General features: G+C 41.5%; 1 protein-coding gene across 1 annotated transcript; it reads left to right on the plus strand.

Annotated features, from left to right (window-relative positions):
* The first annotated feature begins 16,591 nt into the window (after positions 1–16,591).
* GATB (glutamyl-tRNA amidotransferase subunit B) lies at positions 16,592–60,205 on the plus strand. The gene is made up of 13 exons (XM_086612502.1): positions 16,592–17,061; positions 19,092–19,242; positions 33,207–33,320; positions 36,159–36,357; positions 37,367–37,489; positions 40,752–40,865; positions 41,881–41,965; positions 42,335–42,379; positions 44,385–44,574; positions 51,066–51,199; positions 51,610–51,688; positions 57,248–57,382; positions 59,908–60,205. Exons 1-13 carry the CDS (start codon positions 16,592–16,594, stop codon positions 60,034–60,036), a joined length of 1,968 nt encoding a protein of 655 aa, XP_086468628.1. The 3' UTR covers positions 60,037–60,205.
* The last annotated feature ends 9,691 nt before the right edge of the window (positions 60,206–69,896 follow it).

The following is a 69,896-nucleotide window of genomic DNA, read 5'->3' on the forward strand; positions in this document are numbered from 1 at the left end:
CTTCTGTTCCAAAACCAGTGATAAGTACCAGTGTCTATCATTGTGGAGGTATCCCCCACCACCACAGGCTACTGCTGATTAGCAGGCAAATACAGTATGAGCCACTTCTATGCTACACAACAGATTTCTGAACAATACCTCTTTTAAAGACCCAGAAGCACCAGGCCACAGATGGTGCTTTAAAAATCATCACTAGAGCAATTTATTGCATCTCACCTCAATCTTTATTGTAGTAATTATGCAACAATACATGCAAATTGGAAACTGAATTTCACAACAGCTATAGTTCTTTTTCACAAAATCCATGGGCTCACAATAACAGTAAAAGTAAGTATTAATGGTCCACATCACAGTCTCATGATCCTGCATCACCATCTCTGATCTGGGGATCAGCTGGACAGTGAAAGTCAAGGTGTCACACATCTTGGTCTCTATGGAGGTCTTATTAAATAACAGCTTTTTAGTGACCAATGATGGTGATAGAAATACACAAGTTACTGAGAATGGAGAGAGTGTTGTAAGTTTTGGGCAGTTCTCAGACTCCTGTGGCAGCTTGCACCACTTCGGCCTTTCCTTTTTGTTGTGTTGTTTGTTTTGGTTTGAGTTTTTTTAAAATAATTCTTTGCTCAGAGGACTAAAGATTTGTTGCTCTTCTCTTTCTAAAGTCTATCCTCTGAAAAAATAAAGTCTAAGTATGCTATGACCTGAGAGGAGGTCATATTATTTCCATCCAGTCAACCATACTTAATAGATTGCACTGCGATGGTTTCTCAAGAACTCTGGGTAGAAGTCGTCTTACAAACTATTTATCATATGCAGCTCAAGTGCCCCAGCCAGATGGACAGACCTTGCTTTCCCTGCACAAACTCCAGTCCATTAGAGTCATCTTCACTAATCATTTCCTTTTCTTGTTGTTTTCCATACAAAGGATTGATTCTCTGTAAAAACAACTCTAAACATGTGCATATTCTAACATTCGAGTCTACACTCATATTTAATCCTATAAGGGAACATTATGAAAATGAAATGGCAGAAAAAAAATTAGCTAAAAAGACCCTCACATCCCTAAAAATCTACAGGTTTCTGAAATTCTAAACAGGCAATTTTGAATCTGACAGGAAAAAACATATTTTGGTAGTTTCATACTGTGGAAATTTGTGATCATCACCTCTGACTAAGACCATTGTAAGTTTGTAAAGACAGATTTTCAAACCAAGTCTACTATTTCAGCATAGACCAAAAAAAAAAAAGGAAAAATACACTAAAGAAATCTTAATGTGCTATTGAGAAATCAAATGGACTACAACAGCACTAAATCCCAGAAAAATCCCTAGAGAACACTGACTCATCATCTAATTTTTTTCATATTACACCATAAAAATTATTTCTGTATTGCAATCATTTGTCTTACAGGGGAAAGAGGTAGAACCTGCCTTCTCTCAAGCAGAACAATTAGTCCTGTAGAAATACTACATAAGTTCTAATAGTAATTGGGAAGTGTTCATACCATAAGTTCATACACTTAGGCAGGAATAATTAACTGCTTAAAGCACGCAGTGGAGAACAGCTTGTTAGGTAGCAGTTCTGGAAGATCTGGTGATCACAGACATGAATAAATCATTTTATGTTTCTTTGTTTTGGTAACATACAGTAAGAAAAGTAGATGTGCTGTTTGTAGGCATAAACATAAGCTGAAAATAAGTGAAGTAACTCTATTCAGCACAAGTAACACATCAGCTAAACTATGGATTAACATCTGGGCATGACATTTCAGGAAAAACATAGACCACGTGGAGAAATTTCAGAGAATAAGAGAGATCAGGGATCTAAAAAATGTCAGATATGAGGAAGACAGACACAGGACTATTCAGCTTTAATAAACCAAATGGAAACGTACTAGTAAGAAGTCTTATTGGATTATAAAGGACTGCTGCAAAGAGGAAGAGATTCATTTGTTCCGCCCATTTACTGGGATAAGACAAGTAGTAGTCTTAATTGCAGCAAAAGTGAGATTTGTGGTAAATATTAGAAAAGTTTTGCTTAAGTAAAGATAGGGAAGGACTGAAATAAGTTGTCTGTGAGGTAGGGAAACATCTAATGTTAGTAGTCCTTGAGAACAGGTTAGACAAACACCTGGCAGAACACCATCAGGGTACAGGCCCAGACACAGATGACTTCTTGCAATCCAAGAGTATTTCCTGACTCTTTGCATACTCTCTGCATTTTCAGAGGTTTTGTAGCATGTAACTGTTATCCATTTTAGCTCATCTCCACTTTATGGCCTAGGATCATGCAAGCATTCATTCACTCACTGAAAGCTGCTGCAAGCAGAACTGCCAGGTTCGAGGACTCAAAACCAATGCCTAGTATTGGCTGAAAAAAACTTCTGTTAGATAAAAATCCTATAGAAAACACGTGAATTTATGAGAGGGGAAAAAATAGTCTAAAGAAAAGTAATAGCCTAGGAAGTACAATCCACTGTAAGACTTCTTGAGGGCTGGTAAAGGCTTGAGAACATCCTTGCTAAACCAAGGCTGCGCATTACTGTGGCTGAGAAGCAATACATCAAAGTTGTCAACTTATCCAGTGTACTGCGCTTCATTTCTCTTTCAAAAAATTTGAAAAGCTATGTAAATTCTAGGAAGACATACACATCATCTGGCACCTGACACATACATGCACACACTATTGTGTTTAGGAACTGAAATAAAGGAAACAAAAGAGAAATTTCAAAACTGACAAAGCAAGAACACTGCAATATTCGCAGCCCTATCCTTCTCTGTGTTCATTTGTCAAATAAATCACAGCACACCAAACAGATAACTTGACTCATTTCTCAAAGCGTCAACAATTTTTCATCCCTTACACATGATTAACAACTCCTGTACTTATTGTGGAAGGAGGACGTGTAGATAAGAGGGAGTTAATGAAAAGGGTTATTAACGGGTAGCACAGAAGCATTAGTAAGTGTAGGGCAGCTGAGGCAAATACTTCACTAATACATAACAGAATTATTTGAGGCGTTGCACACTGACAAGAAGTCTCTGGGGGACTTTCTCTTTATAAAAATAGCTGTTGCACCACTGCACTCATTAACCCATTAGCTCTGTTATGTGATTTATCTTCCAGCAAGAGCTGGCAACGAACAGGATTCTACGGGCTCCACTAGGATGAACGTTACAAAATTTCATGCAACTATACAGGACAACATGGCAGGTGAATCAATATTATAGTTCAATTGGTATTTATGTTTATTTTTTCTTAAAATCTTGCTACATTTAAACTTTTTTTTTTGAGTATCTTAAGATACGTGTCCAGTTGAGTGAAACGTACGGGACTATTTGTGCAATCAAGGAATCACCAGGTTAGGAAAGGACTGAAGGGTTTGACTCAAAATATTTTTTTTCCTCCATCCTCGAGATTAATTTGCAGAACAAGGAAATAATTCAACACAAGAACTATTATCAGCATCTGGAATTTAATCTACTTTTGTGAAGGGCACAGTCAAACAACATATTCATGAGAAGTAGTAATTTACACCTCAATCTCAGTGAATTGAAAAGGATGTGCATGCCATTAGTTTTACATGCCTATGCCAAGGCATAGATAAGCAAATAGCTTGTTCCACTGCTAGAGCAACACAACAGGAATTCTAGACAGGATGGCAGACCATGACTGTATCTCAGCCAGCCCTACTCATAGTCCAGCACATGAGCACAAACCATACACTCTGTTGTGGTTGTTGCCAATACACAAAGTACAGACATGCACCTCATTCTCTGCTGCAGGAGAGATCACAGAATCATAGAACGGTTTGGGTTGGAAGGGACCTCAAAGAATCACCTAGTTCCAATCCCCCTGCCATGGACAGGGACACCTTCCACTACACCCAAGTTGCCCAAAGCCTCATCCAACCTGGCCTTGAACACTTCCAGGGATGGGACATACCCAACTTCACTGGCAACCTGTTCCAGTGTCTCATCATCCTCAGAGGAAAGAATTTCTCCTTATATCCAATCTAAATCTTCCCTCTTTCAGTTTAAAGCCGTTGCCCCTTGTCCTATCACTACATGCCCTTGTAAAAAGTCCCTCTCCAGCTTTCCTATAGGCCCCCTTTAAGTACTGGAAGGCTGAAATAAGATCACCCTGGAGCTTTCTCTTCTCCAGACTGAACAGCCCCAACTCTCTCAGTCTGTCTTCATAGCAGAGGTGCTCCAGCCCTCAGATCATCTTCATGGCCCTCCTCTGGTATTTACATGTCATACAGGTGGAGAAAACAGCAGGTACAGTAAAAGTTGTCTGCCCCCAAGACCTGGTAGCAGAAGTGACAACACCTCTGCCACCCTAGTAGAGTCTCACTTGATTACTACATTCAGATTGGGTCAGACTGTGAGAGGCCATTTACTACCCTCTTGCTTAAGGGGGCAAGAACAGGTAGGGCACTCACTTCCCCTTTCCTAACAAACTTCCCTAAAGGCTCATACATAGACACATATTTCAATAAACCATGTTTCTTCTGCTGACTATATTTTCCCTCTATTTCCATTCCAGTCTAGGTTGAACGGGTTGTCAGCCACTGTTTGGCTAGCCCTAAATTGTCCCAATACGTAAATTAGACGCCCTTCTCACTTTAAACACCCTAGAGAGCATTTCCTGCATTTAAATCATTGTACCACCCATTACATGGACAATGAATCCAGCCCCAAGCATTTGCCTATGCTAATGAATATATAACTAATGAAGTGAAGATTAATTAAATACTAGTGTAGTGACATAAGACAAGAAGTACAGTGAGAGTACTAATTTTAGTAATGATGTATTTATGAAATATGTGAACAAACTCTGAAACTGAAGGTTAAAACATCTTTGAAGCTAGACATGAAAAACAATATGCAACGCACTCACTGCCAGCATGTAACACACAACTACTGTACCACATCTATAATAACTGCTGTGGCAAGTCAGTAGCCCAAGCAGGATGCAGCCTAAGCCATAAAAACATCAGGCACTGCATTCAACAGTTTATTACTGGCAGCAAAGCAGGTGCAGCCCATTCATAAAATCCTCTAACCCAAGGAACAGACTTTCGGGACTGGATAACAGCCTAGACTAGACTCGTTTATATGGCTGTAATGACACTGTCCTCAATACACCAAGGTTCAATTTAAACTGGCATTGATGGAAACCAAGCTTCAACTACATCACAATTCTGTTCACTGCCACTGATTACGGGAAGAAAACATTCAGCCATGTCTGCACTTTGCTAACATACAGGACTGCTGAGAAGCAATCTGACTTCCATTACAGCTTAGAAGTGCATCAGGCTGGTTTTAAATTGCATTTTAATGCAATGCTACTTAACCAGTTTGTCTGAAGCCCTGCATTGCCAACACTCAGAGGAACACTAATAGTGCTTTATTTCTTCAGCCAAACCTTACCACCTCTTCAGCTTTCTCACACCAACTTTGAGACAATCTGCTTAAAATGCGCTATCTGAACATGCTTTTATACCTGGAAAATCCTCATAGAGTTAATGTTTTTTAAAAGGGCCCCCAAAATATATTTCTTTTGCATCACTAATGCTATTGTCACTGAAATTCAGAACACAGCAGTTCCATTTGTTTGCTGCTTTGCTATCCTTGGAATGGAGTTTAGCTGAGACAAGAAAGCTTCCCTAAGGGTAACGATACTAAAACTGGAGTGTGTTTGTATTATTAGTCACAGTTTATCACGTTATCCGCACCAAACCAAAAGTCAGAGGTGTATCCTGGAACACTGCTTTCAGATTATTTTCTCACATACAAGCAACAATGTAAGAGGGAACAGTGTGAACCTGACCCCAGACCTACTGTAACTGTGCTGACAAAAAGTAGAAACATGCTGGTAAAATCTGGGTGATTTATATTACTATTATCCTCTAGATAATTCCACAGTTGAATATGAAAGCCAATATATAAAGTGATTTTCAGCTATCTCTTACAGAATTAATCTCAGAGAAATAGCCCAGCGGACAAATACTGAAGGTCAGATTTTTTTGGTTTAATAATTAGGTAGATAAATAGCATTAGACAAGCCATGTTTAGGAAGTCTAGTTCAACAGTACTTAAATAGCAGCATGTGGGATGAACATAAAGTCAGAAGCTTTAGGGGAAACAGGGTTTCTTGGCATCCTGAGCCACTTTGTAAGTTATAGTGGTGGGTCTTCTCCAGAGTGCAGAGCTTCCGAGAAAGTCAAGACAGAGCCTGGGAAAAAGACTCACTGCTGCTTACAGACTGTGCTGCTGGGTGGCACTAACGAAACTTGGTGATAAATCTGCTGGGCTCACCTGTCAATCCTAGAAATCCAAGTCACATCCAAAACTTCCAATTATCTTTCCCAACACGTGCTCTTCTGGCCTGGCCCTCCTCTCATGTTAGTGACTTCTAGCCACACAAGGGAAAGCTGGGCTTTTGCTGTGTTTCAAACAGGTGCCAATGTGAGAGTTGCAGAATAGATATGAAATTAATCCGAACACATGCATGGGATGATACAGCCTGATATCTAGATCCCGGTGTGAAACCTGCTGTCAACATCCATTTATAGTTTAAGTTTCAAAACAGACAAAGGAATTGGAAGAACTCAGAAGTGCTTAAGTCGTGACTGGAAAGAGGCCATGTAGGTACTCAAGTCTGTGTGTGTGCTCATGTGAATTTAAGCAGAAGGAAGGTGGGGAGAGGGCAGATAGCTAAATCAGTGTATCTCTCAGTTGAGGCAGTAGGCTTGCAGGAAGAGAAAAAATAATTTTTTTAAAAAGTCCAAATCATTAGTCCTAGGATTTCTGTCATGTCTGTCATGCACATGCTTCTGTCTCTCTCCTTAGAGGGATTTAGAACAGCAAGTTACAAAACTTCTGTCTTGGCAGCAAAGAACCATAGGTTCAGCTACGCTCTGACCTGGTCCGATTACCACTAGAGACATTTCGTGCAAGTGAAGAAAACAGGATAGATGACAAAGGAAACACTAGCTACCAGCACTATCATACATCTTGTCAAGTCACCTCTCTAATACCAAGGGCAGATCATGTAATTACCTGCCCAGGGCCTAGTAAGTTTAGTCCCTTGAGTTTTCATTTGTATAATCACTAGCTTGATTAATGGTGTGGCAGTTCCCTAATCTTGCTCTGCTCACTCTAAGGATAAGCACTGATACTAATTTTTTAAGTTCTTTTTTAAAAGCTTATAGAGGCCAAGTCCATCTTTAATGCATATTATTGGTTATTCCTAAAACCAACACCTGACTGATTGAAGCAGGTTACAGGATGCCCTTGAACCTTTGAATAATCACAGTATGCTCCTGACTTGCTTTATTCCACTTTTATCATAGCAGTGAATCAACACTTCCATTATCACCTAAAAGACCTAGTGCCATCCTGGTATCTCGCAGATTTGATACTCCATACTCTCTTCATGTTTACTTTGTAACATTTATAGAGTTAGGAGTTCCATATCTTCTAATTCTGAAGTACATTTTGATATTTGGTATTTCACTCTAAGTCCAGTTTGGGAGTCCGGTGGCTTCACAAGAAACCATATCCCTAAATTTGACTTCATATTGCTAACTAAAGTGACTTTAAAGAAAAACTGAGAGTATGAATCTTAAGAATCTTAAAAAAAAAAAAGCCACGTAATTAAGAAATGAACACTTGTTACTTACTACTAAAAAAAAGAAAAAACCCTCGCACTCCTCTTGATTTAAGCCAGTCTTATGATCTGGATTGGGGGTTTCAAACTCTCAACATTAAGAACTGCCCTTTCAATGAATTCACAGCGCATGGATTTGGATCCATACTCTCATGCGTAATAGAAATTCAAGCCTGAACATCTAAGTGAATACAGCCACACTGTGAAAAGATAAGCTATGAATAGCTTAATTGGACACTTGCAAAATTAACTTGTCAAAAGTAATTACTCTGTACATGATCCAACTGGAAATGTTTTATATCAACCACAATATAAAATAGTATTTAAGCTATTCCTTGGCCTTTGAAAGATATATTCACAAAGTGCTGCTTATTTGCTATGCTACCATCATGCATTTGCAAATCTTTCAAGCACTCTTTCGTGCAAAGAGACAACAAATTCATTTTGTGTTCAGTTCTGAAGAGGTTATCAGATCCACTAACTGTTTTTCATGGAAATTTTCTCATTCTTCTTCTCCTTAAGATAGAATAAAATAATCCTGACTAAATGTATGTCTTTGCTTTCTGTGCATAACAATAAAAGTGGATTTTAAAATTAAACAGCTGGATACTGGAAGACATTTAGTGATAGAGAAAGACCAAGTGAAGATGACCACAAGCAAGACTGTGTAATTACAAGATACCAGAATTCACACAGAAACTATCACGGAAGGTAGTTTAATCCTTTTCATTGAGGGTATACGCTACTTTGCATTACCAAACACTATATACACTACTTACAATACAGCATGTCCAGACCTGCATATTTCAGAGCTCAGCTTGTTGTACTGCTCGTCCTTTATGTTTTTCAATCACTGAAAGAGTACCAGTATAATATTTGTTTTAATCTCTGTCCATTTGTTTGTGTGGTGTTTTTTTCCAACCAATGCTTAATTCCACATTTCAGAATATTGTAAGAAAGTAATAGACATGCTTTGGGGAAGAGGACTCCAAAAGGAACTTAAATCTCTCCCTCCCAGGACCTTAAAGAAATAGTAAGTTTTGCATGACTCACGTAGCAGTAATAGAACACTCCCTGAACTAGACAGTTCCTATCTAGTACCACGAGATAGCAGATCATAATTGGAAAAATGAAATCTCTTGATATACAGATATACGTCTTTAATCCACGCATATGGCAGCTGCATATCTGTTCACCACAGTGTCTCACTGAATTTCCATCTCAGTAACACAGGAAGCAGCAATCCAAAGCGTGCCGTTGAGGCCAGGTACATCACATAGCCTTCCAACACGCAGTCGCTACTGCATGCCTGGCCCAGCAGTAAGGTTCTCCTGCACATTCATTAAAAACATATGAATTGTCTAGCGACTTGGTAGAGTATCACTTCTCCTCATATTGATACTACCATGATGAAAAAGGCTTCCCGCAATCACTCATATATCTCCTTAATCTACACAGTAGCAGAAAAAGACAGAAGATAGAGAACAAAAGTATCGTTAGAACAAAAGCCAGCAATGCATTCATATGCCATTACCATCACTTTGGCCACCACAGTGAGCATCAGGAGGAAAAAAATACTACTAGAGAAGATAGCAAGCTGTGCTACCATACTATAAACACTTAGAGAGAAAGAGAAGGGCATGTGGCAAAGTTAGAAAGGTTGGTCTCTAAAGTCCCTTAGGCAAAAGCATTATTGCAATTATCTAACATATGCTAACTCTTTTGGTTTTCCTTTAGCAGCAGTTTTGGGATCAGTTCCAAACTCTCACTGAAGTCCCTGAGAGTTTTGTTTGAATGAGGCCTGTAGAAGCAGCCTTCTGACACATTCAAATGACACTGTGCTGCTGCTGGCTAGCACTGCTTTCCTTGCACGTGCTGCTATACCGGACAAGGCAAGGAGGAAATATAAACTTCAAAGATTAGCCAATTTATTAAAACTTAACAAGTTATTGCGCCAATATGTGCAAAGCACACACACCTCTTACATTCTGGCTTCAGACTGTGATTTACTAATGAGTTACTGAAGCACCTCAGTTCTGAAGCAGTTACTGATTGATCAGTTAACAAAGTTTCTACAGAGAGAATTTCACTTCCCTAACTGAAAGTTTAAGGAGTAAATCTGAGGTTATGTAAAAAAAAACCAAACACAACAACACCAAACCCAGCACTTAATTCTTTTTCTTACCTTTAAAATAATAGTAAAAGAGATATTCTACTATCAATGTATTTTATACATTGGCACATGCTTTAATGTGGCTGGTGTCCACAAGCCTGCGCAATTATTCATACTTTTTCTAAAGAATAAATTGGAAAACAGAAGCTCTGTGATATCATAGTACAAAATACCACTCCAAGAGTCTCCAGTGGGGCCAAGTTATCCCACAAGCAACCAGGTTACAAGTTCAAAATAAAATTAAAGAGATTCTGGATAGTCAGCAGCCTACATGAAACAGGCTGCTGTTACTGGTGGGCAGCAGTTCACACCAGTCAGCATGAACTGATGGTGCCATAGAAAGCCCAAGGACAGAATAAGCTACACAAGATTAAATACTTGATTCAACTTGCTAGTAGTCCTTTCCATTTGGACACTAAATACACAGTAACAAAATAGGAAATATTTCGATCTACTCTGTGTGTTCTGTCCTGTTTTGTACCCAAAGGCACTCATTTCTCCAGGTTGTCACAATATGACTGTTTACAAGCTCTCAGTTAATACCTGTGACTAACACACTATCTTTACCAGGCCCATGGAGAAATCATAACAAGGATTCAAAAGCAATGAGCCTTTCCGAGTCCGCAGGAAAAAGAAAACCAAAACAACAAAAAAAACACACCACCCAAAAAACCCACCAGCATCCCTCCATCTAATCTACCAAATAGTAGTACGTACTTACTTTCTTCTGTATTTTATTCATCACTTTGGTATGTATTTGGCATTTATACTGGAATAAGCATTATTTAAGTTGTGAGATAGATGAATAATTTCAAGAGCATTGCCATTGTCTTGTCTTTCCATTCTCAGGAGAGCAATGTCTTTCCATTCTCAGGAGGAAGCAATGTTTAATTTTGTATTTCACTACAAGAAAAGTTACCAAACACATAGGTATGACATAAACACTGTACAGAGTTGGGGAAAAAACCCAAACACCACAAATATTCTTGTCACTTATTAAAAAAAAAAAGCAGAATATAAATCAGATTTTTCTTCAAATGCCACAGGCACTGTAAAGATGAGGACAGCAGTGCAACCATAGAAGTTAAAAAAAAAAGTCCCAGAGTAAAGACATTATATTCAGCAGGATAAGGGTTTCAATCTGTTCTTCAAGCCTACTTGGGTGATGCAGAACACACTGTATACATGTACATATTTAAGGCAAGGAATATACAAACAGTCCTGAAACTAAATAATCCCTTAAAAATCATCCTAAACAAGCAAAACAAAAGTCTATATTGTTGCATGGAAAAAAGGTGAGACAGGGCTGTCTCACATTTCAGGATCTGGAACATCAAAGCTTTTGAGCATTTATCTTATTTATCCGCAGTATTTTCCTTTTTCCTTCATTTACATTTCTGCTGTGCTTTTAGTGCAGTAATTACACAAAGTTCCATCTGGTCAACAGTTTTAGTTCACAGTCTTATTGCTTCAAACAATTAAGAACAACCTTTAGTGATGAGAACAAAAAAGGCAGTCCCTAGAAGCACTGCACTAACGCTCTGGAATATAATTTTCTTTTAAAATATAATCTCTTCAAATTGGCTTCAACCTACAAGTAATCCCACGTTTTAAAGAAATCCCTCTCTGAAAAGCAACACCTTGACATGATTTAACACTTGAGACTATCTTTAGACTCTTTCTGATTAAAAAATTAATTTTAGACTAAACTAATGTCATTATTATAACTGGCTTACTTTAAATATTATGCTGCTTGACAACTCTTTCAAACAATCTCTTCACTTTATTCACAACAGAGAAGTCAATAATAATTGAAGGTTTTGTCGATTATTAATGCCATCTCTTAGTCAGGGAAAACACTTTGGAGCATATTCCCGATTTGACTGTTCAACTAAAATTTTCCTTTTTTAACAAATTTAGCAGAGATCTTTGTGCCCATTTTTTTCCCAGGGTGGGGCTATCAGCTAGAATCTTATAAATGAGTATATGTAACCTGTAAACAATTTAAAAGGATACCAAAACAGACAATCTATACCTCAAGTGCAGTTTGGAAGGTATAGTTTGTCTAAAATTAAATACTTTGACAAGCATCAAGACTATGTCAGGCTACCTTCTGAAACAAAGATTAGGATTTAGTCTTGTGCTTTGTACAATAGCATTCGGTTCCTTCCCTTATCCTGGGGTCAAGGGAGAAAGTTCTTGTTTGAGTATTGGTTATGTGAAACCATATGCTGCTGAAATCTTATATCCCTGACTTTATGTATGTCATGGATAGCCTGCAACAAGAGTTGTGGCTCTTAATTTAGGAAGCAACAGGCCTCAGACACAATGCAGCTCTTTAACATTTCAGTTGAAAATTGTAAGCAGACAAAACAGAATACACAAAAATGCAATGCAAAAAGTAATAAAACATAAGAACAAATTAGTCTCACTTCTACACGCTTTTCGTCTGTCCTTCCTTGTTCTTTACTACATGGAGTAAAGTGAAAACCAAAAGCTGAAAAGACATTTTAAAGGCTTTGTTGTAAATGCCAATACAATTAAAGAGAATATACTAGTAAATGTTAGATCAGCCGAAATATTAGCAATCACTTTATTTGCACGCTCCATCACTGATCGTACACACATGAGATTCATATAACAAGTTTATAGACTCTTCTCTACTCCGGACACTTTAAATAGCCTCTGTTTCCAAACATATTTCCCATTGCTTGAAAAACAAACTATAAAAAGAACCACCACCAAAACATTCCTTATGAACTGAATTGTATCTAAATACAAACCTGACATGAGTCCTAAATGACAACTCAAGCATTTAGAAAACATTGTATATTATAACAATAAGACCAAACCAAAAGGCATGATCCCCCTAGAAGTACATCATACTGATTTCCAACTAGAAGTAAGTAATCCATAGACAGCTGGAAATCACACCAAATGTAGCATAGGCTCATAACATGAATTTCTAATAACTTGGTCAAGATACAACACCAATATAGCAGTGATATACTAGGAAAACTTCTTATGTCTACAACAGCTAAACTTTACACCAGAAAATAAGACAAAGCTAGCAGTAGTACTCACCATAAACCAAGGTTAGTGGTGCCAAACCCCCTCAAATAACCACCACCTTTGCCTTTAGGAAAGGGGCTGTAAAGCTCCCCAGCTAATACAAGCCCAGCAACCACTTTGTTTCCAACTAACTCAGTGTCCTGAGGCACTGAAAAAAGGAGTGTACTATGTACCAAAGTGCTGATTTTCAAGATTGCCAACACCTGATTCAAATCACAGGTGCAGTCACTTACTCATTGCAGCACTCCTGGGCAAGACATGCCATACGAAAATCACTACAGAAGAGCCATAGCATAAGGATTTCTCATGGCTGAACCAAAGACGCAGGTTCTCTCCCACAACACAGCCTCTGAGGAACAGTGAATTCACCTTCCACAGTAATATCAGTACTTGCATGTTACTTCTGTATTTCCGTTACTGTTTATAGAAATTGCTTGTGCATACATATTTATTGTGGCAGTTTTTTCTAGCCAAGTCTGGCCCTTGCTTTCACCTGATGAATAATAACACTTTTATGAAATAAAATAAAATGGCAGTACCTGTCTGTCAGTAAAACTGATGCCATTTTGTACATTAACGCACTTTCATACAAGGCTTCTCAAACCATAAGGCCCTTCATATTACACCATCTGTCACTGCATGCACGCACAAATGGGCAGCGGATCATACAAGGTAGCTCTATTAGCACCCCAAATACTGTCTTCCCAAATACTGTCTCCTGTGGTCAAGAGATATACCCTTTTCCAATCTGCAAGATCAGGTACACTTTTTTGTATTTGCCCTCTCCCATTACTGGTAGATAGACAAATTGAATCAATAGTCCAGGCTGAAAATCGTTGCTTTTATTAGTTGAAAGTTGCAGAAAAAGAAGAAATTTCTCTCTTTACACCTGTACAGGAAAAAAAGAAGATTTTCAAGGTACACAGGTGCTCTTACGGGCCTAAAAGTTTGAAAACATCCCTTACCAGGGTTTGCTCCCAAACTTAGCAATCCTCTTCATTACCCTTCCCTGTAGGGTAATGTCTGATTATTTGCTAGACTATGGATCTACTAACACATCCCTAAAAGCCACACCCTTCAAAATTTAACAGCTTCCTGCCTGTTCCTTATTTCACATGCTGAAATAAGACCCTGCAGGCAGTCCGTGAGGTATCTAACTAACACTCCAGTCTGAATACCCCATTCCCTGCTATACCAAAAGGAGATCTCACAGTCCACAAAAGGTGTATGTGGGCTAAACATGGCTTGCAAGAAAGCTGAATTTAGAGTTCAGACCCTATAAACTGAAATTCAGAGAGATCTTCTTTCAAATAAATGGGGCAGACTGCATGTTTATGGCTTAATTGATATGTTGTTGGGTGCTTGTCCTCTACAAAATTCCAGTTTCCTCTCAGGCATTGGTTAAACTCCTGCAGTAATAAGAAACTCAGAGCAAACTGTCCCCTGGGTCTACCCTCTCTAAGACAGAAGTCTACATAGTTAGTACTGAACTATCATTGAACAAATCTTTACGCAGTGCTGGAGATATTTTCCTATTCCAAGCCACAGCATGATCTATAAACACACTGCAAAGTAGAGGCTGCTGCCCAGGGTATATAAGGAACAAACGTGTAGCCTTCCCTCCTCAAAGTAAGCTGCTGGGAAAGGCAATTATTCCCCACTTGTCTGTGATTGATCAGCTTCCTGTATATGGATGTGTGAGCTTTCATTTATTACCTACTCAGTCACTGGTACGAGGCTGCAAGAAAAAGGTCTAATAGGATTTTTTCTGGGAAAGGAATTAAAATAGCATTGAGACAATTTAGATCACAAACGATGGCACTTTCCAATCCTCCTTTTTCTACGTAAGGCAACACACAGCTAAAAGTTCCAGGGGAATTGTTTGGGATATGGAAAGTGGATTTCAATGCCTCGGTGTTCTACTCCTTTTTCAATAATATGCACAAAGGGCAGAAGTCTGCGCAATCAAGGCAGAGTAAGGCTTTAAGTAACATGATTTTAATATTCATAAGGTTTTAACTTCTTAGTGATTAGTTACAAAATCTTCTATTACATCAGGATAACAGGCTTAAACAAAAGTAAAGTAATCCAGAACTTACCATTTTTAGATCAGTAAAAACATTTTAGAGCTATATTCAGAATCTGTCCTCATAGCTGGGTTGAAATGATCTGTCAATTCCTACAAAGTATCAAATAATAATTAAATCCAGAGTTCATGGGGGACAATTGCTAAAGGAACAAATTTGTTGCAGAAATAATAATCATTTACTAAAGCTTAAGCCTGAAATGCATTCTTCATCACAATACATTGCATAGACCTCCGCTAAGTCCAAAAGACAATGGAGTTTTCCTCATATCAAAATTATCAAAAACTCTTACCTATTCCATTGGTTTAAAGACTTCTATACAGGCTTCACATTAGGTTATCTCACATGTGAAGAGGTCCACAAGAGGAGGGAAGGAAAAGAGCCACTCCAATGTTCTTTTATTCTCCGTAACATGTCCAAGATGGCCTGTGGCCAGTTCTTCTTTACTGGAAAGGAATTTTATCTTGGTCACACTTTGATGTACAAGGGAGGGATGTTCCCCCAAGAAAACAAATGCACCAAGCTAATTAAACTAAGCTGTATTGTACAAGTAGCCATAGATCGGTGTCTGGTGAAGGTTTATCTCAACTGATTCTTCTTATAAAGAACCTCCCATTAACTTAATTCATTTGAAATATAAACGCATTAGAAAATTAGTGCTATGGAACAACCATTATAAAACATTTTCTTAGTTGGATAAATTATATTCCACAATTCTGAACCACTCAGCATCTCGTATTTGAACTTGGGAAGACAAGAGGTTATAAAGGGTGCAAGATACTGCCAAGTGCTGATGTGCACCGCTGTCCTCTGCTGGAAGAAACCGTCTTACTCATATGCTTGTGACTGATTAGCTTCTATTAGCAGTAGCTGACATAGAGCAAAGATGACATAAGCAACAGCTAATGTACATTCCCATTTAAGCTCCGCAGGCCTGTGGCTTAGGACAGAAGGTTGTAATGCCATTGTCTGTGCAATGTAGCTGTGTAAACAGCACTTAAGATATCTGCATGTGCACCAGACAGTGTTCTTTATTATCATGTATATGTACAGAATTAACAACCCCCAACCGTGCAGAGACCAGACCTTGCTGCTCTATATACATGGAGTTAAGATCCAAGATTTCAACTGCGTTGTACCATGTCATTTGATGCCCAGGATTTGCAAAATGCCATCTATAAAATAGCAGCTGGTTTTCTATCAGCGTGAACCCAAAGGGAAACCATACACAACTCCTTTGAGGACCTGAGCCTAAGACATTTTAAACAGCTAGAAGAAGACACAGATCCTATCACTGTCACTTGCTCCAGCATTTCTAGGACAAGCATTAATTTTCCTCAGGATAGGCAGAGAACCCATAGACCCAAGTATCGAAGCCTCTCCAGACCCTCTCAGCGCAGCTGCTTCCCACACTAACACTACCACATTTTTGGGTACCTGGGGAAACACCTCTCCAGGAGGAGGTAAGCAGGAGAGCTGCGTGTGAGGACTTGCACCTGCCTGGTAACGGGGCACCATTACACTAAGCCACGAAGGCAGAGGAGGCCTTTCCACAGCAAAGGCGAGGGAGAAAAGCTCCATGTTCACCGCAAGCCGAGCAGAGCCAGGCTTCACGCAGCCCCTAAGGAAGGCAGAAGGCGCGTGCCTGCAGCTGACTGCCCACCTGTACCCTGCGGAGCAGCAGAACCTTTCACGGACCCTTCACCTCACCACACCCTCCTTCACCCTGCCGCCCGCCTCGGGCGGTGCGCGGGGAGGGCGGAGCCAAGGGGGGGCGTGGCGGGAGCCGCAGCCCGCCCCTCGGCCCGCCCCGGGATCCCCGGGATCCGCCCCGGATCCCGCGCGCCGGACTGCATTTCCCAGGGGCCGCGGCGGGAGCCGCTCGGCAGCCAGCCAGGCAAAATGGCGGCGGCGGCGGTGGCGGGGGTGCGCTGGGGTCTGGCGCCGGGCGTGGCAGCGCGGCGCCGGGGGTCCCGTCCCCGCCCCCCGCGGGCAGCGGGCTGTCGCCTGTAACGCGAAAGGCGGGGCGGTGCCGGCGGGGAAGAGCGGGTACGGTGCCGGGACAGCGCGGGGAGGGGGGCCGGGGAGGTGGCTCCCCGCTGGGGCATCCCGCCCTCAGGGAGTAGCCGCAGGATGGGCGCGGGCCCGGGTTTGAGCCGCCCGGCGTGGGCACGAGAGGAACGGCGGCGGGAGCTGGGCGGCGGCGGCGGGGGTAGCAGCAGGGCCCGCTTTCAATGCCGTCTTCTTGGCGGCGTGAGGCATCTAGAGCTTGCTGGTGGCTGGTGGCGTCTTCTCAGCGCTCGTTTGTCTCGCAGCCCTTCCCAGAGCCCCCAGAACGGCGTTCGTCGCAGCAGAAGGGCTGTGTCCCGTTGGCACGCCTGCTTGCGATCGGAGCCAGACACAGGCAGGCAGGTCGGAAAGCGTTAGTATTCGCGTGTTCGGAGTATAAGCAACAAGGGCCGCACCGATTTTCATAAGCATTTTTCGAAAGGCTATTCTGGTCCAAAGGAAGCCTTCTCTTCCTGGGGAGAACTGGGAAACTTTTGACAGTGTGCCTGGAACGGAGGTTCCTGCTGCAACAGAACGTTACGGCTGTATAAGCTTTCATGTTCTCTGGTGAGATTTGGGTTTCACTCTGCAGAGGTGCTCACCTAAATGAGGGTGTGCAGACACCGGCGGAAGCGTGCTGCTGATTCTTTAGAGACACAAATAAAAATAAACCTTGAACAAACATGGCAGGAAACTCGGGCTTCTCATCAGTGTTAGTAGGACTCGAGGACTGACTGATGAACATACTATCAGTGTAAGCCAACACACTGATTAAGCAAAGCCGGATGTAATTTTTAATGCCATGATGTGATGGGCATGCATTTGTAAAGAGCGCAGGAAACAATGAAACAAATTGGCCTCCAAAACAAAAACCCAACACACCAACAGCTTTTTCTCCTAAAACTTGAGGCATTTTTATGAATAGTTGAAAATGCTAAAGAAAATACCATATTTCAGTAAAAAAATGTACTACCTCCTTTAAACATCTGAACACTAATCCTTTACAATAATGCTCTTAAAGCAGCGGTATAAGTGGCATCTGCATCACTAGTTTGGCGTTTGTAGGGATGTCCTTAGCTGTTGGAGGGCAGACAGAGCACTGAAATCTTGGCGTGTGTTATGTTCACCTTTGGAAGGAGCACTGTACTTGATATATTTGTTTGATGTTTTTCCATAGCTTGCTTATCTCCTATAGCTATCTGGGTACTTACACTGCTGAAGTATTCTGCTGTTAGAGATGTGATTCGTCACTGAATATTTTGTGCACTTCATTTGTACAAGGCCAGATAATTACTTACAGAAACTGTCAAGCAATTCATACTGTAAAGATGACCTTTTTCTCTTGTCCATATAAAGGTTATGGATGTGAGAATTGCAATTACTTTTTAGATTATATGGAGAAGCTTTATTCTGTGGAACATGTTCAGAGAACGGTAGCTCTCTAGTTGAAATGATGATTTCTCTATTACCAGATTACTAATGTTTATGCTAATGTGCTACTAACACTGCTCTGGAGAGCCACCTTTCCCGGCATGCAAGTGACTAGTTGACAAAGAATACATAATTTATTATGCCACCTGTCTGTTGGAGATTTATCAAACTACCGGAGAAATAATTGATATTTGGTGATTTTGTGATTTTCAGGAGGTATCAAATTAGGGTTCATCCAGCATGCAAGTTTGCCTCATTAATTTCTCTTAAGATTTCTCATGTAAGGGACAGTTAAAAGTTTCAGACCATTACATTCCTTTTTTGCAGCATTCTTTTCTGTATATAGTGAAGACAATTTGCCATACAGTCCCCTCTGTATATATTGTCAATTACTCTCAGTTCTCCGTTATTGCAGCATAACTTTTGCCTTTTATACTGTAGATGTATTTACAATATCATTTACAATTCTTTTACAATAGCAATTTAGTTTTTGTTAAAGGAATAAAAAAAAGTTATTAATTCTTATACTTTTAAATGGCGTTTATGGCGTTTAATGTCATCTGTATGTAAATTCTGTTTCCCTTCTCTGTCCTTTTCAGCCTTGCTCCGTGGGTACCAGTTGTGGGTCTGGAAATTCACGCACAGATCAGTTCCAACTCAAAACTTTTTTCTGGTTCCCAAGTCCAGTTTGCAGCACCTCCTAATGCTTTGGTATCTTTCTTTGATGCTTCTTTACCAGGAACTTTGCCAGTAATATGCTTCAACTTAATTTATATCAGGATTAATGTCAGACAACTTTGAGTATGTTTCTAATATTTTGTTCTTCCCAAGATTTGACTATAGAACTAATTTTATGTATTTTTGTGTTTTCTGGTTGTTTGATAACGTGAGATGTCTAGTACTGTTTTGTTTTTCAGTTTACTCATTCCCTGGTTATCACTACAGATACTTGATATCTTCTGCAAAGGAAAAAAATGAGGAGTGTCTTTTCAACATATGAATGAATCGCAGTATTTCTCTGAGGCCAGAGTGGGTGTATTTGGTTAGTATGCCACACAGGAAATTCCTTAAATATGAGAGATACTTAAAATCCTATGAGAGAAGAACATCTAAGATTTCTGAGTGGCCATTTGATGTTACTTTGCCATATGTTTGTTTATGTAGCTGTCATTTGCCATTTGGAATGTCTCACTATGGAGGTACTTTGCTTCCTAAGTAGAAGGTCTCTGATTTAGAAGTGTCAACCATTCCTGTTTCCAGAGGAAAACAATTATTCTGAAAAAAACCAACACCTAGTAATCTATGTGAGACCTTGTGGACTAGTAAGTTCGAATAGCTAGCTAGCACTTAGCAGTGGGATTTATTAGTGGCAACGTAAAATTTTTGAAGTAACAGCTTAACTATAACTTTGCAATGACTCTGACAGTACTGCTGTAGAATCCTCTGGGAATCATAGAATCATAGAATGGTTAGGGTTGGGAGGGACCTTAAAGATCATCGAGTTCCAGCCCCCCTGCCATGGGCAGGGAAACCCTCCACTACACCATATTGTCCAAAGCCTCATCCAACCTGGCCTTGAACACTTCAGGGATGGGGCATCCACAAATTCTCTGGGCAACCGGTTCCAGTACCTCACCACCCTCAATGTAAAGAATTTCTTTCTTATATCTAACCTAAATCTGCCCTCTTTCAGTTTAAATCCATTGCCCCTTGTCCTATCACTACATGCCCTTGTAAAAAGTCCCTCTCCAACTTTCCTATAGGCCCCCTTTAGGTACTGGAAAGCTGCTAAAAGATCACCCCGGACCCTTCTCTTCTCCAGGCTGAAAGCCCCAACTCTCTCAGCCTGTCTTCATAGCAGAGGTGTTCCAGCCCTCTGATCATCTTCATGGCCCTCCTCTGGACTCGTTCCAGTAGCTCTATGTCCTTCTTGTGTTGGGGACTCCAGAGCTGAACACAGTATTCCAGGTGGGGTCTCACGAGAGTTGAGTAGAGGGGCAGAATCACTTCCCTCGACCTGCTGGCCACGCTCCTTTTGATACAGCCCAAGTTTATATCTAACAAGTTTAATATAAAAATAATAGTTAAAAAAGTATTGCATAAGCTCTTACTAATATTGAATAGACTTAGCATTGCCTCATGCAACAAGCATGCAGAGACTATAATGGGGTTAATTATTTAATGCCAAAGTGTTTCACTGAGTGTATGTATTAGAGTGGAGGTTTGAATTCCAGTTGCAGATCCATGGGTTTTCTTAATCTATTGGAAACTTTTCATCACCATAATACAGCCTTAAATAATATTCTGAAATTTAGAATAAACTTATGGCTGGATTTCTAGGGTCTTGATATATACCGTGTGATCCTTAAGAGAAATGAGTTGATACAGTCAATCTGTATTTGCAAAGGTATTGAAGCCTAAGGAAGTGAAGTTTAGATGCTGATAAAATTAGGGCTTTGCTCTGGTCTCAGTGGCAATTCAGGGCTGAGCTTCAGACTTAACTATATGGAAATTTTGAAAACTTTCCACAGAGAATGGGAATATTATGCAGTGTTTGCTTTTAAAAGAATCTAGTCAGACATAAACATAGACAATGAGTTCCGTTCGTTTGGGGGCGGGGCTAGGTTAGGGAGTTTATAGTCACAAAATTTAAAACGATTCAAGATTTTGGTTTTAGACCTTCTACTTAATGTTCTGTTAATGCACAGAAATCCTTGTAAGTTGTCTAATGCTTATCTCCAGTCAAGTAGAAAAACTGTTCTTGAATGAACAAAAATGAATATTTATGAAGAGTTTCATTTTTATGTACGTTACTATTCATCCGGGATTTTTTTTTTTCTTTTTCATCTGTTAAAGCGCTTTACAAATGAGGCTTGGTAGGACCTTTGTTAGAAAACCCCAGTCCAAGTGGGCTTTGGCAGAAAATGTAAGTGCACCTGAGAAGCAAAAAGCAGGATGGTTAGGTTAATGTGAAAGTGATGCTATGTTAGCTTCTACCAGCTGCTTTTATCTATACAAAGAGAAGAAAGATTTTTCTCACTGTAGCCCTGGTGAAAATAGAGTTGAGAGTGACTGTGACAAAGTACGTGTTCTTGCTTGTTAGAATGTTGTACAAAATCCAGTCAGTAGTTGTAGCTTTATTTTCCCGTTGTACTTGCTGCATAGGAATTAATGTTAGATGCCAACGTTTGTTCTGGAATCAAACAGTTGGGCTTATTTTCTTGAAAAAACTGTAGGTATTTGTGCATTGCAACAGTATCTGAAGTAGAAGTGGGTTTTGGTGGATTTTGAAAATTTTAAAATATTTTTAAAAAAACAAACCAAACGACGTTTCAACAAATGTTTATATTATTGCCTAATAAGTCTCTTTAGAAGGTAAACATTTGGCCTTTTCTTTGACTGTATTTTGCTGAGAAATGTGAAAAAAGGAGCAAAGTTTTGTACAGTAGTTGTGCCGTCTGTAGCAGAGAATAACTGCTGTTATAAACTGAGAACTATAGGGATAGTTTTTAGTGTCACAGGGACTTAAATTTACTGTAGGACCATGAGATGGTTGTGTTTGCCAACCATGCTAGTTTTGGCTGCTTCACAGTGGGACCAGAAAGGAAGGTGCTAAAGGAAGCTTTTCTGGTTGCTTTAAGTTTCTAGGTCACTAATGAGTGTGACTGTGAGTCTTTGCTGTGCTCTGCACAGGAGAGGGGAAACTGGAAGAATGTATTTAGCCCTCCTCCATCTTTCCTCTTTATATTTTCTTCCTGTACTGTAATACAGCTTATTTTATGCTTCTGCTGCAAGTAGGCCTTAGGAGGACCATCGCAGTGTTAGTGTCATGGCCATTTCACCGTGCTGCTCTCATGTGCCTCTGAGACACAGCTACAGGCAAGAACAGCTACGCAGGTGCAGTCCTGTTTGGTACGAGACAGAAAAAATGGTGTGGCAAAGCTTTGATTAAAAAAGTAGATTTAGAAATAGTGAGACTGGACAAGCACATCCCATGCTACTCTGCACACTTTTTGTGCTCTGTGGTGATGGACCCCTCACCACTAGACCAGATAGCATCTTACTCACGTTACCGTAAGACTCTCCTTTCTTTGTGACTACCTATGACTGCATACCTTACATTTCACGTAATGAAGTGGGCAAAGGCCTGTTTTTTCAACCTGGTGAACAGACTTGGCAATGATCTTAGCTTGATGTTTCAGAGGACCTGTTATAAAGGAAGTATTACACTACATGTGGTGGTATGTAGTGCATCACACCTGCAGATGGATCTTCTTTTGAGGATCCATAAAAGTTGTTGCACTCCCAGTCTGATTTATCCTCTTTGAAAGATCTGAGAATCTTCAGAAAGGTTTATAAAGGTAAGATTTGGCTCACAGAAAGAGAATGCATGATTATGCATTCTCATGATTGAGGTGGCTGACTAAAGGTTAATTATAGCTCAGACAGAGAAATAATATGGTAGATCTAGTAGCTAAAGGCTGAAACTTTTTGTCTGTGCTTAGTCTGTGTTGCTAATCACACCAAAAGATGCACATTTTACATTTGTCTCCTGCATGATCCTGTTTCTTTGTAGGTAACTGTACGAAGAAATAATCTAGGATTTACATAACCAAGGTTTAAATTAATAAGATTTGCATAAATGGTAGCCCTATAGAATTAAGTAATTTGAAATTTTTGACACCTTCACATGTGTTTGAATTTCCTTCTCTTCACATTGTGAACAGCATGTGGTTTATCTTTTTTTAAGATAATGTTTTTGGAAAAACTTGGTAATGATCAAGCTCTGTTTCTTCTGACCTCAGAAGAAACAGAGTAAGATCTGTGTTGAACACTGATGTAGAATATCATATGAGATGCATGATTTTATATTAATATATAATTTTTTCCTGTTCCACTGGACATCCTTGAGGGCTTGACAGCTCACTCATTGCGGCTCTCCTGTACTGAGATTTTAATGTCTTCTTGTTTTAAACTCCTTTCGTTTCCCATCTGTAAATAGAGTAGAAGGAAGCATTTTTGTCCTAATGTATCTTCTCTCAGCTGTGTACTGGCAGTCAGGCAACCAGATGCACCTTTTCATGGCTGAAAGTGGGGCTAGAACAGCCAGTAGCCCTTGTTCCTTCTGCTGTTGCACCACTGCCAACTTAAATTCCAAACTTGGGCTTCTCCAAAGCTGAGGAGTGTGACTGCAACACTGCACAGTAGCAGGGAGCACAGGTATCATGCTGTTGCCTTCGCCAACCTGCAGGGCTGTGCTGTAGAGATGGCTGCCCAGGGACGTGAGGGGGGTAAGACCCGGTTTGCAGACATAGAGAGTGCTTTAGTTCCCCTTCCTGTATTGACAACTGCATCCATCCTTGGCAGTGGCAGGCACCTAGTGTTTTTCCAGATGTCTTGGGTGATAGATATCAGATTTTATGATTAATTTGGATGTTACTAAATATACAGAATTTACTTGATGCATTTGCTTTCAAAGGCACCGAGAGGTTTGTGTGAGATTTTGGTGGATCTGTCTGTCAGCTGTACATATTGGAACAGAAACAGCATTTGAGTCCAGAATTTATACTTTACAGCTTGAAACTAGATTTTTTGATAGCCTGTGCTGTTAAATCTAGTGATTGCAACAGCTGCTTTACCAACTTGTGATTTCAGTTTTGTTTTGACATTGCTGCTGACATGCATATTAATTACTCCCTTCTTGTACTACTTTGCTTTGTAAAAAAACCTGCTTCTAGCTTGACTTTTGATAACTATGTTTTTAATTGCACACATCTTTCTTGGGGAACTGGACAATCTTCTGGTCTTTTATGCATGTTTGTTTAGATTCCATTTCATAAATTTTCTTTTCTTTCAAACCATGTGATGCCTAGGTTGTTGTATCCATGAGCTCTCCTCTAAAAATAAATTAGTGGCAGCACCTGAACAAAAAAGTGAGTTCACTAGGTTCACTTTAACTCCTTGTTGCTTCTTTCATTAAAACTGAAATTGTACTTAGGGGAAAACAGGAGAGATTATTTTCTTGGAAATCGGTGGTAACTTTCTTTGCTCACACAGTCCAGCTTGCTGGACTTGCTGACCCAGTAAGCCTCTAAAGAGAAAATCCTGTGTATTTAGAAAGAAACTATGGGAGCGAAATAGACGTTCAAACTATTGCTCCCTGAGAATGCCTTTGCAGTTCATAGACCCTTAAATTTCTGAGTGCATGGTGGATTAAAGCCTGCCTACATAATTTCAATCAGTTCAACACTGGTGTACTGGTCAGGAGAGGTCTTTGAAAGGTGAGGGAGGCCTGCTTTAGGCAACTTTCAGGGCTAGGTTATGGTGCAGGATGTTCCTCGTGCTATGTATTTCTCTTTCATAGGATGATTCACAGCCCTGGGGTTACATGTGGAACTAGTCTTCTTCACTGAGATCCAAGAAGCGACACTGCAGTTGCTTAGCTCAACTTTATTTCATGCTTAACTATAAGTGCCATTTTTCTGGAGGCACCTGTGCTTTTGTGCTTTGAAGTATTTGGTGGCATTTGTTCTTCTCTCAAGCTTTGAAGGAGTCCCTTCCCTTTAAGGTTTTCTCTTGCTTTCTGCTATGTCTCGTTTATTTGTGAGAAGTTCTGCCACTCATTCTGGGTGGTTTAATTTTTTTTGTCAACGCTAACATTCCTGTAGGGCTTTGTCTCTTTAGCACCTCAGTAACTGGGTGAGCTCTCTTTCTGTTTGTCGTTCTTGGCTTTCCTCTTCATCCTTAACAGGTCCTCTGGCTGATGTAAGCTTGCCAGTTAGAACGGCACTGAGTTGATAAAACATCTTGCTACTACCTATTTCAGTAGATCCTTCAACACATCAGTGATGTTATCTATGTATTTTCTCTTATCTCCTTTATGTTGTGGTTTGTTTTTTTTTTATTGCTTTACCTTTTGCTTTATATAGGTATTTTTTACTTCTTAGTGGGGAGCAGGAGTTGCAGTATCTTGTTTCCTTTCTTTCACACAGTTCTGCTACTGCAGTTATTGTGCTGTCTTTGATACTTTTGTACAGCACAACCATTACGTGACGACTAGACAGATCGGTGTCCTCTCTTTCTGGAGTCAGTCTGAAATTACTGCTGAAACATACATCAGCTTTTTGCAGTAGTCTTTCTTACAGGGCTGTGTTTTAAGTTCGAACTGTGAGTGGATGTTTTGGGACAAATTTCTATTACTTCTGGTATCAGACACTATATATGCTCTGACATCATTAAGTATTTGATTTAATTTTCTCTCTGTATGTAGACAAACAGTATGGTTCCAGGTGACTCCCTTTGAGGAAATCCAAGGTAGTATTTTTATATAGATGTATGAAAGCAGTACTGTTAAGCAAAAGTTTCTGTAACCAATCCTGGTTCTACCAATTTGGTAGCATTTTAATTTTGTAAACTGACATTTTGCTTCTTCTTTTTTCCTAACAAATTTTTTCTTTGGAGAGTTTTTGCATTGAAAGGTATTTAGGAAACATTGTCCAACAGTAAAGACAGATAATTGTCAACAGGGTCTTTGTTCTCTTGGTGGCTTGCTGTCTTCTGTGTAATGTTGCATAACTGTCAGGTTTACGTATTTTCTTTGAAACTTATCTTGGTGCAATTAGGCTGTAATTGGTTCCTGGGGTAAAATTAATTTATTTCTTTGTTGTTCTCTCTGTTTATCAGCCACCTTGCCACCTTAAATGTATTATGACTAGGTATTTGATTTTGAGAGGATTATGTAAGCTTCTGCAACTGGTGTTTGTTAGTTACATATGCAGATTTGCCACTGCAACCATTGTTTTCTACACAGAAATGCTAGTTTTGCAATTTCACTGCCGAGTTCAGACAAATTTACCTCAAAAAAAATTTAGGTTTATAGAGATTTTTATGAATGTACTAGCAAGCACATGAAGAGGAAATTAGCAATTGAGTGTCTTCTCCCCACTGATCTCAGCTTTATTTAGGCTGCTGCTATGCAGGTATTTCTGACACTTTATTTGGTATATCTGATGAAATGGAGAGAAGATGAGAGAATCATGGAGGAGAAAGTGTGGAGGTCACTGCTTAAGTGAAAGAACGGGCAATTATTTATAGGAAATTAGTCTTTGTTGGTTCTGCTGTTCCAGATTAAAACCAAAGAATTTTAGTTTGATTCTTAATAGCTTTTTGCAGGACTTGTGGTGTTATGCCACCTATTGTTTTCCTGAATTAGGATATTCTTGTCTCTCTGTGTGATAGACCACTTCTGATTTACTCTTGATTTGTATGTTGTGCTTCCTTAAGAGATCCGGGTCAGCCTGGAGGGAAAGGCGGCCACCTCGCTGGGGAGCAAGTAAGCATGTTTCAGGAGACAGCAAATGGAAAGAAAAAGGAATGAGGGAGTCAGAGCAAAGGGCTGGGAGTTTTTAGTCTGTCTTTAGCTTGGGCCCTCAGACACACAAAGGTTGCAAGAAGGAGCAGAGGACGGATAGCCAAGACATAGAAATTATAGAAAATGACAGTCCAACTGTATCAAAGGTCAGAATTTGTTACAGCTCGGAAAACCGCAGAGCTGGCCCTCAACAAGCCTACAAGCAAAGGACTATCTTTGAGGATAAACAGAGCAGGGATTGGTTTATAGACCGTATTCTGTCCTAAGCGCTCTGAATTTTCTCTATTTAACGAGTTAAACAATCTAGATTATATTGAACAAGGCAGATGTTATTTATGTTTAAAAGGTTTTTTTTAGCCTTTTTGTGGAGCTCAGTGTAGGAAAAAGAGCTGAGAAGGTCCCCCTCAAAGCTCTGGTTGACCTTGGATTCAGTCACATTCCGTAAGTTAAGTTTTAGTCATTGCTGAACGGATTTTTCTTTCCATGTTTTTTTTTAGCAACCTTTGTCTCAAAGGGCTGAGAAAGCCAGAAGTTGGACAGTATTTAAATAGGTTTGTATCTGGCGATACCTTCCCATTTTTCTTACTCTCGGGGGTCAGTATTTCTCCCTACTGCTGCTGAGTTTTTCTGGACATCACTGACACCGGAAGATGCTTCCTCCAATTCTAAGCCTTGTGATACAAATTCTCAGACAAGCTCTTCAGCTTTGAGAAAGTGTGCCCTCTTATTCTTTGAGTACACATAAAGTACATGCTTGGGAGCTGGATACTACTTAAAATGTCAGAGTCTTAAGATACGACTTGAATGAGTGTGTGCAGCATCACTGCAAGCCAACTTTGCCACCAGACAAGGTTTGGAATAATAATATGTTTTGTATAGCAGTGTATCTTTGTACCAGACTGCAGAAAGATAAAGTTACAAACTATAGTAAGGTATATTTAATGCGCCTCGCCCCCCCCCAGTCTTCCTTTGCCGCTTCAGCTTCTCAGGTGCCATTTTGTTCTCTGTTATTAAGCTGGAATCTCTGTTGATCTAAGATCTTAATTTAAAATGTCTGGTGCTTCCTCCCCTACTCTCTTGTCTCTTTTCTTAGGGATAAGAACATAATGCTCAGATTAGAGCCGGAAATATGCTGTGAGGTAGATGTTGGACTGAAATGCAGAAGACCCTAGGCTGAAGCTGACTGCCTTTGTAAATTTCCCTTGCAGTTAGAGACCTCAGCTTTTGGAACCTGTGGCTCTTGCAGACAAAGACTTAGGTTGGCTTGTTTTTAAAATTTTTACTGTATGCTTAGAGGGTGGGTCTGACTGTACACCTATTGAAATAAATGGGTCATTTGGGAAATGGTTAGCTCTTCATTTATTGTAATGTACATTCTGTACATGCATAGCTACAAGGCAGTTACGCCCTTCTGTGTGTGGGAGAGGATGCCAAGGAAGAACGCCGCATTGAAGTACTCATCTGCAGTGTCAGACTGAACAGTCACAATTACGTTTGGACTAAGCAGATACAAGAGTAGTTTATTTGAAGTTTAACTTATGATCACACTTCAAAGAACCATATATTGGAGCAAGCTGGTACTTTTAACACAGCAAGAATAGTAAGACTGAATATATCTGTTAGTGGAAGCAAATAAAAATCAGAGTGATATGAAATGAGAGTACTGGGAAATATGATTAGATGTATCTGTTAAGGTTTCTAAAGATTGCTGCCTGATCTAGAGGGAGCTGGCTAGGTACGTTGCACTACTTCATTCTTTCAGCTGTTATTTTGAAAGAAAAGGAGCTAAAATTAAATATTCTTAGATAAACAGTGCTGTAGTTAATCTGATTCATTCTGATTTCCTCATGATTGTAAGTAGGAATGAAGGTCTTAAGATAGACAATTATATGAAATCTACTTTATGAAAATGTGTGACCTAGAATCAAAAACTTTTAAAATTTCCAGGGAATTATTTTGATTTTACCGGTTTTAGTACAAGTAGTACTTTGTTCTGTAACTTAGGCTTCCTGGGTGCCAGTGTGTTGTGGGTTAGGCCGCTCCGGTAACCAAACCGCCCCCCCCACCCCTAGTTGTTAACTCACCCTCCCCCAGCCCCAGGATGAGGGAGAGAATTAAGGATAAATGGGATACCTGTGGGTTGAGATAAGAACAATTTAATACAGATGATTTAATACACAGTGTAGATGCTCACCACCCCCTCGTATGCGAAGCCCGTCTCGTCCCGAAGCTGCAATCCCGGACGAACGCGAGGCCCCGAAATAGAGAGGGGCAGAGAGAGAGAGAGAGTACTCCGAGAGTGGGAGTACTGGGAGAGAGGGAAAAAAAAGGCAATAGAGCAAAAGCGCAGCAAGCGCAAAAGAGCAGAAGCGGTGAAAGAGCCAAAGCGCAAAAGCCCTTTTTCCCGGCTGACCCTCACTTTTATACTGGGCATGACACTGCATGATATGGAATACTGATTGGCCAGTTTGGCCCTCAATCTTAAGTTCCACCACAAATCACAAGGGGAATCATGTCCCTCTTGTCCCGGCTATGCTCCCCCCTTATCCCACCGTGCTTCTGTACTCCGGCACACTGAAAAGTCCTTGGAGTTTCACGTCCAACCACAAACATCAACTTGCTATCAGCATTCTTCTCAGAGCGAGCCTCTGAGTAAAACCAAAACACGGAGCTCTTCTAGCTGCTAAAAAGAAGAGCTAACTGTCCCAGCTAAAACCAGGACACAGTGTTATGGCAAAGAGTACTTTTTTTTTTAAAAAAAAAAAAGGTAGCAAAAATAAACGTTTTCCAGAATAGAGATCTAGGTGTTTCTTCTTCCCCCTCCCCCCGCCCCCAATTGCCCTATATACTCATTAGCAAAACAAGAAACTGTATACCTACTGTCTTTAAAGTGTAAAAATGGTCATTTACTAAATACAGAAACATATATCTTCACGTAAAAGGGGGCCAGCTTTCTTTAAAGTATTAATATAAGGAGTAAACCTTCTGTTAAAGAAAATGCTGTTAAAAAATTGCTTTTGGTGGGAATTTATGCCACTGAAGGTATTGTGTATAGCTTTGTATAGCTATTGAATAGTCTTGTATTTAAAACCAAGGTCTTGACTAAGCTGACCTTGCAAATATAGATGATAAATTTTTAAAGGGAGTCTTTCTACTGTGAACTAGATGTAAAGAATAGACGAGTATCAGAAAAAGAGAGATCTTGGCTGGATTGTTCTTTCATTTCTTTAGCGCTCAGTTACCATGGTGCTTTAGCAGGATAGTGTAGCTGGAAGGGAAATGGTGCTGGTGTTGTGATGCTACTGTTAAGGTTTTTCATGAGTTTCCAATACAAACAATTTACATTTCTTTTTGTGATAGCTCTCTAGGATTTTCTTTAAATTCCTAGGAGAGATGCTTCCATTTTAGAAGACCAGAAATATTTAAGAAGGCTTTATAGGCGCTTGTGTTTTGTCCATAGCTATTGCAGGAGCTACAGAGCTTTCTTTCAAGGCCAGCACTTTGCTAACATACCAGACTGGGCAGCTTGTCAGTTCAAGCCAGTAATTTAAATCTTTGGTGCTAGTCAAGCTGTCAACTTAATAACAGCTTACTGCATAAACAAGCTTGGGGGACTTATTCTAGGTCATTAGTATGGGAAGTTTCACGTACTGAATTGATGTTTATCACTGCAGATTATTGAAAAGCTGGGCTTATTTGAAGGAAAAGTAATAGTTTGCTTAAATAACTCTGCTTTATGTGCGCAGTCTTGATCTCTGGAATGGTTAGTATAAATCACTTCAGAAACAGAGCAATATTAAACAGATGAGTTTTGATTTATGAGGAAGTGGAGGATCATCTGATTTTAATTTTTTTTTTAGAGCCAAACAGGGCAGAGGAAGCTGGTCGGTGTGGTAGGACATCTCAGTATGCTGTAACGGGAAAGATCTGCTTTGCAATGCCTTCTGTCACCACAGAGGTCGATAAAGAAGTAGTGTAGGACTGGGACTAATGAAAGAGTAATGGCACATATACAGGGATTTGGCTAGTACGACCCAGTATGCAGGGGACACGTATACATTACAGTCTTCTAAATACTTAGTAATACTACACAGGAAATAATCAATGCTTAATGTTTTTACGCCAGGTTTTCCCCAGAGCCATCAAAATGGTTCATCAGCAGTAGTGTAAAAGCTTCTCACTGGTGTATGTAGTATGTATGTGGGAATTACTTCTTTCATTTCAAAACAGTGTTAACCCTTAGGGCGATGAGTAAAACACAGTTACCTTGTTTGAAGCAAAAATCGAAGAGCAAGCAGTTAAAGGCAGTAGTCATAGTGTAATCATTAGCTAAACTCCACCTGTATTTGAAGAATGTGCTATGAGGCTCTAACTCACTGCAACTCAGGAGCTGGGTTTTGTCTCATTCTCTGATTGCAATCAGTCACAACCCCTGCACCATCAGGAAATGTAGCAAGACACCAGTTCCCTAGTTTAATGCAGTGATGTTTCGAGTCTACCTAGTCCTTATGGAACCTTAATGGTTTCTGGTGACCACTTGTTAAGGGCTGACTGGCATGGCCTCCCTAATTTGTGAAGCACAGGATCAGTCAAAAGGCTTTAGTAGGAAATTTTGCCTGTATATTTAGAAATATTACGATGTTTTTCAAAGTTGAACAATTTGACTAGCACTCTTACAAGCTTCCTTAAACAGTAAAAAAAAGTACTGTGCTGTTTGGAAGCGTTTAATTGTTGAAAACAGGAGCATCTACTATATAATGAACTGCAGCTATGATAATAAAATTAATTAATATTTTGTAGTTACCAATTTTACTTTAGATTACAGTCAGGACTAATTGCATTCATTTTGCTGAGGATCAGTATTTCGAAAGGAAATTGTGCTTCCTTTTTTCTCATTAAAATTTGCTTTATGTATCTTTTAAATTTTTTAATAATAAAATATGCCCAGAGAAAGGATGTGTTCTAGTTAGCCATATATAGCTACACTAAAGATCTGAAAGTTCCCTCGTTAAATGTCTTAAATATTTAATTTCTTGTCTGTATGAGCGATTTTTAAGTTTCTGTTACAGGAAGAACATGTTACATGTTACTCATATTTTCTCTTATTATTTTGATTTTTGAAATATTAAGTAAAACAAAGAGATTCCTTTTACACCTGAAGACATGGGATGGTGCGAAATGTACAACTGCTTAATCTGCTTTCAGAAATCAGTCTGGAGAATATAAAAAGTAGATAAGTGTCAGAACATTGAAGAAAACGTTATTTAAGCCTTTTATGTTCTCGTCAATGCAAATGAAGTCATGTAGATTCTTTTACATAATGTGCCCCTTTAATGGTCCTGCTGGAAATTGACTTCTTGGCAGCTGTACAGTGCAGAATAAGATGGATAAGGTTCTGTTCCGATCTCAGAATACTCTAAGTGTGAGCATGTCAGAGTTCTACTAAGACAAATTCAATCTTTTTTCTTTTCGGTTTTATCCCTTTGATGTTAGTTAAACCAACTGTTAAATTAATGAGAGCACATTGGAAAAAAACATAACTTTGAAACATTGCTTGTTAGTACTTTTTGGAGTGGAATTTTCTTTCTCCTCTGGATCCTGACCCTGCTGAGGAGATAGAATGGTGTGGCGCTGAGAGTGATAAGTCCATGGTGAGAAACTGCATTTAACTCCTTGATTTCTTCATGAAGGCCTTGCTGGGTCTCCACGTCAGATCACGTGGCATTCCTCCAGAACCTTAATCCCATGGGTTACCTAGATACTGGAAAAGCATGTATACTTGTAGCCATGGGATCAGTCGATGTCTGTTTCGTTCTGTTTTAGCAAAGCATGTAAGTGTGCTAAATTTCATCCTGGTTAAGCAAAGCCTTGAAATTTATGTGTTAGATACTCATGAATTCACTGTGGTTCTGTGGTTACAGGTGTTCTGAAGTGTTTTACTGAAATGGCACTGCAGTCCCTAATGCAAATCCCCTGTGTTTCCAGTTCCCAGTATGAGTTGACAGCTGGTTACAAGTCAATTATTGTTTGCTATGATTTCTCTTGCGCTCTGGAAGATGCAGAAGTGCTGGAATGTTTGCAAAAGTAACAAGCTAGAACAGTGCACACCTCCTTATGTGGCATGACAAAATGACTGAATGGCTTGTTTTTTCGTCTTAAAGCTTTGCAGATTTGTAGCTGCCATGACTTTAATGAGAGTAAGAGCTACCCACACAAGGAAAGAGACCTAATGGTGGCTGAAGACAAGCAAAATTGAATGTATGTGCCATATAAGGCAATGTGTGGGAGACACATTTGTTACATACTGAGTGTCTGAGCAAAAGCATGTGTCATGTTTCCTTAGGTTCTCAATAGGAGATGCGTAGAAGCGGCAGTGATGACAGGCCTGGCACTCAACTGCAGCATAAACAAGAAGTCCTTGTTTGACAGAAAACACTATTTCTATGCAGATCTGCCTGTAAGTATGCCGTATAGCATAGCTGGTCCCTTTATGGCTGTAGGAAAGGAAGAGTCTGGAGTATGGATGGCAGTAGTGGATGAGTGAAGAGATGCTTTTTCTGTTTTCAGTCAGTGTTCTGCTCACCCCAACAGGATGCTGCGCTGTGCCCTGATGAATAGACAGCTGTACCCTGGGGCTCACTGATTGAATATGATTGCTCTGATTGCTGACTCCTTGCTTAGCTGCATGATTCCAGTAGCTTAATGTAATTGAATTGGGAGCTGGAGCTGCTTTGCCCCTTAAGTTCTCCATTCCTGGTGTTTAGTACTAATTATCTGTTAGGGTAAAAGCAGTCTGACAATAGTCCTTCATTTAAAGTGAGTGTATAACAAACACAGGTTCCAGTGGTATAAACTTAATAGTGTCTTTTTTGTGTGTGCTTAGGGACCTGAAAATATTTAATTTCCCTTTAAAACTTTCTCAGTCAGTAGTTCCAATAAATAAAAAAAAAAAAAAACTGAGAAACAGAGTCTTTGCAGTAGGGTTTGTTGGTAGCTTTCATATTTGGTAGAAGGTGTCACTGGAAGTCAAATACATTGTGCCGCACTTGGTGTAGGTATAAAAATACTAAAATCATTTAAGAACCTGACTTCTGTCATTGCAACAGGATGCAGCTGTATTTGAGCCTTTTTTCTATTTTAATAAAATTAAACCTTTCTGACTTTAAACTTTTTTTTTTTCCTGTCAACTTATTTGTACTGAATGTTCAGTTTAACACTAACCTGTCAAAGGGAGGACGCTAGTTTTACTTCCTCTGATTTTGCGGTGAAGACCCGATGACTGCATTAACAGAATAAAATCTATTTCTATTTCATCTGAGATCATCAGGCATGTTAGCTTATCCTCTCTTTAGGTGAGGTGTCCTGGACATCCAGAGTGGGAGATTTGTCAGATTCCAAATTAATGTCTAGAAGTGCTGTATTATTAACCAAACTACTTTCTTTCACATTCTTTTGTTCACATATTGGAAATATTTTGAAGTTACACAAAATATATGCAATACTATTGCTGCCCACCTTTGAAAGAGAATTATGTTATATTTGTCCACTGGAGACCTGGATCTCAGAAGATATTTCTGTTTTGTTTTCTTCTAAGTTGGGAACTTGTAACTGTTATGCGAAGTCAATGCAATTACTGATTTGGTTTTGGGGGATAACATGGCTAATATTTGTAAGCCATCAAGGGGATCTTTTGCTGGGGGCTCTGTAGTGAGCTACTGGGGATGTGAAATGCAAACTTACCAGTTTGAATTACCAATACTTTTTTTTTTTTTTACTTTAAAGCCCATTTCCAGACCTGAAGGAGAAAAAAGTGAAATAGCAGAAAATAACATGGCTTTCAAAATTCCTTTACACATGATAAAGAAACACCAAAACCACCACAGACTTCTTTGCAAGCCACCTTTGGTGCTTCTGCTGTTAAACTGAAAACAATCTCTCGTATTCTTGTGATTGCTGCTGCTATCAGTCTACTGCGTAGAAGCTATATGGAAGAATGTTGTCATAGGAAAGAACCACATCCATGTGTTTAGAGGATAAGAGTGAGGTGGAAGAAGGTGTGTACAGCACCAAGTAGACTGCTGTTGTCCGCAGACATGAATTACAGGATTCTCTGGTCAGATAAGCATGGAAATTTGGTCAAGGAGATGCTGACACATTTTATTAGCTTGAAACATCTAATTCTGGCTTTCTCCTGGCTGACTTCTGCAGTTTAGCACTGGCAATAAACTACCCGACCTGCATTTCATTGTGAAAGAGTCTGGTCAGAACCCTGTAATAAGATGCAGAGTTTAGGCTAATGAGCTGTATAGAACAGATAAAATAAATCCAGCTTTTAGGGTCATTTGACAATGGGATTATTGTTACTCGTGAAAATGGAGCTTTGGATGAGAAATAGGATTCTTGTTATTTATTGTCACTTACTATTTCAGGCTTTAAAAAAATCATTTTAATGAGAAGTTTTAGGAGATGGGAAGAGCTGTATGATTAGCATAGGCTACATAGAGTCAGTTATTTTATTTTTCTTACAGTGATTATGGCTAGAAGTCATGCACTTCATTGCATATCTAAATTGAGCTGTTCACAAGGCCAGACCATTGTTCTGCGTTCCAATGCACTGTCACCATCTTTACATTTTCGACTGCACTCGTCCTCCCTGCAAAAATGCATGTGCAAATGCTTCTCTCAATTCATTAAATCTGGCAGGCTTTTTTTTAATTCTCACCACTCACATTCGGCAGCCCCCTTCCCTCTCCCTCTCCTCCCTGCTAGTGAGTAAGTTCTCAACGGGCAGAGAGGGATATTCAGCCTGATGGGAGGATGAGTGATAGTCTCAGGTGGGGATGGAGGTATGGTAACTGGCTTCAGACAAGATTTAACATGATCATGGAACCACAGGCGTGGAAGAGCCTCTTCTAGTCCATTTCCTGCCCCAAGGCAGTATCAGTGAAATTTATGTCATCCGTGGCAAGTGGTTGTGCAGTTGATTATTGATTGTTTCTGCACTAGTCTAGTATCTTATACTTGCCTGTATTGAGGAGTGCTCTTATTTTTTCCAGACCTCCAGCTTCACACAGTTACGTCAAATTCTAGACTCGTCTTCTAGCTTGCTTCTTGTCCAGCTAAGCAAAATAACTTCTGAATTTACATTCAGGTGTTCTACCCTCGTATATAGGTCACTATGGGAGATGTGGCATTTCCAATTTTGTTCCTAATCTATAATGCTCGCACTTGACCATGTTGCTGCTTTCTGAAAAGTGAATGTTTTATTTGAGTATAAAGCTAATTTTGTTGACAGGCTGGCTATCAAATCACTCAGCAAAGAGTTCCTATTGCGGTGAATGGAAGTCTGTCATACAGTCTCTGCGTAGACAACAAAATGAGCCAGATAGTGACCAAAACTGTGAGGATTAAACAAATTCAGTTGGAGCAAGACAGTGGAAAGAGTCTCCATGATGACACAAGGAGCCAGACTCTCGTTGACTTGAATAGGGCTGGTAAGCTTGGATTATTTTCCTATTTTTCTCTTCCTTTCTGTATAAGATGAGTCTTTAAAGGTAAGTGGGTGACAGGGAACAGGAGAAAACTGAAACCAGCCTACTGTCTCTCTCCTTGAAAATAAAAATCATCAAAATTACCAAGACACTTGAATAGAGGAATACTTGGATTTTTTAATGGCCGGTGGATGTATCCCATTGCTGTTGGTTGATGGCAATTGACAATAGCAAGTTAGAAATCTGTTGGCTGCAGTTTGCTCAAAAATATATATGTCAGTCACAGAGAAGTCGCTTAGCTATGTAAGCTCTTGCCACTGTATGCCTCGTTGTTAAAACTAAAAAAAAAATAAAAAATCCCAGACCTAGTGAAACAAGTTTGTGTATGCAAGGAGCAGCTGTTGGAATTTGTCAGTGCATGAGTCAGGCATTTCTTTTAGTCATTAGCTTTGAAAAAATGTAGATTTTTCTCTTTAAACTTTGAAATTGTAAACAGAATGAACCACATTAGCACACCACATGGGCAGCAACCTGGATGGCCTAGCCTGACTGGGACACAGTGCTCCAGTGTCCATTGAAGTTAAGGGCTGTGGCTGCTCATATTCTTTGAAAGCTGGATCCTGAAGCTAAAAACTAGACTGCATCTGTTTACAGTTCTGGCTGTTCCGAAATTAGTTTAAAATGAATAAATTTGAATCTGGAATCGAATTGGCTTTAAATGGGAGTTCTTCTGAAGAAAGGTGGAAGAGGAATGTGAGTGTGTCCTTCTGATCTGCGTGCCATCAAAGGGTGGAGGATTGTCTGCAGTTTATCTGTTCCTTAAAAAGAAAATAGAAGGAAAAGTTTTTACAGCAATCTGCAGCTAGGCCCATAGTGACAGTTACTAAATAATACATGGGGGTTTATTTTTTTCAAAAAAAGCCCAAGTGCTTTCATGTGTTTAGCCAGTTGCACTCTGATATGCTGAGATCAAAAGCTATTGTTGAAAATCTCCTGTCTCTTTCCCTGATAGGAGTCGGCCTCATGGAGGTTGTCATGGAGCCTGATATGTGCTGTGGGGAAGAAGCAGCTGCAGCAGTCAGAGAGCTTCAGCTCATTCTTCAAACACTTGGGAGCAGCCAGGCAGTCATGGCAGGTACAGAAGGGGGAAGGGCATGTTCCGCTGTCAACAGTGATTCTCTGCATTTGCAGGAGTTTTGCAGTTCTGGTTATTTTGCTCTGTGGTGCTTATAACGCCATAGCCTTTTCTAGCTGTTGTTTTTACAGTCCTCAGAGCCTTTCCTAATGTCTGCTGTGCTTCAGGTGTCCTTACGGGCCTGCCTTCCTCTGCAGAGATTTGCAGCGCTAGATTTTATATTGCCTCCCACAATAATTTTACAGGATAAACCTAGGCAGGAAGGAGTGTCCCCAGGGTTCTTGTGGTGTTTCTCTCTGTCTGTCCTCGTCTTGCTTGCCCCACAGTGCTGCAGCACAGAAGATCTGTAGTAAGGATTAGTTGTAGAATATGGAAGTTATGGAACAAAGCAGTGGGAGCATGGACTGTCTTCGAAGCTGTGTGTCAGGTCTTAGCTAGTCATAAAATCGGTGTAGGCAGTAAATTTGTGCTGGTGTCAAGTATGAGATGGAGTAAACGACAGTGCATTGCAGACATGGGTGCTGGGATTAATTTACAAACCAATGAGACTGCAGCTTTTACCCTGCTTGATCATTTCACACACTCACTCTGTCTCATTTCCCTCTAGCATTATGTTCACTAGGGCTCAATTTCTCTTCCCACCAGGGAGATCACTGCTGGTGTGAGAAGGTGTGCCAGAATGTTGTGGTGGTTCGTGCTGTGCAGCAGGCTTGCAGATCCCAGTCTCAGGTGTTAGAGGCCGAGGTCTCTAGGCAGCACGTGACATTTGTCTTCATGCATCTCTCTGATCTTTGGGTTCCTCTCCCACCTCCAGGATCTCTCTAGCCAAGATCACTACTGTCTTTCTGATACCACTTCCTCTTTCGGGAACCCTTGCTTTTGACACCAGCTCTTCTTTCCGGGACCCTAAGGCCCCAGTTTTCCCAATAGTTGATGTGCAGAAGCACAGTGTGTGATTAGCCTTCTAACTGATGATTCTGTCTCATGTTTCTCTATTAATTGGAGGATTTAGGTCATGCCATTTTTGCTGAGGCCTGATGCTACCAAAATTTACAACCAGCCCATGGTTACAGCTAGCGAATAGCAGACTTATTGAGAGTTTAAAAGTACAGTTTTGGGCATTCATCCCCTCCATGCATACACCCAGTTATGAGCTACCTCTTAGTGTTCGCAATGTAAGCTATGTTTTTGCCTGTGACAGTTGGTCTCACTGTTCTGGCAACAAATTCAGTCCATGGTATAGGTGGATGAATCTCCTAGAGATCTGAGTCAGAGTGGTCCATGTATCATCCAATAAATGGGATCCAATTAATGTTGGCTAGTGATGCAGATGTAATTTAATGTAGGGGGAAGTAATTGCTAGGCATTATCTGTGTCTCTGAATCATTTCTCACACTAGTGTTACTTGTGTCAAATGGGGCACAGTTGCTAATATTAAGCAGCCAGTTTGCGTGCTTCTTCAGAGGCCTTTGTGGACATACTTACATGCTGCCATTTATCACTGCTGAATTTGACCCTAAGATTGCCATTGGAATTGCACTATGATATCTTTTATTGCAGTGAGATTTCTGACTTCAGAGGAGAATTCCAGTGTTGGGAATGTTTTTCCTCCAGTAGAGTTGGCTTTGAAAGTGTTTGGATTTTATTTTTTTAAATGTGGTGGTTTTAGAAGCTTTCTACTGTGGTTTTCCCTCATCATAGTTACTTTCTTTCAAATAAGGGCTTTATATTCTTGTATTTTACCATCATTCTACTCGTGTGTTAAGTGGAGACAAGTGCCCAGTTTTATCAGGTGTTATTTCATTAACAACAAGCAGATGAAAAGATGATTTCATTGCAAAATGAAAGGAAAAGAAGCTAGGCCTAATGTGGGCTTAAAGGAAAAAAGGTTTTTTAAGACCGTCTGGGGCCTGGCTCTCCTTTCACTTACGCCTGATTAACTTCATTGTCTTGTCACATGGACACCTACATCCAAGCAGAAGCAGGTCATGTCTCAAAATGAAGCAAGGGCAGGACAAGACTATGCCTCTTTTGGAACAATGCTCATTTCATCCCAAAGAGGCAGCACATGCAAAGCACTTTTCTTGAAAGAGATGTTGGGTCATTCCAGCACCTTTGTCCTTCATTTGCATGTCTGGCAAGACTCTATGAAGACAGAGGAAATTGGTGCGCTATCATCCAGCTTACTTTCACAAAGTGCACCAAGACCTCTCTAGTCAATTTACATCTATTGACCAGAATGGATGCTGAAGCAGTAGATGTCTTCACAGGTTTAACTCTGAGCTATTTTGCGCTCTCTTTAATAATGCTACAGTATCTAAAAAGTAGGTGTTTATTTCTTTTTATCTGTATTTGAAATTTAAAAAAAAAAAAAAAACAACAAAAAACCACGAAAAAGCAAACAGGAAGGCTACAGATGTTCACTGTGCAATATGGGAAAAACAATGTTTCTTTTAAGTACAACGTCTCCTGTTTGTTTATTCCCACCAGTTGAATAGCTGTGGCAAGCCTTTTCCTCTCAGAAGGGATGTCTTCAGAGGGACAAAACTTAGAAAGATACGAGTTACTTGTGGTTGAGTCATTAAAGATCTCTAAAGACATTATTCCATTGGACTAAAAGTGCAGGATGCTTTTTTATGTATAACTTTGTATTCAGTTTCAATTTTTGGCAGCCAGGGAAATTTGGGGCAGGGGGCAGATTGCAGTTTCCTGAAGGAGAGGAAGAAAATTACAAAAAAAATCCACTACTTCTCACATTTTGTCCCTGAGCTGTAAATTTCCAAGAACACCTTAGTAAATCTGTTCAACATAACTGTAAGTTCTTGTGTTCTATGCTAGGGTAGTATATATCCATCAAATTGTAATTCCAAAAGGTATTTTTATGCTGTTTTTAGAGGAATGGAAGCTCACAATCCACCACTTTAAATTGCTTATGTAATTCTGCCCTTTATTTAAGACCTGTGAATCAGAAGCTTTTTTCACTATATAGCTTAGAGGATCTGTGCTGCACTGCACCATGTAGTTTCCTCTGAGAGGAATTATGAGCAGCGATTTTTTAAAAAAGGTAGTATTCTCAGAAAATTTTGAATGATTGGAGGCAGAGTCTTCAGATGGAATCACAAACAGAATGCTATGATGAGGTAGTTGTTTCTCCTTTCTGCACATATGGAAGTCTGCTATTAATGCTCTACATAAAACATGCAGTTCGTTAATGCATTACAAGGTTTTCAGACTATTCTGTTGATGAAGCCTCCTTTTTCAGAGGGTCAGCTGAGAGTGGATGCCAACGTTTCTGTGCATCACCCTGGAGAGCCTTATGGCGTGAGGACTGAAGTGAAGAATATCAATAGTGTACGGTTCCTGGCAAAAGCAGTAGGTAAATGGTGGTTGCTTCATTACAGGAGCATTGTAGATACTTTATGTGGTATGAAATGAAATATGTCAGACTCCTGAGTGCAGTAATTGGCCTTAAATGCCCTAAGTAGTTTAATCTGGGCGTCCTATCCACGCACCTTGCCCATGGGTCTGGAAGTCCCATTTAAGCTCAGGCTGAGGCCTGTATTGTAGTCTTGTTCCCAGTCCTCTCTCTGGACTTACCTCCTGCTGCTTCTGACTGAACTCCCTGGATGGGACCCTAGATCCAACTCAACCCCTCACCTTGACTTGAGAGAGTCCGTGGAGCCTGTTAATAGCACATGCTTCTCCCCATGCTGTTCCGACCAGTGGGACTGCACCGGGCAGTGAGGGCACTGCGTGTGCTGTGGTTTCCCTCAGCTCCTGGCTTGTCCCTGCTTTGTGGAGCAGCCCCACTCTTGCTGCTCCCTGACAGAATAAATCTTAGTATGGGGTACTATAGGCATAGCAGCCGTGGTGTTCTGCATTTTTCTTGTAGACGTAACCCTCTGCCTGCAAGAAGAATAAAGCAGATGATTCAGTGCTGAGCGTGTTTAGTACTGAAATATGTTAGCAGTAGCTGTGTCCTCCAGTGTAGATGATTGCTTTCCACTGAGTGCGGTAGGTGGTGTGTGCGAGGTTCAGATGCAGCTTGGATGTGAGTGAGAAGGGATGATTATTACATCTTTGAAAGAGAACTCACCTGGGTGATAGGAAGGTCACTAGGAATGTATGGCTTGGCTGCAGTGCCTGGGAGAAAATGTTTTCTATTTAAAGGGAATGAAAGAAGATGAGGAAAACACTCAAAGAAAGAAGCAGTGCTGGGAAGAGAGACAGTGATGGATAATTCTGCCTGTAACTGCTGCTGTTTATTTCATTAAGGTTAAACAACAAACTATTTCCAGTATTGCATAGCAGTGAAAAATGAAATAGTGGAGTGTACAAAAGCTAATAGTGCAGTATAACGAGCTTATTCTGTTTTCTTTTGTTTCTGTCAGACTATGAAATACAGAGGCAAATTGAAGAACTCGAAAATGGAGGAACCATTCTGAATGAAACAAGAGCCTTTGATTCCAAGCTCGGGTGAGTTTTTATTTTGAAGGAACATCAGGAGTAGCAGCTTTAGTGTGCCAGGGATACCTAGTGACATGACCAGGAGAGGTAACGTATTGCTCAACTTCTGTCTTCTAAAGCTAATGTTCGCAAGCGTAGTCTCCTCACAGGTAGTAATTTATTCTTGAAGTCGAGGCTTTTTCACAACAGATTGCATGCTGCATGAAGCAGTGTCTGTGTGAAAATGACACCCTCTTACATACACATGCTCTTTGAAGCGGCCTTAAGAAGCTCTCTTGATCTTCATGAGGCAAAGTTTTTGTTTTGTGTTTTTGCCATAGAGCTAATTCTGTCGTGTACCACTTGCCACATCTTACTTGTTTCGTTTTTTGGTTTTAGGTGCACTGTGCCAATGAGAGACAAAGAAGGAAAACAGGATTATCGGTATTTTATTTTATTTCTTAACAAAGTTAACATATCAAGAACTAAGAATTTATTTCATTCCTTAAGTGTAGTCAGTGTAATGTGCATATAAAGTTAGTAGCATAGCGAATATGTATTGGAAGTTTACTTTCCAGTGGAAGGGGAAGAGACCTATCAAAATCAGTGCTAGTCTGAGCAGTTCACATCTAGAACTGTGTCTCATCTCTGCTAAAACCCATAGACCTTTCCCAAAAACTAAGCTGGAGTACCTTAGCTCAAAGTGGATAAGTTGAAGGTTTACTTTGTGACCAGTACACATGTCTTCTTAAGAATGCCAGACATAAAACATAAGAATGTTCTGAGCTAAGCACCACTCCCGCTTTGAGAAAATACTGAGGGAAATGATTTTTCAGTAGCAGGCCCTGCCTCTCCATACTTCAGTGCTGTGATCATAGATCACAATGGCTGTTTGAAAATCATAGCTACTATTGAAAGATGTCAGCCTTCATAGGCAGGTTTCTACCTTAAGATCTTTGTAGACCTAATGAAGATGTTACCTTGCTAAGTACTTCCTGCCTTCCACCAGTGTGAGATGACAGCCACCAAACCATAAACAGCCAGCCAAGGATTTAGCCAGAGAACGAGGGGACAAGGCATGGGTCTTGCTGGGAAGCAGTGCTGCTGGGAACAAGTGCTGGTGCAACGCTGCAAAGCAGCAGCACAGCTGCTTAGTGCCCTAGCATGGGAGATAATCACGGTGGTGTCTGGATGGGATGGGGAAGGGCGATGCAGCTCAGCGATTGCTGATTGCTCTGGGCAGCCCTTCTGCTCTGTGCCTGCCTGCCTTCTCCCCTGGTTAAGGCCATCTTAGTGCTGATCCTCCCAGTAGTTCCTTAGCTTTGCATCCCAGAGACAGTCTTCCTGTTAGTTCCAGAGCTCACTTCTCAGCTGGAGAATTATAGTTCTGCAGGAGAACTTTCAGAGCCTCTTAGCTTTGCATATCTGTGTTTCTGTTAGGTCTACATATATTCTACCACTGATCTTACTACTGCAGAGCAAGGATTTTGAAAACATGTCACAAACTTTAAATCTGCTTTTTAAGTTATTGTTTGTAGAAATGCAGCACAAAAGGCAGTGATCCTTTTGTGATTTCCTTATTGTGGTAGGGGCTGACATGGGGCTTATTTAACAAGACTAAGTCGAACAAATGCAAAAGAAAACCGATGAAAACCTAGGCAAAACTGGTGAGTCTGAGATATTTCAAATAAAGACCAGAAAGATTATTACTAAGATTATGATCAGTATTAAACTTTTTCAGATTTTCCTAACTTACTGCTGCATGTTATACATTAAACTTAAAATCTATGTTTAGGCAGATTTCAAATAGAAATTATTATAGTAAATGTAGAGAGTGCCTAATGTCCTTTATTCTGATATTTTTGAACCCCTCATTTGATCATGTAAGAGTGAGGTTTCTGCTTCAATCGCAGTTATTCGATTGGTTTGAATTGGCCTTCTTTTTAAGGGAGCCTTTTGTTCTGTGATGGCATCCTGCTGAGCACAGTAACTTTGCTCTTAGCACAGCATGAGATTTCATCAAGATTTTTGAAGTTAGTCTAGAAAAGGTTACAGCCTGCCCAGATCAGTGTCAATGTGGGTTTTTCCCTGCCATTCCACTCTGGTTTTTATCCAGATCCACAATTCATGCTTCATCAAAAAAAAAGTGTGATTTTTATTTTTTTTTGTTATTATTTTGAGTGCAGAAGTGTTAATTGCCCCTTTTCTATCATTGACTCCTTGACAATCAGTGCAAAAGAAAGAAGATGGAGGTTTTGCAGCAGTTCAGGGACTGATCTCTTACTACTTAACAGTGGTATACCAAGTCATGAATTTTTGATACGTTGTTTAGTTGAAACCGTAATAAAACTTCCAGATAAGTATAAAGTCGTGATATAAATTTTATTCCTTGTTGTTTAGCTTCTGACTGAAAATAATTATAAAAGGAGTTTTTCTTCATTTTTACTAGGTTTATGCCAGAGCCAAACCTTCCTCCATTGATTCTGTATGATGCAAAATCTTTGCCAGCTAATATGAACCATCAGCAAGTGGTAAATATTGATTGGATTCATGAGAGACTTCCTGACCTCCCCAGTGTGAAGAGAGCAAAGCTTGTTGAACGGTATGGGATTCTTCCTGAACACAGCTTCACCTTATTGGTAGGTCTATTGATCAGGTGATAAAATAAGCCTAGAAACTTTGAAGTTGCACAGTTTTTGAAAAGATTTACAAATGTCATATTAACCAGCTGTCAGTTCTCATGGATGTTTTTTAGTTGGAAATATGTCCAATGCATACTTTATACCTTGGAGCCATATTCATAGAATGGTGGGGAAAAGAAACTATACACAGTGTGCCTAGAAGTGTTTCTCATGCAAGGTGCAGTCAAATAACTGTTATTTAATATTGATCTACACATGGATGCACCCGTGACTGACTGCAACAAAGGTACAACTTCCTGCTGACAAATCCTTGTTGGCAAGTGCCTGCTCTTCTTATCTTTGGGTATGGTGCAAGGCTGGGTACGTTGTCAGTATTTAGCAAACTAATAGACATGTTTTCCTGACTCCAGAAGCAAAACCCAAAGTTTAAATCTTTCAGCTTAACGTGCCTGTTGATCCGGCTTCCACGTTCTTTTGAGAAAAAAACAGACTTATTCTTAAGTAAATACACAAAACAGCTCTACAACATCAACTTTGACCTCACAATGCAATGTACCAGAGATAGGTTCAGGAGAGGGGATGAGAAAGAAAAGGATGTGGCAAATATGGATATAAATAAGGAAGTGATAGAAAAATCTCATGACTTCCAAAATTATTCTGAAGGACTTTGAGTTTAAATACATCATCTTCGTTTGCCAGTGATAACTCTATGTGGGGGTTAGTATACCCACCCAAGATGAGACATTTCACGTAGCCAGCTAAGCTAGGACAGTGTCCTGCTTTGGTTACCTCTGTGATTAGTAGAGACAGAAGGAAAAGGGCTTCTATAGAGCAAGATTCAGAGCGGAACCTTAAGTACTTTAAATTGTACTCTGGAGGAGTTCCTTTCCCTTTGACTTTAAATGGAGGGAGAGCAGTGCACCTAACTTAACTACTTAATGTCCCTCCTTCGTGTGTCTGTAATTCAATACACTTGTACAGAAGCTGGTTCTACAGAAAAAAAAAAAAAGCTGCTTTTTTCTGAAGAAGGCTATTAGGAAAACTGCTTTTGTGGTGGTGCACCATTTTGGTGAGTTGCCGATCTTTTACTGATTGATGGGCAGGTGAGTCTTAAGTCAAAGTCATGAGACTGCAGTAATAGCATAGAGAGATGTCATTGGTTCTTACCTTTCTATTTCATTATATAAGCTGCAAAATGTTATTTTGCAGTCGGTACTCCTGTCTGTGCATGCATTTTTTCACATCAACATATTTCTCACATATTAAAATAAACAGAGCTCGTAAGGGTAGGTAGGTCCTGAACCTCTTTTTCTGTCTTGTTTTTTCTTCTTCTCCCCCTCTGTGGTGGGTTGACCCTGGCCATCTGCTAACACTGCAGCTGCTTGCTCGTTCCCCTCACCAGTGCAACAGGGGAGAGAATAGGAAGAGCAAAAGCGAGCAAACTTGTGGTTCACAATAAAGACGTTTCACTAAGTGAAGGAAAGAGGAAGGGAAAAACTCAAAAGTGATGCAAATGCAGTCACTCACAACCTCCCACAAATAGACTGCTGGCCAACCAGTCTCCGATCGATGACAAAGGCTACCTCCCCCAAAATCCCCTTCCCTCAGTTTGCCTTGTTGAGCAGAATGTTATATGGCAGGGAATATCCCCTTGGACAATTTGAGTTAGCTGTCCAGGTTGTGTCCCCACTCAGCTCTGTGCTCATCCTCAGCCTGCTTGCTCTGGGGGACAGCAGGAAAAACAGAAAGTACTGCTCAGCAGCAGCCAAAACACCGGTGTGTTGTTAGCACTGCTTTAGTCACAAATCCAAAACACAGCACCCTCTTATGAAAATAAACTCCATCCCAGCCAGACCCAGTACACCCACTCCTTTCACTTGGCATCAACCCACTTCTTGGGCGTTTGAGTTTTGCTAGTATTGATGGCTTCTGCTGTCTGGTTTCTGTCGTCTCTTTCAACTAGCCCTGTGTATTTGCCTCATCAACTCCCCTTTCTTTCCACCTGTTCTCAGAAATCCACTATTGCCTTTGCTTTTTCCCTTTTAACTTTTTTTCCTTTTTGCAACGTGTGAGACAATTAATGAGCTCCAAGCTGAAATTTGGGATTCAGCTTGTAATAAGATAATGCATCCATTTGAATGCATGAAGTGAAGGCGTTCTTCATTGCAGGTCTTCTTTTATTGTGCATTAGAATGTCAGCATGTATACTCTCCATAAAAGTTGCTCGCCTGTTCACTGGGAGACTACTTAACCTTAATTCATCTGCAAACGGTACGTCCGTTGCTGCGTTAAGCTTACATCAGAAGTTGCAGAAGATTGCTGATGGGGCCAGATGCACAAATCTAATGAGCATTCTTTCAGGTTAGAGCGCCCAGGAGTGCTCATTAAATAAATGGCAGTGGTAGAGGGATGACTCTAAAACGCAAAATGGCTGTTCTGCACCAACTTGTTAGAGAAAACATCATACGCCGAAGTTACAATAAAACAATATCATACTTCAGCGTGCCAGTTAGTTTGTGAGCTTTGTTCTCCTGTACAATAGCTGCCTGGACGTCCTGCAGCATGGAGAATCCGAGACTCCTGCTTTGCCTAACTACAAGGTGTGCTGAGATGGAACAAGGGCGTTACCTGTTAATATCCTTATATCTGAGATTTCTTAAGTCTGAACTGCTACATTTTTGACAGTTTTGTACAAATTGCGAAAAAAAAAAGAAGTTTCTGATTTTCTTCATGCAGAACCCTCCTTATTCATAAAGATAGGATTCTTTGAGCCACCTAAGCTCCATGGTATTTTGGTACTCAATTTCTGCGTGCAATTTTTGCTTTGCTGCGTAAACTGGTAGGCTGGCAAATACTTTAGTAGAGAAGCATGCCTGACAACTTTGCCATTTGTGGTATTACAATATTTTTGTCTTGCTTCCTATTGAGTCAAAAAAATAAAATGTATTGGCGTAGACATTAATGTGACATTTTGTTTTCAAAAAGCATGCTAACGTCCAGGGAAGTCTAACCAAAACATAGATCAGTTGTCACAGCATAGCATTAGAAAAAAACAGTCTGATCACTTCCTTTCTCATCTGAATTCCAGGTCTTCTTGTACATTTACTGTTCCTTTGCTTACTCATATAAAAGTGGCAGTTCCGGTTGGGCTTTGGCTTGTTGCTTTGGAGGAACAATTACATTAGTGAATCCTTCGTACAGTCAAAAGTGGGATGCTGTAGAAGTTTTTGACCGTTCTGTTTATGGCATGCCGTCCTCATACACATTGATGTGCAGGTGACTTTATGCTTATTTTTAGAACTTAATTAAGTTCTAAAATTATTTAGTTCTAAAAATATTTAATTATATTATCTAAAAATAATTAACTATCAGAAGCTGAAGGAAGAATTTTGAACTTTCTTTGACTGCTCTGCTTGTCTGCTTTAATAGGCTAGATTTTCTGTTTTTTTCCCTGACAATCTTGCACGTTTTTGCAGCAGTTATTACCTCACAGTTAGTTATTGTAGGAGTTGTGATGGTGAAAATGGGAATAAGAAAACAGAAAAAAACATTTTATTTGTTAGCATTGGTGTAGTTTTCTTTGTCAATCGCTTGGGAAACATTATTGGTCTTCAAAAACTTAAGTTTGCATTGCAGACCCAATGTCCCTAAAAATTGTACCCATGGTATTTTGTAAAATAATGTTTTGAACTTCTTTTAAAAGTATCTGGAATCATTCTACCGCTATTTTTTTTGACATCTCAGTACTGTTAAATGATCATTTTAAACCATGTTTAAGAGATTGACATATTAGTATGTCAGAGTTCATGCCAGTGAGACTACAATGAGTAAGTTACAGTGTATTTGGTGTGTAATGGGAGCACCGAGTGGGTCTGGATCGCAAACATGGTGCTGCAATTCCAGATTTCTGGTTTTCCTTCTATGAAGATTAAAATACATTATTCAGAATTAAGGGAGGACAGTCAGTGTTCCTGTAAACCAGCACATTAGAGCATGCAGTGGTTATCAGCTCAGATCTATTGGAAAGGACAGGGCTGTGTCTGTTAGTAGTTAGAGTGAATTTGGCATGTTGAGCAAAACGCAGAAAAAATTGAAGTCAAGATCAAGTAGTACACTATCTAGAAATTGAAGCTAATCAAGTTATGCCTGCATTTCTCTAATATGGCAAGAAAATAAGGAAAATGTTTCATTTCTGTCAGTCATTTTGATGTTTTGATGTTCTGCCATACTCATTTCAGTCTAGCATTGCTGGATTATCCTACTCTTTGGCTACGGAAAATGACAGTCACTTCAAAATCCTAAAACGAAATGCAAAGACATTTGGGGGAATATGTCTGGGTTTATGTGCACGAGTAGTGAGTATGGGGTTCGGTACCTGGTAGCATGTGTAAGTCTGTGTCTCTGAGTATTCCTGGGCTTTTCTCCTCTTGCTGCCTGGAAATCATGGGATTAAAATGTGAAGGCTGGGGGTGTGTTTGTCCTTGATTTTCAAAGGTCCGGCAGCAGGGTCGGAGCTGTAGCTCTATCCAGGCTGTCGGTGCCCAGAAATCCGAACGTGCCCACTGCTAGAGACACGCGCTCGGGAGCCTGTACGTGCCGGAAGCGTTGCACGTGCTGCTTCTGAGCCGTGTCGCCTGCGTTCAGCCACGTGGCACCCGCAGACGTTGTGTTCCTGGGCATAATGTAGTAGCTGGGCCTACGTGAGACCTTCCGCAGCGCGTGTAAGGAAACCGGCCCTTACACGTGCTCGCTCCTCCCTACCTCAATTGGACAGGGTGTTTTTGTGGAAGGGAACCCGCTGTTTAAATAATCAGTGTTTGTTTGTGCTAATGAATCCTGAGGTGAATTAGAAAGAGTACAGTATTTAGTAATGCATCGGTTTAGTAATTCCACTTCACACACACAGAGAGTTTTTAATCAAGTTTACTGTACTTTGGTAAACATGTCCTTCCCTTACTGTTTTTTTTTAAAGCCAAATTTGTTTCTCGTAGTCTATTTTAGGCTTAGATTTTACATTATTTGATTACAAAGTAACTGCTAGTTACATTCGTAGGAACACTGGAAAAGAAGGGAATTAGGTCTGTGTGTACTAGGAGGAGTTTAGAAGGTTTACCTTGGTTCACAAAAGACTTCAGTGGCTTTCCTAAGGCTGAGAACTTGGTTTCTTTCCTCATGGTCTCAAGGTAAAGGGGATGAGTCTGATTTTTGTCACACCAGTTTTACAGCACATCAGCCATTAATCTAAGTACATTTTGTTCTGTTTCACAGAACAGAGCAGCATTCTGCAGTCTTCTCAAAAGCCATACGTCATTACCAATGAAAAATGTGGTATCTAGAGCTGTTGTAAGTTTGTATCGTGCAAGTTTTGAGGAGGAAAGTCGGAAATTCTGTATTGCTACGGTGATAAATTGCCTTTAAAAACAAAGGTGTATGATAGTGTTTTGACGGGATGTGTTTTGAGTGGAAAAGTCAGGCTTTGGTGTAGTGTGTAGCTGCACTCTTTTTGCTCAGAAGTGTTCAGAGATCTGGCTGCAGTCAGTATATGCTTGGAACATGCTTTTGCTCTGATGACAGTATACCTAGAATAGCTTCTTGGCTGTCTCTGAACTGTTACCTCTCACAACTCCTGAGAGCTGGCTCGTCCTTCTCTGCATTTATGCCACACACTGCAGAAGTCAGTGGCATGCTGGATTTGGATTCCTCCTTGAAAGGCTAGGAGCTGCCACTTAATATCTTTTCAGCCTTCAGTAGACCTAATGAGTTCTGTGCTACAGTTAAAGATCCATCAATGCCTTGATGACAAACAGCACAGCATTCAACAGACTGTGCAGTATCTGTTCTTCTAAAAACAATCTCAGATTTCACTTAGGCTATAAATTGAATCCCCTACTGTCATACCTTCTGAGCCTTTAGGGTGCTGTGGAAAAGCTTACATAGCTCCTCTGAAAAAACTAGAAAAATAAAACCTCGCTTCTTGCAGTGTGACCTTTCCATGTGATTGAAGGGTGAATGCAAGCTAAACTTATTTCTTCAATCCAAAATAAATAGAAGTGATTGCAGGATTGAGAGTGAAATATCTGTAGACAGTTTCAAGAAAAATCTCGTCTTGGTAAAAGGTGGCATGACAGCCTGTTAGATGGCAGCATTATATTTTACGTATTTAAAACACATGAGGACATGAGAAAGCTTCTCCCCAAGTGCTAATTTTAGGGAGGAGTTAAGGAAAAGAAGATCACTCCTTTATTGGAAGTTCCATTGAAACAGACAGGCTGGCAGATAAGCTATATGTACCTTATATGTACCTGTTCTAGATGTAACATTGTTTGCTGTTATGTTAATAAAATTACTCCAAAGTCTTGTGACTTTACAGTGAATTCACAAAACTGACTTTACTTTAGGACTGAGTATTGATACTCCAACAAAATTTTATAATTAAACGTGTTTGCACTCTGGTATCTTTTTCAATGCATTCAACTTCTCTTAAGCAGAATGAAGACGGATTAACAGAATTCTTTGAAGATGTGGTGAAACAGACCCAGATGAAGCCGAAGAAAGTGATCGGCTGGATTCTAAATGACCTGCTCAGTTATTTGAAACAACATTCCCTTACAGTAAAGGAAAGGTCAGGCTTCTTGATTACTATAGCGGTGAAACAAAAACGATCCTTTTCTCATGTACCATGAATGGTGTTGTGTTGCTCCAAAGCTTCTGCTGTAGCTATTATCCATGAAGTTTGTTACACTGGACCGTACTGCGTAGGCCTTGATGCTGTTGTGCTGAATGAAGCCAACCAAATACCTTGCAGAGAAGAGGACCAGGTTGTTAAGAGTAGTAATCAGAGTCTGCCTTCTCTGGAAGGTGTCAATGGCAAGGCGTAATCAGGCAATCAATACCAGAGTTGAATATAACGTATCGTGAGGAAAAATACTAGCTTGTCATGCTAAACTGTGTGATGCTTAGGCAAGCAACTGTAGGCTAGGTATATTACTCTACCTTGTTCTCTGAGGTAACTTCTGCCCTCTTTTTCCGTAGCCCAGTTCGTTCTTTTGCCCTGGCTGACCTTCTGAACCTTCTAGAAAAAAAAGAAATTTCTTCTGCAGCAGCAAAGCAGGTATTTGTGATTTTACTGGACTTTGGATCTGTGGCTGCTTACTCCATTCGCATAGCAATTTTATAATCTGTGTGTACCAGTATGTCGGTTACTTTAAAGGAGATTATTTAGAGTGTTGATTAAGGATAAATTTTATATCTGCTATATACATACAATAGACGAAAATGCCTCGTGTTTATAATTTTAGATACATCTGCATATTCAGTGTTAGAAGGGGGCACAAGCCAAAGAGTACATTTAAGCAATGTTAACTGAAGTCAGCTAAATAAATCCTGCTTCTGAATAGACTGGACACTGATCTCAGTTTCACAGTTCAAGTCAGACCTGAGTGAAAGGTCAGTGGGAGCAAATCCATGACTTGCAATTAAGCTGAGAGTATCAGTTGCTAGGTACTAAGGGGGACAGTACTGATGTTATGTTCCCAAGCATTAGCAAGTGGAAAACGATGTAACTCATGTGAATATAGTCACAAAAAGACTTCTGCTTTGGTGTACCCCTAAATCAAAAGTGGGGAGGTTTGGCCTTTCTTTTATCTTTGCTTCTTTGAGCAAAGGCTATCGTGGACCTCTCAAGGTAGTGTTGGTGGTAAAGCTAGTTTCTCCCTCTTTTTAAATCATCTTGCTTAAGACAGTCTGAAAAATTGGCTCTTGATGATTTGTGTCCAAAATTGTGAACTCCTTGTGATGGGTACGGTGACTGCTGTGTCTATAGACAAAATTTGGAAGTTTTTTATGACAGGGAATAATCCGTCATTCACCTTAAATTCTTGCTGGCTCATTTCTGTGAAATACATTGTCTTCTCAAATTAATTATTGTCCTCTAGATAGATAAGTACATTAGATGACGGCTTCTTCTCAGGTGTTCATCAGTGAAACTGTTAATGAAGATATTTAATTTGCAATGAAGGCATTTAACTTGCCGGGTCTGGTTTCATGCTTTTAACACTCTGAAATACTCAGGGCAGGTTTCCATCTTTCTAGCATATATTGATTTAATCTAAGTACAACTTTCGAATAGTACTGAAGTCAGTTCACTTTTTTTTTGCATGATTATAAGCCACGTGTACCTGTTGCAAATGTGGCTCTGTAGCCTACTTGGAGATGCTTAAACTTCCCGGTTTGTTGGTTTGTTTTTTTGAGATGCTTGTGGTTCTTAATTAAGTTGGGCTTGTCGTTGGTCTGCTTCTAGGAGTAGCCAGCTGCATATGACAGGTGTCATAAATAAGGATTTAAGTGCCTGACTTCAGGCATGTGCATTTGGAAAGTTTGGATTGGAAAAGTAAAAGCTTCAAAAAGGAGATAAAGTATTAATAGGAAAAGCGTTGGAATGCAGAGCGGCTCTGTGCCTGCGGGTTTATGGCACACCCATCGGTTTGGTTTCCACATTTGAAAGGGAAACTTCAGAACTCCAGTCTTAACTCTCTGTTTTCTTGTGGAGGTAGAGATGGGGTACTGCTGCTCTTCTATGGGAGTTTCTTGCCTTGTGCTGTATTTGTGTGCCAGCGCTTCTGGCAGGTTATGAAATGTCAAGAATTTCAGAGATGCTTTTCTTGTTTAATTACCTACTCCTTGCAATGTGCATGTTGTCCCCGGTGTTCTGAAATTGGACACAGAGAAATAACAGTACTGCTTGCCATCACTGAGTGATGCTATCAAACTGCAGAAACCTTGCCACATTTAGAAAAGTATTTTGGTTGCCTGGATGTCGGAAGAATAACAAATGTTTATAACAATTCTCAGCAGTAGGCAGAGATTCTGGATGGCCCGAGGGCAGAAAGGGCTATATATACACAACAGCAGATGAATTGCAGCACTTGGGGTGGGGAAGAATGAGCTGCAGTGGAAGAGAGAGATCCAGCAAGAAAAGATGGAAGGGTTCGATGGAGTGAGCGCGCAGACATGCTTACGCATCCGTGCTCGCCGCAGGAAGCTGTTAACAGCTTAAATTTTTTAAGAGTTTGTGTTCGGTCTGTGCTGTATAAGGCACTAAAACACAGGCAGATAAAGGCTGTGAGCACTGATCACACACACGGAGCATTGTGTGGCAGGATGCGAGTGCCAAGGAAAGGGCACGGTGCGCTTACATAATTACCACTTAGGTAATTACAGAGCTCACGCCCAACTTGCCATCAAGTACAGCATCCTGCTCCAGAGGTCTCCGAAGCAGTTTCAGCCTGGTGTGCCTGTGCAAATGGAGCAGCCTCCAGCTCTGCCGCTGTGCAGGGCTGCGGGGCGAGCGCGTCCTGGATCAGGGGACTTGTACAGGCACATGCTGTGGCCACCCCAGAGGTGCCGTTTGGGAGCCCACAGCAGGAGGTGCCGGTGCTGCTCACCCAGGGCCAAAAACAGTGTGGTGGGGACTGTGCCTGAGGTGGGGCCTTGGTCCGCGTTTGCAGGGCTGGCGGCAAGTACAGCTCTGGCATAAGGGGCCTGCCGGTGTGTTCCGGCGTTGTGGGAGGAGGCTGGTTCCTGGGCCAGGGAAGCAGAAACTGGCCCCTGCTGCCAAGAGCCATGCTGGAGCATCTCTGCGTGGACACCCTTGTCACACCGTTCGTAGGGGATCTGTAGCAGGGTATGACGCAGAGCAGACCCCGGGTCTTGTTTGCTTCTGCAGTTGCATAGGTCACGCACATGGGAGTAACTTCAGCAGACCCACTTGGCACCCCTACTTTAAAGTAGGTAGCAGGAAAATGAGTACAGTACACAAACCTAAACAGAACCATCTGCTTTGACAATTACGGCTACACCATCTGGAGGACTGGACCCAGCCGGCCCCTCACTTTTGTCAGAGGCTGAGGGACAACTGCCAGACACTGAGGCTTCCATCACTGGAAAGGAGAGATGCCCACAGGACTGACTCGGGTGGTACTGCCTGCTGCTTCCCTCCCACCCTTGGCAGCAAATCACTGCGGATAGGGTTTCCAGTTGGAGCGTTCTCAGGCACAGCAGTCAGCTGGCATGTTCACCGGTTGCAAAATGTTTGATATGATGCCCGTGGCAGCCAGACGTGTAAGTCCTGATTAATTCATCTTGACCAATGGTTTGCTGCTCTGCCTGTGTAGGTAGAGACCACACAACATCATTAAAATCTAATCACACTCAGGCAAGAATCAATAGTAGAAACTACTGAGATTTCAGGAATGGAAATGAGGCCTGAGATTCTCATTTTGGCTCTGGAGACTTCATAATTTGATCCTCCTGTTCTGGTGCAGGCAGTTTGTGTAAATGAGTTGAAATCATTTTTTAAACTGCTTTCTTTAGATTCGTACTCCTTGCCAAGTGAAGAAACACATTTTTAAAAGTACATCTTTGACAGGTCTTGGCCACATCTCTTTCTGCTTTCCTATGTACCTGTAAACAAGCAAGGGCCTTGATAACATTGTTGCTCTGCTTTGAAGTGGAGAGCTTGTTACCAAATTGGAAAGTACACATGATGCAGATGTTGCAGGGAAAATCTGGTGCCTTCAAGGTTTCTAATGGGCAAGCTTTTCTCCGTGCCAGGAGATGTTTGGCATAGGAACAGCAGGGAGTCAGAGCTGGATGTCTGACTGTCAAGCTGTCCTGCCCCTGATCTAAGTCAGCCTGATGTATGAGTTGCTTCTGGGTAACTCTGCCATGGTCGGCTGCGTAGGTTTTGTTTGTAGCAGATTTTCTCCTCTTGCAGCCCATGGCATCCTGATTGAATACATACCCAGTCCTAAAAATCACATCTGCCTTTTTCCAGGAGGACAATATGGCTTATTCCAGCCCCTGATTTCTGCAGCACTTCAGACTCTCCAGGGTGTTTTGCTGTGGGCTATGCCAAGCAAAGAGGACAGAGCTCCTTTTGAGGCGTGGTGTACTGTTGTGGTGCCTCAGGAGGCCTTGAGGACAGAAAGCTTCTGCTCAGGGGAGGAGCTCAGGGAAGGAGCGGGATGTGGTTGCCTGGGGTAGCAATGGAGCACAACAAAAAAAGGCAAGTGGCTGCAGACAGGTTGAATCTCTGTATTTCTTCCTGGGGGTATTTCAGGTAACACTGGCATGTTGGTTTTCAAGTACTGCACTAGAAGGAAGATCTTGTAGAAGACATCATACACTGCACTGATTTATTTAGATACAAACATCTGAAAGCTTTACTTACAGCAGTTGTAACTCTCGCTGCTTATCAGGAGCTTTAATATTGTGATTTGCCTTTAACCCTCTTACAGGGAAAAAACAAGGTGTAGCTGCCACAATACAGCTGCATGTCGTTATACTCTGTCAAGGTTCTCCAGCAGAGTGATAAGATCCCATAAAAAGCTTTGGGGTACCGCTGGCAAACAAATCTCCTCTTGGAGGAATTGTGTCAATGCATGGTTCTTAAATACCTGTGGTGGCTACAAAATTGTTTAACTGAAAGTCTTTTGTACCAGAAAATTCTTCATGCTGAAGAAAATTGCTGGGGTGGTTAAGATACCATCCCACAAGCTTCATTTTTCCTAAGTTGTCTTGCTGCCCTGCTAATTATTTAACGTGCAGTTTGAATGCCCCTTCTCCTCTCCCCAATCCCAGCCTCTTCTTCGTCCCACAGCGCGTAGTTAATGCTGAAATTTTGACGGGACATCCATTTCCATATCGGTACGCAGCAGTGGCCCAAACATACAATTACATCTTCAGCTCAGGGTGGAGCACAAGCAGCTGTTTTAATAAGGGTTTTCTCTCTCTCCTCCCACAGCTCTGAAATAAGAGCAAAGGGAATACAGAAAATGACTCCTCAAGGAAATTGCTTTTTTATAAATGTTCTGTTCTCTCAAGTTTATTCCAGGGCAATAGCCCTGCTGCAGCGTAGGAAAACACACTGGCATTAACAAGTGATTATCCCAGAGGCCTGGGTTCGTCCAGCATTCCAGTACTCGGAGGTGATGCATCATTGGTGGGCTGGAGCTGCTGCATTCGTTCTGCTCGGCACTATTTTTCTTCTGCTTTGTCATACGTATCCTCATTACAGCTTGCTGATGAGGACTGGTAATGGGATGAGTTACCTGGGATCAGGCGTGGTACAATAGTCAGCTAATCGCCAGTTGCCAGGCAGAGCCATTGCTCATGGAAATGTGTTTTCTTGCTGCTTTCGGGCAGCTCGTGTGAATAACGTGAGACGAGCGCGAGTGCTGCCTGAGGAACAGCCTTGCAGGCGGGACGGCCTCTGCCGCAGTGCCCCCTCTCCCAGCGGGGCAGCAGCAGCTCAGTGCAGCGAGGTGGGCAGAGGCTGCGCTCAGGAAACTCCTCTGAACAGGCACCATCGCTGGTGGCAGCGGGCAGCTCCTGGTGCTACAGTAGGCTGCAGGGCACCGGTTGCGAACCATTAACCTGCACTCGTGCAGTGAGCGAAAATGCTTTGTCTCATTTCAGGATGCAGAAAAGGAGGGAGGGACATGAGCTCCTTCAGCAAGGCACAGGATTAAATCTTGGGTTTGTTCACATTTGGACAATCTGCTCTTGCTTTAACTAAACTGTGGCTTCTTGGATCAGGAACTGAAACACTGCATGTAAACAACATCGACACTTCAAGACGCTGACCTTCACCACTCCTTGTGATTTTCAGGTGCTTGCGGAATTGTGGAAGGGAGAAGGGAAGACTCCTCTTGAAATTGTTAAAGAAAAGAAACTTGAAGTGATACAGGATCAAAAAGAGCTTGAACAGATCTGCCAGGCGGTGATTGATGGACGAGAAAATGAGGTGATTATGATGGTGCTGGGAAGCCTGTGCACTATCGCAGTCTGTGGCACTAAAAAGGGGGTTGAAATGGCGGGGTTTTTTTTTCCCCTTCTCCTTTCAATTGGCATTTGAGCTCTAGAGCCAGGATAGGAGCATTAAAACTGCTGCTCAGAAAATATCGGGCTTTTCTTATTTTACTGTTTGTTTTTTTTAAATTGAAGCATACACAAAATGATCAGCAGAAGAAATTACCAGTCTGGCTAATGCGCTAAGTCATTCTGAGACATCATAAAAATTTAATGCAGGAAAGCAAAACTGTGGGGCTCTTTCCCTCTTCAGCTGTACTGCCATTAACCTGACCTGGCCACCCGGCCACAAAACTCTGTTTTTTGTCATCTGTTGTGATATTAGGGCAACACTGTTCAACTGCTCTCAAGCTGGAGACTGAAGCTACCTCCAGTAAGGCATATATTAGTTACGGAATTAGGGACTGTATCAGAGGTTGGCAAAGCAAAAACGTTACTTGCATCTGTCTCTTTGCCATGTCCCTGTCTCCCTCCACTGCCAGAGAGAGGAGTCGAGCTGGATCTCCTGCCTGACAACAGCTGTGGGGCGGGTGGGGAGGAGCCGGACCCCGCTGTGGGAGCAGCATTGGTGACTCCAGAGCTGCTGTTCTGCTGCTGGGCTGTGGCAGCAGCACAAATGCTGCAGTAGGAAAGATGGAGTTTTGGCTCTTTCCCATCTCCTTGGAAGGACGTGCAGTTGCCTCTGTGGCTCATCGGTCTAACAAGGTCTGAGCCAGGAAAAAGGGGGGAAAAAAAACCCTTGATGATGAAGGGGAGGAGTGGGAAGGGATCTTGACAGAGTCTAAAATCTGCTTTATAAAAAGCAAAATGAAAACAAGTGCTTATGTGTTCTCCGGAGTGAAAATGTAAAAGCAGAAGCGAATAGCTTACTTTTAATATAAACATTGTCTAGATACATTTGCCATTTGGAAAAAAACATTAACATCTTTTGAGAACAATACCACCCACCCCAGGTCTCACTGGGGGATGCTAACAGCTCTGCAAGAGCTTTTGATAAAGAAAATGAGCTTGCAGTAGGTCGGCGTGACCTCCATCAGACTGACTCATTTGCAGAGCCTGATAAAAGTGCTGCTGCATTTTCAGACTGGTACGGAGCACAAGTGCGGATAGAAAGAACATTAGAACTGATTGGGAAGTCCGGAAGCTGAAGGACCATAACTACACTGCCATTTCAATAATAACACTTTCTCTGAGAACGTAATTCCTCTCTGTTTTCTGCTGGTTTAGTCAAGCCAAATGCAGCCGAATGGCCTCGCTTCCCTACTTTTTCCAGGTGATCTTTCGCCAAGGCAAAAGCTGCCTTGAAGGCCTGTAATTCACTGCTTTAAATTGCTGCGAGAGCTTACCTTACCAAATGGAGTTAGCCGAGTCCTTGACAAGGAGGGAGGAAAAAAGCATGCCTTGCTTTTGGTAGGAACTTTCTTTGAAATGAACTAACTTGCAAACAGTTGCTCCAGCCAACACGGAGCACTTCACGAAGAATGCAGGGTCGGGGTGGTACTGCACTCTGTTTTTAGCAGATCAGGAGTAATGAGTCCTTTCCATATTGTGACATTACAGGGAAGGTTTTAGACTGCCAATAACTCGGATACTGTAACGAGCAGCAGTATTCGCGTTTGTGCGTGGTATTGGCACAGTGGGTGGTTCACGTGTTCGCAACCCTTCCCGTAATATCTGTAAATATGACATCCTGTTTAAATGAAGCTATCGTGTTTCGCCCAGTAACTCCGACAATGCAGGGAATGTCTTCCCTGCCACACAAACAACATGAAGGCCAGACACTTGTCTTCCAGCAGCAGCATCTCCTTTAGAAATGCCCGAAAGTTCCAGTCCTTTTTTCAGTGTCTTTACTTACCTTTAAATACGGCCCTTGGTGTTTTGCAGGTGATTGTGCATCAAGCACTAGCTGTCTGGTAGGAGGTCGCATGGCGGATCAGTTAATTAATTGCTGCGTTGCAAAGGATTCCCTTGCTTAAAGGAAATAATACGCTGTTACAAAGGCACCTATGTCTGTGCTTGAAGGCCCACACCGATATTATCACATAGGTTGTGATTCGGTGCAAATTACTTGTTACAACTGAACAGTATATTGAGTAAAAAGGTAGATCCTATTAGCAAAAAGAAGTCCACCTCATTCTCTGGCTCTTTTCCAGGAAGTCACCATTTGAATGGCAGACTGTTAAAATCCAAAAGTGTTTTCTGACTTGCTCAATACGAGGAGATCTTCCTATTAGTTGTAAGGCCTTGCTGCTGTAGAGACTTGCCGTTGTCTCATGGGAGCAGAGCAGGAGCTTATTGCAAAGCTGAAGGCAGTTTTTGTAAACAACATCTTATCCCAAAATACAGTATTCTACCACAACGGTCCAAAGGACAAAAATATTCATACTTTGGCTGTGAACGAGAGAAAATATCCAGGTTTACTGTAACAGTGGTGTGTGTTGCTTGTTTTTTTCTTTAAAGGTTATGGCGATAAAAGCAGGAAATCTAAAAGTTCTGAATAAGTTAATTGGCCTGGTACAAAGAGAGACACGAGGGCGATCCAACCCTGTTCTGGTGAAGCAACTGTTAGAGAAGAAGCTGTCAGAGTAGCCACAGGAGAAAACCACACAAGAGTCTACACGAAACATGTGCTTTGTTCAGTCTGGTTTGCTGCAAATGAACTTTGGTGCCTCCTCCTGTGTCATCAGGATTGTTGGTGATACTTCAAGCGGCATTACGTCCCAGCCTTCCCCGGATGTGTCAGCCAAAGGCAGATGAGCAAAGGTGATAGAGTCGTTTGCATCTCCTCTTCTGTGTGGCATTCGGAAATGTGATTTCCACACAGCCATGGGAAACAGGTTCCCAGAGGCGTCCGCGAGTACGCAGAGAGCCGAAGCTGTATTGGTTGGTTTTGTAATAAAGCGAGTGTAAACTCGGCTTTTCTAGCTGCCGTGTTGTGAGAAGGGAAATGCACAGATCTTGAATGCAAAACCTGGTAGTGCACGCTAACAACTCACTGTCAGTCAGTGGGAGCACACTCGTAACGACGACTGAACCACCTAGCAGTAATTAAGACCACGTGTGCCTCCATGCCTACCAGAAGGGGAAAAAAAATGTCCACTGCTGTCATTCTTCCTGGTTTCTGAGGGATGGGGAAAACCTGAAGTTGCTGAGTAGGTGCCCAAGGGTAGTGCCACACACAGATGTGCGTGCCTACATCTAAGAATTGGCACCACATTGTTTGCTGGCCAGCTCCTTGTTGCGTACCCAAACACCTGCTTTGCCTGCTCACGGCGCGCTCGGGTCTGCAGGGCGCCTGGCAGATCCGGGCCTGAGCCCGTCCGAGGTCCGCATCCCGGTTTGGCCTGCCAGGCTCAGCACAGCGGACGCGCTGCTGCCCGCCCGGCACAGCCTACGGAGGAACGAGCAGCGCCGTTCTCTTACGCGGTAGCTCCGTGAAGGGACTGCCCGCTCCAGTCTGGTTCTTACTCTGCTCTCCAGAACGTGACCCTGTGTTAGAAACGCTCCGAGCCCAGGGCTGCAGGCTTCTCTGGCACGGGGCTTTCTGCTGGCACCTGGCACTGCCCCACTTTGTGGGAGGAACAGAACATGCATTTGGCTTACCGAAACTGAGCAGGATTCAGCTGGGTGCCAGGGTCTGCTCCACTATTTCATCCCAAGGAATTTTATGCCTTTTTTTTTTTTTTACCTTCCATTTTTCAGCTCCTAGTGTTGAGTACCCACTGAAATTGAGGGTCCTTGAGTTAACTTCCCAGTCCCAACCCACTTCAGTTGATCAAACCATTAACAGAAAAGGCAACTAGAGGCAGCCTACTAAGTTTACATTTATTAGGGAAAGAAATCCCATTTAGTACCAGGGGTTTGAAGTTCTCACATCCCTTTTGGAGGCTGCTAAGCTGTACATTTTAAAGATCACATTTATCTCAGACCTCAGAGATACTTTTTCAGACTTGTTCTTTAGGATATGCCTGCAGGGCAGACGTTGTCACCGGAGTGCAGCAGGTATGGCCCTGGGACTTCAGTCACCTTTTGCAAACGCGGTGCTTGCAACTCCAGCTCCAACTAGGTTGACGGCAGTTCATTCTCCTGAGTAGCAGTGCTAATGTACGTCTGGAGGAGGACGTTTCTGTACAAAGTGGCTCACGGTTCAAGTATGAACTCTTAATTAGAAGGAAGAAACCTCTGTGGTTTTCAAATACATTTAATGAATAAAATGTATACCCATTATTCAGATAAAAATAACTTTACAATTCAAAAGTCATACAGCTGACAAAACACAGTAACAGGGTTGCAATCAAAAAACGTGACCCTTCAACCAAAAAACCCTCCAAAAACTCCCCCAAAAAACAAAACCTCAAACCAACACTCCCCACCTTCCCCTGGATTTTCATGTAACCTGACCTTCACACAAAGGCTTTTACTGTCACTTTTCATGTCATGAGCAAAAAGTGCCATTTCACTTGCAATGGGATGAATTTTCAGGTAAGCGTTCAGTGAAAAAAGGTTTAGATTATACAGCAAACTTTAAATTTGGGAATTCTGTTCAACTCTTGCCATGGCAGCAAGAAGGGAGAAGGCACAAGGACTTCTGCATGAAATCTTGAATCTTAATTTCAAGGTACTCCCTCAGTTTAGAAAAAATGCAGTTGTTTCCAAAAGGTGGCCCTCCATGGTGAATGCTTTTTGTGGCACAGCTCAGTGCTGCTGTGCCGAGTTTCCCCTCTGCTGTGGTGGGTGCCTTTTAAAAAAGAAAGCGAAACAGCCATGTATTTGGAAAAGTAATAATCGAGCTGTATTTAAAAGAAGAAAGAATCTCCACTACTGCAGCGTGGCTACTGCTGGTAAATGTCTTTTTAATGGCTACTTTTTCTCAGCCATTCTCTTCCTACGTAATTACACTTTGCTAATATAGTACAAAATCTATTAAAAACCATAAGCCAAGTTCTATATGAGTACAGTGGTAGATCTTTAAATGGATTTACTGTAAATCTCAATCTATTTTCACCTCCACCTGCCAGACACAATGGATAACAAAGATTAAAAAGGGATAATTGTAATATTCTTCCCCTTCCAGGGAAGAGAAAGAGCAGCTATAGTCTATAAATTTTGCTCTATATTATGAAACAGTCACTTCTAAAATTTTTAAAGAAATCTTTTGCAGATGCAGACAAAATATAAATTTCTTTCTGATAGAAAAAAAAAGTAGTTTGAGGCAAATGAGATCAAGATGATGAATCTTTTTAACATTTGCAGAGACACCAGCTACTGCCTTAGAAGCAGTGGTGTAGGACCGAAGGATGAGAAGGCTCAGCAGGGCCACCTGATACTGCTCCCACTGTGGCAGCCAGTGTTAAGGGCTTCATCAGTCACCTTACACCACTTTGATCAAACCAATACAGCCAAAACAACGGAGCCTTTTTTGCCTGCCAAGGGCCCAACCACTGCCTTCCTGTGTGTCCTAAATGGAGCTGAAAGTAAATCCTAAATACTCCGCAAGTGAACTCTTTACTTCGTGAACCAACTTTGGTTTAGGAGCACATGAAAAGACAGAAGTAGCAGCCTAAAGGGATTTCGTATCTGCTACTGTAAAGACAAATTAAGAAAACCCCACAGGACTGGCGGCTCTGCGAGAAACAAGGCAGTGCCTGACTGACGCGTTCAGTGGCAGAACGCTTGGCAGACCAGGAGGTGGTTGGATTGAGGCTGGGAACTCAAGAACTAAGATTGAGGCTTTGACCCCAACTTGCAAGTCTTATTTAGGTACAACAGTGCTCCCCGGTCGACTGATTGCAGATGCCATCTGTGCAGCAGCATTAGGCGGGGTGAATTAAGGACAGTTTCATGCAGATTTTCAGCAGTAACTGTCCACAGAGGGCCAAGGAAAATGCTCACAAATTAAAAGTTGACACCAGACACTGTCACGACAATCTCATCTACTCGTTGCTGAAGTCCTTTACGAGGTCACTCCTGAGGGCGGAGAGATGATACTTACTATCCTGTATAGCTGAAGTATCCCATGTCTGAGGTGCAGAAGAGGAGAAGTTGTCTAAAAAGATGCTGGCACTGCTGAAGTAGTGAAGAAAGAATTTCTAGCGCTCAGCCTTGGCTGCAGAGTTTAATTTTAACTGTGTTAAAAATAGAAGGAAATGATAGGAGCCTTAACTAAAAAATTTACAGCTAGAGTACTCATGCTGCGATCTCACTGCGGCCCCTTTCCACTCCACTTCTGCGCTGTGGTGTCAGCGTGCTGCAATGTTCTCATTCTGTTCTGAGCACCCCTCTACCTACACGCTTTCACAACCACTGACCTCAGCAGCACCTTCTCAGTGATTTATGGCCTTGTGTGTATGCTCAACACGTTTGTTTTTTTCAGTAAAGAAAAACAAAATGGGTTTTCACTCAATTCTATTCTCAAACTGTGTGAGGGAGAAGATGGAATAACATGCTGGTGGTCTTTTTGCCCTTGTTGCCTACATCTTCCTTGCAATGCTGTTTACAAATACTCCAAAGTTCATTGGATTCCGCTTCACGTAATGGCCATATAAAACCAAGTTACATCAGATAGGAAGTCAAGCTTTATTGACCCAAATGCTTAGGAGCTTACCTGCATTGGGTTGGGTGTTCAGTGCAAGTCATCCCTGTCCCCCTACAAGCTGCAAACTTTCAGGTAATATATCGATAGAGAGAGAATTCTGTTGTGAAACACTGTGAGGAAGGCAATAAAACACAAAATCCTAAGTTGTCACAACCTGTGATTCGCTACACCTTTCTCTGCCCATTGTGATGGCAAATTTAAACTCCCATCTAGAAGAGCTACTGGACCAAGCCAGATCAGTAATAAGGGATGGCTGCAGCGGGATCACAAAACCTCCAGAAATGCTCCTTCCTTCTGACTGTGCTCCAAGACACACCCCACATCGGGCTGTACAGCCTGAATTTTAACTGTAGTAAAGCCAAACCTGCAGCAGGGAGCAAAGTGCTCAGGTGCTGCCATGAGGCAACAAAGATGTGACAGAAGGTAGAGCTTAGTGAGCAATGCAGTTGAGTGTCATCCTTATGAGTACTGAGTCGTCCCTCTAGGACTGTCCTAGTCCCAGACCCTTAAGATCTCTTGTATAGTGTACAGGCATTCCACAAGTACCTGCAGCATTGGCTGCAGGTTACAGAATCATGGAATCGTTTAGGTTGGGAAAGACCTTTAAGATCATCGAGTCCAACCATTAACCTGGCACAGCCAAGTCCACCACTAAATCATGCCCCTAAGCACTATGTCTACACGTCTTTTAAATACCTCCAGGGATGGCGACTCAACCACTGCCCTGGGCAGCCTGTTCCAATGCTTGATAACCTTTTCAGTGAAGAAATTTTTCCTAATACCGAAGCTAAACCTGCCCTGGTGCAATTTGAGGCCATTACCTCTTGTCCTGTCGCTCGTTACTTGGGAGAAGAGACCAACACCCACCTACAACCTCCTTTCAGGTAACTGTAGAGAGCACTAAGGTCTCCTGTCAGCCTCCTTTTCTCCAGGCTAAACAACCCCAGTTCCCAGTTCCCTCAGACGCTCCTCACAAGACTTGCGCTCTAGACCCTCCATCAGCTTCGTTGCTCTTCTTTGGACACACCCCAGCACCTCAATGTCTTTCTCGTAGTGAGGGGCCCAAAACTGAACGCAGTATTTGAGGTGCAGCCTCACCCGCACTGAGCACAGGGGGACAACCACTTCTCCAGTCCTGCTGGCCACACTATGTCTCATACAAACCCGGATGCAACTGGCCACCTTTGCCACCTGGGCATGCTGCCAGCTGTACACAGTTATACATATAGATGGAGAGAGACCCTGCCCTTTGCTTTATCTCTGTGTGTGAGGTCCAATTCATGACCCTGCAAATGACTCCATCTCACCTACTGGCTTTTCCCCAAAAAAGACTGGTGCCGGACCCCACATTACTCCACCACCTACACAGGCAGCCAATTATTTCATGCCATATCCATTGTCTCATCACAGCCTTTGGAGAAAGGCCTACAGCTGGGCTAATTACTTAGAGCTGTAGAGTTGTACTACCATGAGCTAATCCTAACAACAGCACTTGAAGGCCAACAGTTTCGCTGTAGGGAACGCTCCCTCCATGCACAGGCATTTTGTGTACGCACAAAGCAAAAGTTCTTTTGACATATGGTCTCATCAGCCACAGCTTTAATTATCTAAAGCATTTACACCCACTAAGCAGGCACAACCATCAGTAAGTTGTATTTTACTTTCTCATTTCTAAAGCTTGAGAGGCCATATTTTCAGATTGGTCTTAGAAGCCACTAGGTTTTTCACACTGAAGCTCAGAAGCCAATGTCATGACTGGAGTTACACGACAGACACTGGTCAGAGTTGCCAACATCAAGCTGTGCTTGGATACCGAGAGACATCTAGAGAGACACAAGTCCTTGGCTCAAGCTGCAGCAAGGAATACCGAGTCCCAGAGCTGCTCCCACTCCTTTGAGGACGAGATGGCATTTCGTCTGAGCTCTGGCCAAACTGACACAGCAGTACTGAGCTGGACACAGTTTAGTTGTCTTGGATTTGACTCATCCATGTTATTTTTTGGTCTAAATCCAAGCTAGTTATTTTTGAAGTAGACTGCAATAAAATACAGCTGCTGTGGAACTGGCTTCGTCAGAACTGTAAGTTTGCAGGTGTTTAGTCCACAATATGTAATTGTATGTGGGCAGTCTGCCGAAGCGCCAGAGAAAGTTATTTGGTTGAGAAATGCAGCCTTTGCACAAAAGTTCCATCAGGGCTTTTAGCCCAGAGACTTCAGTCTTAATTCAATCCAGCTGCCACACAGGAACCATTATAATCAATGAACAAAAAGCAGATTTGCACCGTCAGCAGCAAAATGCCACTTTACGCACCTACATATTTGAGAATCCAAGTAATGCTCCTATTCATAAATAAGAGGCTTCCAACTGAGCATGTAACAAATGAAGTACATTGATGCTGGGCTACAACACACTTGGAAAAGCTGGGGGCCCCTAGAAAATAAAGTACGATTAGTCAGAGCTGGGCTTTCACCGCCAACAAAGTCACTAAAATAGCGTTGCATTCTGTGGCTGGCTGCGGCCTGACAGCTGCCACCACCGTCGTGTTACCTGAATAGCTATTTATGCAAGTTTGACACCACCTTAACAAGGAGCAGTTTTTCCTCTCCTTCGCACCGTTCTGGCCCAAAACGTGACACAGCAGCGTTACCCGCTTGGACAGTTACCATAGGGCGCTGTCATATTCACTTCTCATGTTTGGTATGAGCTTTTTCTTTCTGGTTCCAAGTAAATCAAAGCAACACAAATGTAAATTCTTACCGCGTTTCACACAGAGGCAAGTGCCCCCTGCTCATCTGCGGTGTTTTACCTTTGGTTTGCTCATTAATGGAAGCAGCCCGAGTGCCATGTACCCTCCATTTCTGCTGATAATGCTCAAAAGGTGCAAGGCAGAACACACTGTAATTATCTAAATCGGATCTGGCCACCGCAGCGACATCACTGTACTGTGCCAGAGCTATCTGAGTTAAAAGAAAAGAAAGAAAGAGGAAAATCCAAATATTCTACTGATAACCACAGATGCCGTTTAAATGTTACTAATGTAATGGGAGCCGTCAGAAAAACTGCAGGCATGACATAGCAATTTCAGTAAATACAGCACAGTAAATTGCTTATTAAATCAAGCTGCCCTCAAACAGGAGCTGTGGCTACAAATTCAAATGATACAATGACATAATTTAACTGCACCAAATCACACTGCTCCCATCCTGAGATTTTAGAGCTGCTTAAGAGAAGCTAAAAAACCTCCCTCGAGCACAAAACCTTCTGTGAGGCATAAGCAGAGCACACAAAAGGACAGCGAACGGAACGCGTATGCGCTGTCCTAGATGGTCTACTTCTCTTAGTAAACAGAACTTAACCTCTTGAACTTAAACCCTCGGACTCTGCGGGATGCAGAATGTTTGTTTGCAAATGTTCCTCTCTGACAGAGCGAACAGACCACTCGGGCGTTGTGCTCGGGCCAAAGAGCAATTAGAAAGGCGCTGGTGGCAGAAAGGCTGTTCAGGCTCACTGTCTGGCCCCTGCTGATGTCCCAGGTCCGCCCCAACCACACCACGTGTTCTCCCATTCTTGGAAATGTACCGATCCTACTAAAGGGATCAAATCGCATCTGAAAGGCAAACGCACAAAGCAGGTACAGCAGCACACCACTGAATTCATCAGACTTTGTTTTACCAAGTGGTGAACCCTGATGAAAGGGGAAATAACTGAGTTGTGAACCAGACACTCTCAAGGATGTATCTGGGAGTGCTGGTGGGAGGGAGAGCCCGTGCCTGCTACTGGGAATCTTCTCATCGCCACGGAATACAGCTGAGAACAGCAGCTCTTGTTTCTGTCCTTTCAAACCCAGGTCAGAAGTTACCAGGACAAAAAAGGCAGTCCATCTTTCACATCCGAAACTGCAACACCAACACCTCACCTTGATCTCATTTGAAATCCTGTATTTTTCTTTAGGGCATGCATGGACAAGATCAAATACAAGAAAAATGCCTAGAATACCGTAATAAAAAGGCAGTAAGTAGGGCAAACAACACAGCACATGAATTGCAACTGTCTGTGCACTTCCAAAGATCTGCACATGTAAAGGATGACGCTGTTCTGAATGAAAGTTGGCGAGTGCTTTAGCACAACTGATACAAACCGTGTGTGTGTGAGCTGAGACTAACCTACAGAGCATCCAAAAATGGGCAAAGGTAAAAAAGAATGACTACAACTGTTTTAAGACACAAAGTGTTCACTTTATAGGTAGGTTGTAAAAAAAAAAAAAAAAAAAAAAAAAAAAAAAAAAAAAAAAAAAAATCAGGTTGAAATTGCCAGAAAGATTCCTTGTGATAGCAGAACAGCTGAAAAACCACTCAAAGGCTACCTCATTGGAAGTGTGGTATTCACAGTTTGAAACATCTACCAGGAGGCTGGAAATTAACTTTGGTATCACTGAGCCACCACCTGCAGGTTTTGGAATAGATCTGCCACCCCAAGACACTTCGTTCGCGACTGACGCTGAGAAAATGCACAGAAGAGGGACCGCTCTGGTCACACTCGTGTGAGTGTGGGGAAATCCAGACCACAGAGCACTTCCTTAGTCTTGGAAAGAGCAGCATAACAGTGTCCCCTGGGGCCCTACCGGCCGGGCCACACCTTGGACCACAGGCATGTGGGGTTTTTTGGGAAAAGATGTATCATTGGTGAGAGAGAAGACAACACATCATCCAACTGGAGGGAAGAAGCTCATTAAACAAGCGTTTGGCTGAAGAACTTACGCACACAGAGGTAATTAATCTCCAAAGATCAACGTTTTCAAGCTAAATCCCAGGTTCTGCATTTTGAAGACAGGAAGATGCGATTCCTGCCAGTGGTTTTTTTTTTGCTGGGTACTAGACATTATGCTGCTATCACAACTAAGAACCACAAGTCTGATCCCGCTCAGGAATCAAGTAATATAAAGTTACACGTATAATTGTCATTTTTACAGTCCTGAGCCAGGGTCACTGCACTCCTCCACCTCCTCCTTCTGGGGAGCTGACAGACAGAGTTCCTGTTTACCAGGGGACATGGTGCACAAACACTGTTGTGACCTTGCAGCAAGAAGTCTTCCACGCGATTCCAGATTTCAAAGGCTGAATTTATCCTACTGGATGTAGAGCATAAGCTCTACTACAGCTTATGAGGTGAATCCTCCCTTTCCTCAAATTTACAGATGCTTTTTTGAGCAATCCACATTTTAAAATCCCCATGTAGCTTAACAGACCCGCTAAGATCAAGCTGCCATGGCGTTGTACATTTTTGAAAACACATTGAAAACAATGTTTTCAACATTTGTTGAAAACGCCAGTGAAAATTAACAGTCTCAAAAGAAATCCTATCTACCCAGCAAATAACGATTCTTATTTTACAATAAAAACAAAGGAAGGGAGGGTTCACATAGTAACCTTACTGCCTCGAGCACTGGTCTGTGGAATTCTTTATTTAAAAAAAATAATAATTTCTTTTTCATTCAATTTTAAGAAGCCCTTCAGAAAAAGGATTGGATCGCTTCTACAATTTAGCACTTGCTTCTGAACCACTAAAAGTTAGCTGATCACACTCATTTGGTACTTCTGCTCACATCAAGTTCCTACCAGCAGAGGTGAGGAGCAGAGCAAGCACTGAAATCCGGCATCCACAATGCTGAAACACTTTCCACACACACCACTACTGAATCCCTTGAGGCCAGGCCTGCGAGTACAGCATGAAAGACAGCACTACTAGTAATAGTGGGAATGGGGGAGTAGGGAAAGAACTCACCATGTCCCAGGACAAGTTTAAAAAAAAAAAAAAAATTTTCATTTGCTCATCGCCCATTTACAACAAGAACGCAG

The sequence above is a fragment of the Tauraco erythrolophus genome, chromosome 5 (assembly GCF_009769465.1).
Source record: "Tauraco erythrolophus isolate bTauEry1 chromosome 5, bTauEry1.pri, whole genome shotgun sequence".
Lineage (NCBI taxonomy): Eukaryota > Metazoa > Chordata > Aves > Musophagiformes > Musophagidae > Tauraco > Tauraco erythrolophus.

Bases quoted from the DNA above. Each gene is read 5' to 3' on its own strand.
- GATB (XM_086612502.1), top strand. From the start codon at position 16,592: ATGTTCACCGCAAGCCGAGCAGAGCCAGGCTTCACGCAGCCCCTAAGG. The intron at 42,380-44,384 runs GTATTTTATTTT...CATTTTTACTAG, and splicing joins GAAGGAAAACAGGATTATCG to GTTTATGCCAGAGCCAAACC. The intron at 57,383-59,907 runs GTGATTATGATG...TTTTCTTTAAAG, and splicing joins TTGATGGACGAGAAAATGAG to GTTATGGCGATAAAAGCAGG.